General features: G+C 35.5%; 1 protein-coding gene across 6 annotated transcripts; it reads right to left on the bottom strand.

The window, feature by feature from the left end:
- Positions 1–4,879: 4,879 nt before the first annotated feature.
- Positions 4,880–53,849, bottom strand: LOC104084375 (sodium channel protein type 2 subunit alpha-like). Of its 6 annotated transcripts, none has more exons than XM_009588187.1 (26): positions 53,577–53,849; positions 51,329–51,447; positions 50,856–50,945; positions 49,827–49,955; positions 49,303–49,394; positions 47,978–48,214; positions 44,296–44,359; positions 42,833–42,974; positions 41,774–41,980; positions 40,638–40,928; positions 39,623–40,003; positions 37,883–38,015; positions 37,144–37,382; positions 35,133–35,306; positions 33,601–33,978; positions 31,191–31,643; positions 22,686–22,803; positions 20,609–20,763; positions 19,192–19,365; positions 13,933–14,055; positions 13,381–13,662; positions 10,913–10,970; positions 9,980–10,113; positions 6,866–6,970; positions 6,185–6,455; positions 4,880–6,063 (listed from the first exon to the last, which is right to left on the bottom strand). In XM_009588187.1, exons 1-26 carry the CDS (start codon positions 53,847–53,849, stop codon positions 4,880–4,882), a joined length of 6,006 nt encoding a protein of 2,001 aa, XP_009586482.1. The 6 variants fall into 6 exon arrangements, with proteins under 6 accessions (XP_009586482.1, XP_009586484.1, XP_009586487.1 ...); XM_009588189.1 differs by having other exon boundaries at positions 39,656–40,003; XM_009588192.1 differs by having other exon boundaries at positions 39,794–40,003.
- Between the last annotated feature and the right edge of the window lie 6,746 nt (positions 53,850–60,595).

Genomic DNA, 60,595 nt, shown 5'->3' with positions numbered 1-60,595 from the left:
GTCGTTAACTGCTTCCTCTTGGATTATGAATAATGCCTATTAATAAAAGTAAAGCTAAAGCTATCTGTCGACTTCCCCAGTGCATGAACACCCTTCAGCTGTATTTTAGTAAGCTCAGATAAGTGTGGCAGTTCTTAAGCAATGTGGTGTCAGCTCTGGATGTAGGGCTACATGCCCTACAGGGTACAGAACCTAAACCCCAAAACTGCTGGTCCAGTCACAAAAGTATTACCAACAAAGCTATCTTTACACAACTAGCCGAATTATCATGTTGTAGCTTCGTGAGTTCACTAGAACAAAGCAAGTATAAAATCTATAAATTCTGTAGAAAGCTATAAGCTCTCCCCTGTGCCTGTGATTGCAATTTGTGTTTCCTGATTCTTTCTGTGGCTGCAGACACCAGTCACAGCACCCGGATCATCTGGCAGGCGTTTGTGCCCTCTACTGGATGTAATCAGGCTTAACTATTTATTAGAAATCCTGTGCTGCTAACAGCTAGAGAAGAGATGCTCTTTTAACTGAATCTGATGTATTTATGTACTCAGCAACATACATTTCTGCTTCAAAATAATTCAAACAACTCCCAGAATATATTTCAGGCCTCTTTACAAAAAAAGCGAATGAGCAATATCCTATCTCTTCCCCCTGCCATCTTTCCCTTTTATATTTTAGCATACAAGTAATTTTGTATGCTGGGTGCAGGAGAAGTCTTGTCCTTAGAAGTGAAACAGAGTTTTGTTATGGAGTTGAGCAAGGCCAAAATTTTAAAAAACCAGAACTTTTCCCCTTTTATGTCCTAATATAGTTGGGTGGGGTTTTTTTGTTTGTTTTGGGTTTTTTTAGGGGGGGGAGGGGGGAGAAGGGGGCACAGGGAGGGTGTTGATGGCACCTTCATAAAATAAAATACACTTACATTCCTGGGTGGGTAAGAGAGAGTAAATAAGCTAATTTCTGAGAAAATTTTAGGGGTGCCTTTCTGATTAATTTTTCATTCTCTGTGAACTAGGACAGTAACAGAGTGCAGTGTCCTCCTGTTCTAGGAATTTTGCTTAATGCTTTGCATACTGATACAGGACTGACCCATTATGCTGAGACACCTGTCTCGTATCAACATTAAAACATGAATATATTTTACACCTTCAGGTTAAGGAAGAAGAATGCAAGTCATCCATGTGTCTTCCATAAAGGCAAAAAAATTTCCAGGTATACTGGAATAATTTCAAAGAAATATAAAAGGATACAAGTTTATTCAAATATATAAACTTGAAATCTGCAAATATATTACTCTTTTTGCAAAAGACCGAAAAGTTTAGAATTTGAATCAACAAAAATGGAGAGCGACTTCAGCTGGATTATGGTTTCAATAAACATAATTTAACAATGATAGAAATTTTATAGGGTAAAATGATTTTATAAATGACCTCATATACTTCTGCACACTACCAAATTTGTAGAAAAATTATTACATACACATTTCATGCTTATTCCACATAGAATTTTTAAGTTAACTACGTACCTATCCATCACTGAAGCAATTTTGTTCTTTAAACAGTAATTCAAGAGTATGACCAAGATTTTTTAAAGCATTTACATTATTGCTTTGTATAATTATTGTTAGCAACTAAGATATTAAAACAATAACTATTCTGGATTAAAAAAAAAATTATTAATTCAAATCAGATACAGTTACTAAAAACATACACATTGTCCTTCAAAGCACAGCATACTTGAGGTTTTTTTCCTGTTAGCTATATTGGCCCAAGTATACAGCAGCTACTCTTCACAACAGAAATGGGAATGGAAAAAAAATGCATTCATTATTCCATGCACAGGTCCACCTGCCCACACCCTGCCCCATATCCTGCCAGCTGTATGTAGTAACCTCTTGCTAGGGACCATGCCTGTTAGACTCTGTAAAGGCATCAGTTGCCTGAAGACAGCTGTGGGGTGGCCATTAACACCTCTAACAGGTGTTTTTCCCTTCTCTTGGCAGGCATGGGGGAATGGGATTAAAATGGCTCTGTTATCCCCCCGTGGGGCTCTTCGGGTGACAGGTCCCAGACCACCCACCCCAGGGTGAGCAGTGTCTGCTGGATCTGCTGCTCAGCAAGAACGTGGAAAGAGACTCCACTGGACCTGCCCACCAAAGGATACCACTGGAGCTCTTCCTGGGCATCTCGTAAAAATCTGACAGAAAACCACATAGTTGGAATGTGATTCTTTTCTGTATTCTAGAAAAACTTCTCTGGCCCAAGCAACATAAGCATTTCATGTCATCTAGATAGTGACAAGCTGATACTGACCTAAGTCATAAAGCAACATGTGATCTAGAGGTCTAGAACACATTGCCTCACTGCTGAAGTGGTTCCCCCTTAATTTTACCAATCATTACTTGTTAATCTGTATAAACTTCATACAATAAAAACACAAAGACTAAAACAAGTACATAAAAAGGTTATCTTTATTCTTTTGGGTTGTTAGCAATGTAGTTATTCTTGGTAAAACAACCTCCTGCATGCGGTTCATCAGTACACTACAAGCCAATAGTTTCTATAAAAGCAGGAGCCCATCTATATTCTAGTTCTTTTATAAGAAATGCAAGGTATTCCACTGCCCATTGCATAAGTTCACTATTCATTCTCATGACAAAAGATTTGGAATAACAAATTATACTTAAAGCGCTTCTACTGCAGTATGAGTCAACAAGAAAAGCAGGCAGTGTGAGACTAACACCAGGGAAAAGCAATGTTTCTATGACTAAGATTACCCTGAAAATTGACAGACAGGATTATAATTTCAAAAGAAACCCTTCTATCTTGTTTCACATACAAAGACCTACCTACTGATCAGAAATAGAACTGTACTGTCCATTTCTTTTAAAATTATTCCTTATTAAAATATGTTTAATATAATTAGCAGAAACTTGCAATTGCCAATTCACATTGTATCTTAGGTTTCCCAACAGTAAAGTGTCACAGATAGACAGCAATAAAAATTACTAACAACATGAAGATATGTGTAGTTTCTTATAACAAGTATAAAATGTTATAAAATAAAACTATTTTCAAAATAACAAGAATAGATCAATAGATATATACTATAAAAGTTTTTTTCTAGCCCCACATTTTAAGCAATGTATTTGTCCTGTGTAATCTGGTTATTTACTGCATATTTGCTGACTACAAAACTCAAACAAAATAAAATCTGTAATAGCAGCAAACTATTGCGTACTGGTATGAGGAAGGATGGTCTTGTTGAACAGTTTTTTTCTTTTTACCACTCACATGTCTTTCCATCTTAGACTTTAATAGCTGTAGGATAATAGCAGCAAGCATGCATCAGTTAAAGCTTCCCAATTATTTGGAGTATTACAGAATATATCATACTATGTATTGAAATGTTATAAGCTATACTTACTAGGGTACATATTTGACACAATAAATACTTAGGTCATTGTCTCTTTGTTCAAACAGGTACCACTGCGTAAAACAATTGATTAAATAACAGAGAATATTTTACCTACATATATAGTGTCAGCCCTGATGATAAAAAAAGTCATCTAAACCACAATGCAGGACAAAGCTGATTTAAGTACATCCTTTTGGTCATCTCAGCTTTCTATGGAAGATTGCACTACATACAGTGGAAACCTGACTAAAGTGCCACGGGGGGGTCAAAACCACCTCTGACATACATATTTTGTGTCTCTGGCATGACCCATCCTGCCAAAGTATGGAAATTGAAGCCTGAGGTATACATTAAGGTACTATTTGTCCCAAAAGGTACTTCGCTATCAATTTACACACATAGCTTTGATTATTGTCCTAAGTGGGATATATTCACGTGAAATAAGAAGTGTAGAAACAGACTTTGGAATGAAGTATGGAAGCTACTCATGAACTTACAGGGTCTACAGTTAAAAAAAAGCAAAAGACGACTAATACTTTTTAAATTTCAATAATTCCCTGTAGGCACAATTCGGCATTCGTAGCTTTTCTGTGAAAAGAACTGTTTAAATCTCTCAGGAATACAAGATATCTTGGACTCTGAAAGTAACTATGTTTTTTTTCATAGTTTTGCATTTTTCAAAACAGGAGTTGTGTGTGTAGCATCATTTATTTAAATCACTGTATCTGAAATGGACTGTACAATTTACTAAAAAGTATTAAACATAAGTATATTAAAACCAAGAAACTAAACTACAACCTCTTTTCTGTGAAAATTATTCCCTTGTTTGTTTTTTGATAAATTCTCTATCTATACTATGTTCTTTTCTACCATTTGCTGTTGATTTGATCCAGACTTTGAGGTTCAATAATCCGGAATCTTGTTTTTCTGTTTTTAGAAGTGGCTTGAAGAGAACTATGTTCACATTATGATGCCATAATTACGTATTCCTGACACTTCTGTTCCTCTGCAGGAGTATTTAGGTTTTTTTCTCAGCACAGCAGAAGTACAAATAGCAGTATGTGAATTAAAGCAAATGAGATCATGAAAAAAGTTGACACACATAGAACATACATAGGAGATGAAATGTACACAGTGGATACACTTATTCCACAAAAAACCAGACTTATTAGGACTGGTAATTTTGCACTCCATTAAGAGTTCCTACAGTCCAAGTAGAAATTTTGTGTCTCCTCTCCATTAGTGCCAGCTGATAATAAAAACTATTCTTCTGGCAAGGTTGTTTCCCTGTTACAGACTGAGAGTTTGCTAGTGAATGGTCATTGTCTTGGTACAGGCACTGACTGTAGCAGTGGGTAAATATGTAAAAACTTGTAATTTTGGCATAAGTCCTCCAATAAGAGTGCTGTTGATAAAAATGTCATCTTCTCAGACTTGTGAACATTCATCATGGACAACCTCTTTATGCCTTTTACTTTTTATTTCCTTTTCTGTCTTTCCCCTTGTCTTCTTTTTCTGATTTGTCATCTTCATATTTTTCTTTTTCTGGTTTTGTTACACTATCATAAGAAGGTGGAGATGTGGCGGGTGCAGACATACCCATTTTCTCTGGAGGTGAGTTTTCACTTAGCTTACCAATAATCATATCTTTTTTGATAAGCAGATCAACGCCATCTTTCCGATACATAAATGAAAGTTTCTTTACTGACTGTCTTAAAAGATAACGTCTATAAGCACGCTGAATGATAGTAGCAGACACTTCCTCCTGTTTTCGTTTTAAGGTGGTTGTAATTGGTTCATAGGAGACTTTAGAAGGATTGGCTGCCATAAACCGATCTTCCATCTGTATTCTGAGGGCGTCCATCTCATCACTTTCCCCCAAAACACGCTTTGTGAAAGCAAACAAGATGTCAAGGCAGTGAATTCTGTCACCATTTACCATGGGCAGATCCATTGCAATAAGCTGAATCGTGTTTGGTTTTGGTATATTAAGAGGAGGATCCAGAGAAGCTGCAAAATCAGACAATTTGCTATATTCTATGAATTGTGTTGCACCTGGATCATATTTTTCCCAAACCTCATAGAACATCTCAAAGTCATCCTCACTCAAGGGTTCAGCGCTTTCTTCAGTAGCAACACTGAAGTTCTCCAAAATCACAGCAATGTACATATTCACCACTACCAGAAATGATATGATAATGTAGCTGACAAAAAAGAAAATCCCAACAGAAGGGTTGCCGCAGTCACCTTTCACGGAGCTCCCCGGGTAAGCTTTGTTAGGGTCACAGTCTGGCTCCCCACTATTAAGAATTGGGGCTAGCAAACCATCCCAGCCAGCGGACGTGGTAATTTGAAACAGGCAGATCATGCTGTTGCCAAACGTTTCAAAGTTGAACATGTCATCTATACCAGCTTCCCTCTTAACATAGGCAAAGCTGGACATGCCAAATATCGCATAGATAAACATGACCAGGAACAGGAGCAGACCAATGTTGAACAAGGCAGGAAGAGACATCATCAAAGCAAAAAGCAGAGTGCGGATTCCCTTAGCGCCTTTAATGAGACGCAGGATTCGACCTATTCTGGCAAGTCGGATGACTCTGAATAGCATGGGGGACACAAAATACTTTTCAATCATCTCGGCTAAAAACATACCTAAAACAGAAAAAAATAAAACCAAGATACATTACCACTTAATCTCCGTATCATTGTAGAAATTTAGAAAAATATTTAATACGTCTTACTATATTTCATTTTGAATATAAGAATTTCTTACCTACGATTGAAAGAATAACAACCACAAAATCAAAAATATTCCAGCCAATGGTGAAGTAATAATAACGGAGTGAGAACAGTTTGAAGACACATTCTCCAGTGAAAAGGACAACAAAGACCAAGTTAATCCAGTATAAAATATTTTGCATCAGTTCACCCTGGTCATCTGTTTCTATCATCATGGTGACCATGTTAAGACATATGAGAACCATAATGGTGATGTCAAATGCTTGCTTTGTTACAATATCAAACACCAGACCTTGCAGTTTGTTCTGAGGGGAGAAAAAAGAAAAGGTGATAGTATCTTGTACGTAATGAACATCCTTTCCCTCTCCTACATTTCTTTCTTCCTCCTCCAAAATACAATCAAGGAAAATGCTGAAAAATCTAACAAAAGCACTGTCCAGTAACTTCTTTATTTGCCAGCTCTAAGTTTTCCCCTCAAAACCCAACAGGCTTCTATTTCTTCAGATTCTTTGATTCTCTACTTCCTCGGGCATAACAAATATGGCAGATTTTTCCTGCAGAACAGAAAAATGTACATGTTTCAATTCAGAATGAAGGACTAACTTGAATTAGGCCTAAACCATTTTAGCATTAAGGGAGAAATTTTTTGATAGTTAATGTACTGCTGCAATTTCTTCCCAAATGTAGATGATACAAGAATAGCACACATTCTTACCGCTGGTCTAGGTATAGGTTTTTGTGGTTTCTTGGATCCCAGCTTCTTCATTGCATTGTAGTATTTCTTTTGTTCTTCTGTCATGAAAATGTCTTGACCTCCAAGGTAAAATAATAAAAATAGAACTGATTACAGCCAAGCCTTTAAATCCATTAATTCACAGCATTGCAGAACATGGTTTTTATGAACGATACATTCATTCTTATACATTGTTACCAAAATACAGTAATTATATCAAAGCTTGTTAAAATATCTGACAAGTCTTGATGGAAAAATAAAACAAATTAAGGAACAGAGAAAAATCCCAGAACTTCTATCTATTTGTTATTTAAAAAAAAATACCTGATTAATTCAATTAAATACGTACAAAAAACCCTTGTAAAAATATACATTCCATAGATACTTATAAATCTAACATCATGAACTCCACACTGTAAATCAATCAATCAATCAGAAATAAAAAAGCTTCAAAGGTAGAAAGATTCACTGAGAGTCAATATGCCTTCAGGGAAACCATATGAGGAAAAAGAAATTACTGATGTTACTTTTCAGGACGCACATTTTATCATGTGAGTACAGGTATCTCAGTTCAGATGGTTTTGTGCCACGATAATACTTCCCCAGTGTATATGAGGCTTGATCATCCCTCTACATTGTACAGAGATCATCAGAAGCATGGGCTTACTCTGGGGTTTCTTGCCTGAATAAGAGGACAGCAGCCTGAGTAAAAGGGTATCTAGACTGGTATGTGTAATACACATATGGAAACACTTGTCAGAAATACAATTTACGTTGACAAGCAACTACTTTTTTTTCTTTCATGCATCTGTTTGTAAGTACATTCCAGGTATGGATGCTGCCAAAGCAGTGGCATTTGGAAATGAATTTCAGAGTCACAGGTGATTCTGTGACTCTGTCACACTGACTTTGTCAAATGCAGTGTCAATCTTATTGAGAAAGTAATGATGAATCTGGATGAAGATGTGTTTGAGTCTTTCAGCTGTGGCTACATATAGACATGAAAATTTAGAAGTCAAAAGAGATCTTTTTTAGCATGCTCTCCTAAAAAGCCAAATATTCAAGTAAAATTCAGTTCTTAGAGAGTAAGGGTCTTCGAAGAAAAACAAGAAATTAATTTGCTGATTATGGTGGAAATGTGATGTGACTCTGTCAGGAGATTTTACCCAGAGGGAAATAAAAAAAAAAAAGCTATAAGGGAACTAGCATTGAACTGGGGATTTCTTCTGCTGCCTTATTGATGTAACGGCTATCAAGAGTGAACAAGTCATCATTGTCTCAAGTGTGCTGTCCACAGGGAGAATAATGGTCTCAAGATGAGACACACTTTATATGCCTTTGAAGACCATAACGGTTAGGAATTTGACAGCTAGTGGAACATTTTTGTCCCCATGGGAACTAAGGTAATAAAAGTAGGATGCACACAGGGACCAAAGAAATGCACAAGTTTAACTACACAGGGACAGTACATTGCAACATGAGGTCTTTCCCATTCGTATCGCAACAACATTGCCCAAAATGGAGAGGTCTCAGTGATGTGAAGGCAGAACAAAGACAAATACCGCTTGGTAGCCACGCACTGCGTGATCTGCACATTTCTATGAGCAGGGGTGCATCTATAAATTCAAAACACAGGTGACTAATGTTTGCTAATTTGCTACATGAAACTGAAGAATAGCAGATAGCAGTAGATAGAATTCTCCCCAGCCTAATTGTTGTCCCTTGTGATACCTGCAGTATTTGACTTTCTTGGTGACAGTTACAACAGCTACAAATGTACAAGGGGTGTATAGCACACTGCCAGAAAAAGCACTTTTAACAGGAACCCTTCTCTGCCTTCTGAGTCATAATGACTACAGAATAGAATTTGTAATCACCTCATTACTGAGTAAGGTCACCTTGTTACATACGGACTGACAAAAATGCCAATAGCGTGTATATAAACTTAGTCTTCCTCTCCAAGGATAAGAAACTGAACCACCTTCCTCTTAAGTACTAGAAACCCCTGATGTTTATTCCAAGGGAGGTGCAAACATCTCGGAGGATGAACATGTCATCAGGTTTGGAACCACAAACACATTCTTTCTATTATGTGGGTCTGCAGATAAGAGACTCAAAGGATCTGAAGAAGCAACATATGAAGCTGCATACTCCAACCTCAAGTGGAAAGATTTACTGGAAGTTTCCACAGTAAGTCTAGCAATATCTTTTTTCAGTACAATGAACCAAACTTGACAAACCATCTAGAATCACAAATGAAGAAATTATGTACTGCCTTGCTATTACTTCACTCACTTTTTTTTTTTTAAATCAATATTCCAGTATGATTCTGCTCCAAACGTGTACAGAAAAATAAGACTACTGTAGACCTTAGACAGCATTTATAGTTTAAATAGCAAATAGAATTTAATTTGCTATCATAGCCTGCATTTTAATCTATTTAAATGCTCCTGGAGTTCTTGACACAATCCTGTGTTCATTTGAATAATAGAAACAACTTCAGTTGAAAAGAAAAACTACACATTTTCAAATGTCAACAATTTTCTTTCTCTTGTAAATTCACTACTAACTCATGTGACAGTTTCCTAACCCTCTCTAATCTTACAATACAGAGCAGTAATTCCAGCATTCAGCTTGTCTGTATTAGTCTCTTTGTAATTGAGGCGGCCTTCACAGTACTGCTATACATTATCTGTTTATCAATTTTGATATTTGTAGTTTTGCATATTCTCTTCTTCCCTGTCATCTATTTGCTTGAATTAAGTCATCTGCATTTTCACATAGCTTTGTCACAGCACTGTAAGGGTAAGAGAAAAACAATACATAACGTTCTGATGTACAACATATTATTGGGCTGTACAGGGATGTGGAGAACACTCAGACACTCAGTGTAAGTTTAAATTACTTCAAATGCCTTAAAAAGCAAAGACTATTATTTCATTATTTTGAATAGAATAAAAAGAAATCTTAATAGCTGATTTCTTCTTCTTCTTCCTATTACTATGACAAATTTCAGACACTCATATTTATCCTTGCATATTTGCTGAATGCTCAATAACAATGAAGTGGTGTGAAAATGAAACATGTGATACTTATCTTCTTTTTTTGTTGGTTGAAGTTATCTATGATGACACCAATGAATAAGTTTAGGGTGAAAAACGATCCAAAGATGATAAAGACAACAAAGTAGAGATACATGTACAGGTTGTACTCGTACTTGGGCTGTTTCCCTGTTTCCTGTAACACAGAAAAACAGCAATACATCACAAATAACAGTTAAGACAAATTACAGAATACTGAGCAGAAACAGAAGTTGCATCCAGCTGGATGCTAGGGGGAAAAACAGCTATTTTGGAGCATACCCTACACTTGCCTTATCTTTGAACTTGGAAATCTATTTAATATAGGTGTCTGTAATTGCACACACAGACCTGCCATTCCTCCCCTTTCTGTCTGCCAGTTCCTCTCTAATGACATTTGATGTTTCACGTAATTCCTACTAAATTTGACAGAAGTGTGCAAATCTCAAAAGCAATTCAGTTCCTATGGACTTTAAGCAAATCAGGAGCTGGATACAGGAGAGATGGAAACAAATACCACCATTAACAGAAATCCAGGCAAAATTCAGCCATTTTATTTTCTGAGATCGCCAGAGTCTGCAGCTCTGGATTAGCTATTGCAAGTGATGTCACTTGATTATTTGGGTTATTTTTGGAGACACATGAAAAACTTGTTTCCTAATCTGTACGATCTGAGTGACATAAATTAATAGGAAACCAGATTTTATTAGTTTTGTTATTTACAGATGACTTATTAAATTAGTAATACTTTATGTAGATCTACTGCTATAATTTTTTTTACCTATTAAAAGTATATGCACTTAACTACTTTATAGTGCATAGATTTACATAGAAAATTTATTAAGGTTTTACATTTTAATTCTTTATATTTTACTTTATTTCCACGGCCATTCAAGAAGCATTACATCAATCTTATATTTGTTTTCACTCAGTAAATTTTATATTGCACTCACTTCTCTAGAATCAACCGCAGCATACATGATGTCCATCCATCCTTTAAACGTTGCCTAAAAACAAAGTTTGTTAATATTTTCTATCAAAGCTCCAATTTTGTAAACATTCTAAATAAGACACTGTCTTCTGCAATGTATTTGCACCCGCAAAAATAAAGAGGAATATTAAAAGTCTGGTAAGACACGAGTGAAGTGTTCACAGGAAGTAATTTACTGTGGAATACTTCTCCCTAGTACTTACTTCTTATCTTCATGCAAATTCATATAAACTCTATGTGGGATGAGTTGCAATCAGTATCTGAGCATAACAGAAAGACTGCAATTTATAACAAGGCTCTCAGTTCTAACTTTCTGACTACCAAAAAACTGAAGGAAGACAACAAGAATCAGCCACCATGGGGTGGCATTTTTCAGACAGAATATGCAAATAGTCCTAGACGATATTCCAGAAGACAAGTAGTCCCAAGAAATCATAGAACGATTTGGCTTGGAAGGGATCTTTAGAGATTACCTAGTCCAACCCCTCTGTCATGGGCAGGGACATATTTCACTATATCACACATTTCCAATGATGGGGCATCCACAACTTCTCTGGGCAACCTGTTGCAGTGTCTCACCACTTTATCGTTTAAAAAAATTTCTACCTTATATCCAATCTAAATCTACCCTCTTCCAGTTTAAAACTGTTGCCCCTTGTTCTGTCACTACAGGTTTTAGGAAAAATTTTCTCTCTGTCTTTCTTATAAGCCCCCTTTATATATTGAAAAGCCACAATAAGCCCCCCTGGAGCCTTCTCTTCTCCAGGCTGAACAACCCCAACTCTCTCAGCCTTTCTTCATAGGAGAGGTGTTCCAGTCCTCTAATCTTTTTCTTGGCCCTCCTCTGGACCCACTCCAAGAGATCCACGTCTTTCCTGTACTGGTGGGGTCTCACGAGAGTGGAGTGGATGGGGAGAATCGCCTCCCTCGATCTGTTGGCCACACTTCTTGTTAGGCAGCCCAGGATATGATTGGCTTTCTGGGCTGCAAGCACACATTGCCGGCTCATGTCCAATTTTTTGTCCACCAGTATTCCCAAGTCCTTCTCCGCAGGGCTGCTCTCAATCCCCCTGGTGTGTACTGATACTGGGGATTACCCTGACCCAGGTGCAGGACTTCGCACGTGGCCTTGTTGAGGTTCGCATGGGCCCACTCCTCAAGCCTGCCAAGATCCCTCAGGATGGTATCCCATCCTTCTAAGCATATCAACTGCACTGCTCAGCTTGGTGTCATCTGCAAAGTGCTGAGGGTGCACTCAATCCCACTATCTATGTCATTGATGAAGCTATTGAATAGTATTGGTCCCAGTGCAGACCCTGGAGAGACACCACTTGTTACTGGTTTCCACTTGGACATTAAGCTGTTGACTGTAAACCTTTGGACACAGCCATCCAGCCAACTCCTTATCCATCTAGTGGGCCTTCCATCAAACCTACTCTGTGGGCTATGATATTAAGTAAAAACAAGGTATGAAATGTTTACTGGAAACATTACATAGCTGAACCATTCTATGCAAGATACGCTACAAAAGCTAAAAGCACTGCTGTCCTCTACACTAGTAATTTATGCAATTGCCTAGTGCTATTTAGCAATAGCTACTGTTACTCCTCGAAGCAATCAGATGGTAGCCTGCTCGCCCAATACTAACTACTAAATACTACCAGTTGGAGATTTTTAAAGACAGAATAATTACCAAGTGCCTACGAGCACAAATATTTTCCCAGAAGCAGTTTGTCACGTGAACCCAATTAGGAATATAACGTTTCTGTCCTATTGGCTCCAATTTACATATGCTGCCTCTAAAAAAGGCTTGTGCTTAGAAATCTAGCACTAGTAAATTCTGCAACTGCTCATCTAGAGTTTAAAAACAAGCTAAAAACTATCTCCAGAAAACCCACTTGACAATAATAGACAATGACTGGAATGAGACTAGTAGGAATAATAAAAAGGAAAAGAAGACAAAGGAAAAAGTGAATTTAAAAACTTTTTCTAAATCAATAGTTGTCTCTCTTCTTATTTGAAGATCCGATGAGCCCTAGAATGTATCTATTTGACTACCATGGTAAAAATCTAAGTCAACATGCATTAACAGACCAAGTAAATAAAAGAAAATTAATCCTAGCTGCATTTTTTTTTTACTAGATACTGTATTTCTGTAGAACTTGAAAAGGTACTAGCGGTTGGGTGCAAAGGAACTTTATATCCATCTGGTAGGTATTAGATATTCCTCATCTTCCAAAATGGCCATAGAATGTATCAGATTTTTACCATAAGCAATATTAATTAGCTTCATAGAACACAATTATAAAAATCAAATCCCATATCCATTCATATATTGTAAAAAAACACTGAAAATTATGGAACTAAATGTCACTGCTACAAAACTTAAAGCTGGAAAATTAATTTATCAAAATTTATACACTTACTACTTGAAGCAGAGAAAGATAACCAGCTGCAACATTATCAAAGTTTACTTTCACATTTTTCCACCGAACATCCTTAGCAGTGATGCTAAGATTTTCGCACACAGTTACATTACTGACTTCCTCTGGTGGGAACTGCTCACCAGTTGTGGTGTTAACACAGTGATAGAACTTGCCAGCAAACAAATTTACTCCCATGATGCTGAAAATTAGCCAGAATGTAAGACAAACCAGGAGTACATTCATAATGGATGGGATTGCTCCAGTAAGAGCATTCACAACCACCTAGTAAATAAACACAGGAAAAAAACTTTTTAAAAATCATATGTATAGCAGTAAAAAGATTACTTTTTTTTCAAATATAGCAAAAGATTTAATGTAAAACATTAAAATACATTGAAATAATGCCAACAGAAAAGGAATAACAAATGTATTAAAATCAAACATGCTACTGTTGGCCTTGAAAACAGACATGCAGTTCAGTGTTCCTCCATGATTTTATAATTAGGCATATTTTTACAGATTTGTTTTACAGACTATTTCTTTTTTTCTTACCCTCATGCCTTCAAAGCGTGACAAAGCTCTTAGAGGTCTCAAAGCTCTTAATGTTCGCAGGGATTTAATTGCATTGAGTTCTGAGAAACCAAGGGCGTAAGCTACTAAGCTAACCAAGGAGACCTAGAGGAAACAAAACAAAACAACTTTTTTTTTTTTTTAATTTTTTTAATAGCCTCACAATACAAATGTAATGCCTAGAGGAATAAAACTTTCATCTGAATATCAGAAAAAAGTTCATAAAGACCCTAAGCTTCTAGCAAGAACAAATAAAAAAGAACAAAAAATTTAAAAAATTAATAGAACATTGTGTGTAAATTTCAGAACAGTTTAAACAAAAAGAGACGTTAACCTCTGGAATTTTCATCACACACAGAGTGCTAGTTAGAAGAATGCACATCACATCTGTGCAAAATGAAGGGCAATTTGGATAAAAAGAATTTGAATAAAAGCTCATCTTCCCAATAAACTCAGCAAAAGCTTGAAATGTACTGAAAACCTAATCCCATTCTACATGACATGGTTACAATACCAAACAGTGCTCTACTACAGATGCATTATTATAGTCATGATAAAATGTGAGCCAGCAGCATTTGCTTCCGCTAATTTGCACTTAGAATAATTCACAAAATAGCAGATACATGAATAACTAGTAATTCATATTGCCTGCAGATGATGACAGACTCGGAAGTGGTATATACTCAGTCAGACAGGACTCTGACATGCATGACTCCTAACCGTACAACAGACACAAAGAAATACCAACGTCAATACAATTACCTAAAAGCAATGCACTCAAATGCATAGAACAGTAGACAGCACTTTCCTGGGAAGTGGAGTTATGACAGAGTTAATAATTTAATTCTGAGCTATGGCTTGTTGTCTCTTCAGACTACTGCAACCTGGGTATTTAAAAATATAGTATCAAGTACCAGAAGAAAATCTATGTTTACGTCCATTTGGCAAAGAGCACTGTTTCTCGTGTTTGAAGTTCAAAACCAAAGTTAAAAATTCTAAGTCCAAGAATGATCAAGAAGCTGGCAGATATATTTTAGAGTTATCTGCCTTGGAGTATCGAAATGGGTTAAACAATGGCACATTATAAAATACATAGACAGTGAGGAGAAACTGACTAATTTTTTTATGTCTTTTAAACATAGCATGCAATGTTTTAATAAAATCAGGGGTGATTTTAAAAAATCAAGATGCAATGTTTTTTGTAAATCACACAAACTGAATAAAATCAAATTAACTCAGGGAACTCAACATCTGTCCAATATATGAAATACAAGTCAGTAATCACTACAATGCCTTATCATGAATGACTATATACCTGTATTTATGAAATAACCCATCTAAAACTTTAGATAATTCAGCTGCTGAAGTAACTATAATTAGGCCATATAGTTCAAGTGAAGAAAATTCCATTAAAAAAAGGAAAAAAAGAAAACTAGGAGAAGAGCCAGAAAAAAACCATTCACTGAGTGGAATGACCTTCGTTTATGCCACCAATCTGATTTCCTATACAAACTCAACTATAATATTTAAGTTTCAGAAGACTGTTCCTTCTTTAAATTAAAATGTTAGGCAAACATTTAGGATAGAAAGCATTAATCCACATGAATCCATCAAGACCTTAAGATCATTACGCCTTACTTTTACAATTCTAGAGAAGATACAGAGAAAATCTGTTTCAAGTATTCCTGTCAGATAACCGTATTTTCTTAGATAATGCAGTTATTATATATGCATATTTGCATTGCAAGAAATCCTCTTCCTGCAAGATCAGCACATCTCTACTTAATGATGCCGTAATTTTATCTTTCTTTGGAAACTAAAATATAATTTAACATATTGCTTTATTCTGCTTTCTTTTTTGGAAGGGATAAAGGAGAGGGAGGATAGTTCATCTCACCACGTGGTGCTGATGGCAATTAAAGCTTAATTTTTTTGGTACCATTTGTGGATGTGTGTGCATGTAAGCACTTTTTTTTTTTTTTTAATAAATAATTTCCTTCTCTGCCTTATGTATGGTCATGGTTTGGACAACTCCTGATACCAGCTCTGAACTTTCTTCCACATACAAAAGAGCTAACTGTAACATTTCTGTGATGTAAAATTAGAAAATAATATTGTATTCTTTCACCAATACAGTAAATTCAAAAGGTGCATTGTAACAAAAAGAAGGGGAAATGTGAAAAACACACTGTAATGATAGATGTGAGACAGAATCCATGCTCAGCTTCATTTCAACTTTCTGTTCTTGTAACTACCAAATAGGGCATTTGCAGAAAAGCACATTGTTAACGTAAGGTGGAAACATCTTACTTTGGACCTGTTAAACTGCTTGTGTTTTGAACAATTAATATACCTTGAGATTTATTTCCTCTTTGAACTTTATTACTCTTGTGGAAGAGAGGGTCTAATCCGCAAGAATTTTTGAAACCTTCAGTAGAGCTGGATTAACAGCTCAAAAGCTGGTTGTCCTGCTGTTTTCTGGTGAGAGTCAATGACTTGTGTCCTCCCCGAGTCTTCCACTCCAGATGGCTGTCTCCCGTTGCATTTACACATGAGGAAGCCTTATGCTTCTTTCCTTCCTCTAAAGGCAGTTCAAGCAAGCTGTTAAACCCTACACAATCCCATGTTCGTTATGTTTCATTATACCCTTTGAACTTGCACATGGAAGACTGAGCAAAACCAGCATTTGTACTTGTTTTGGGGCTAATTATCCTTTTCTGGAAACACTGTGAACGTCACAATGGGTAAGAATTTCTGTTAGTATGCTGTAAGTTCTGTCCCCCAAACAGGGGACAGCTGGAGAGTTTAGACCAATAGGTATAGAACAGTTTGCCTAAAAAGGTCCTGTAAAATGTTGCCTCACTGTGAAACTGTACTGGTATGGCAAATTTGTTCAATGTTTAGCTGGATAAAGGCATAGGACAGGAAGATAAAGATAGATTCAAACGATCAGCAGCACACTGCCTGTTACCTAAACCAATGGTAAAATGCCAGCAATAAGAGAAAGAGTTAAAGTTGCTTGCTACTAGCTGAAAACAATAACAAGTAAATCTGGCAATGAAGTCAAAAAGCTAAGCAGACCACCAGTGACTTTTTCAGGGGGAAGGGCAGGTTTACAATATAGGGGATCAAACACTGGAAACAGATTGCCAAGTAAGGTGGCAGAATCTCCATTCAAAACCGGGTACTGGGTATCACTCTGAGCAACCTAATCTAACCTTGAGGTTAGAGCTAATTTCTAAGCTGGCCCTGCTTTCAGCTAGACCAGAAAACCTCCAAAAGTGCCTTCCAACCTAAATTATTCTATGATCTGCCACTATAGGGTCATAAGATGTAGGCATTCCAAGCAAGAGGTGAAGATGGCTACATGAAAGCACTGAAATCTCTGAAAAATGGAAGAGCCCATACCTATCCATACGGAGATACGGTATGCTTTACTAAGAAGAATTTATCTTAAACGCAATTCAAGATCAACCTTTCACAATACAGGCTTGTATAAAGATACTAATTCTGAATACTTCTTAAATAGTAATATATTTATTTATTTATAATTTTGTTTCATTTTCACAAATGACAACTCTAGTGGACAAATAGAAATGCAAATTTAAGTATCACAAGGTTCTGGAAACATACTGTCTTGGAATCCTAACAGGACATGAGACTAAAGCATGGCATCAACAATTATATGCAAAGACGACAAAATCCATCTGGATGACCGCTGCTGACTTCCCGCTAATTATAAAATTGTCATATTTTTTCATTTAACATTTGAGTTACAATTAAAAAAAAAAAAATCAGAAGTCTATGGCATCCATAAAGAAAGCTAATATAAAAAAAAAATATATATATATTCAGCCTCACTCAAAGACAGTCTTAACTTTTTTTCTTTTGCCTTGTTGAGGGTATCTTGTTTCGCAGAATTTAATCTTAAGGAAAGGGAAGAACTTCTTATACTCACTAAGTTTCTTAGAGATCAATACGTGTTGACTTTATACTTTGTATAAGTATATATTGGGTGTTCACAACAGAAGGAATGGAAAGGACGTGAAAGGAGAAAGCTAAAAATTGCATTTCCCAGAGAAAACATGTTATACCTCATTTCACTGAGTTAGCCCATTTGCTCAGAACGGGGATTCTGCGTCCCCGTCCCATAACTGATGCTAAAAAGAGAAGCACAGTTAAATGTGAAAGACAGATAACAAACACTACTTGTGCCTTTCCCTCCAAAAAAGTATTTAAAAAAGAGCATTAGGTAGGTTTCAATTCTATTGGGTAGGGGACAAAATTTCAGTCCTAGACTCCAGATTCCATCTGATTAATAGACCCCCGTCCATTTGTTGAATTTCCACTCAAATGTCTATGCAAAGAGTAAGAACTTCTTCATAAAACTTCAATGTCACTAATTTCATTAATTTCGTTGGAGTGCAATTTCAACGGTACTTGATATTGTATTTGTTGAAAAACATTAATTCTGTCACCTAAAACCTGGCTTTTTTTCTGTTATAAGAATTCAGAATTCAGAGAGGCAACAAGAGACATTCTCTATGATCAGAGACAGAGCCAAACAAAATCAAAATAATTTCAGCTTCCAAAAAACAATCTTTAGAAAGTCATGTGTCAATGAAAAGTGAAAGAGTTGCACTGAAATTAGCCTTACAGCCTAGTACACAGTGAGCGCCATAACAATCAAAATGAGGATTGCGAATGAATGATTCCCACCATTTTATATTGATCCATAGGCCATCACTTTTTGTTTTTCTCAATCCTTCTCTTTACTTCAATTGCTGGCTCCTTGCCCCCACCCCTCTTCTTTTGCTGTTGTCTTGACTTCCTGATACCATTCTCCCTTGCAGTTCTTTGCCAGTGACTCATTAAGCCCAGGATCAACTGTCCTACCCAAACCCCATGTGCTCACTTAAATTTCTCTTTCCTTTCTGTGTCTGCTTCCTCCTTGTCCTCTGTCACCAAATCCAGAAGACTGAAGCCCAATCAGCTGATAGTCCTCACTCACTGGTTGGGACCCAACACAGTGAAACACAGACAGAACGCATGGAGTCAATGATAGCATAAATATAAAGGCAGGTTTAGCTACTCACTGAATAATTACAACAGAATCTTACTCACCAGTATATTTAAACCCAATGTATATTCTTCACTGTATATATATGTATCAGATTGGAGTTACATAAAAGGACCTGTCTAAACAACAGAAATAGGCTACTTAGAAAGTATAGTACCTACATCAACAATCAGGAAGTCCAGCCAGCACCAAGCATTAGTGAAGTAAGTTCGAAAACCATAGGCCACCCATTTTAGCACCATTTCCAGAATAAAGACGTAAGTGAAGATTTTATCAGCATAATCCAGTATGGTTTTTATAGTCTTGCGTTGTTCAATATATATATCTTCAAAAGCCTGTGAAGAATGGGTCGTGTAAGTCAGACATTCATAGGTCTTCGCATACTACAAATTAAGCCAAGAGAACTAACTTAAAAATGCAAAGTAAAATCACTTTCAACTTTAGATGTTTTACCTTGAAAAGCCAGCATGAGCAGAGATTACAATTGCATTCTTTCTGAGTTTTAGATTTTATCATTGCCTGATAATGGAATTACAATTTAATGACTGAAGTTGCCAAAAAGGTTTTTAGAAATTTCAATAATAGTCAACACAGAATTACAATTTGTCACCCTGAAAAGCCCAGTCAGGCTCAGTCAGAAGGCAGTCTCCTAATTATAATAAATTCAACTAACAAAAGAGAATAATGAGCTACAGTGACCAAATATTGTGTTGCTGCTGATCTTTGCTGAATTCCAATATTGGGTGTTGGTGGCAAGGTTTTGGTAGCGGAAGGCTGCAGGGACAGCCACTGTAAGAAGAGGCCAAGGGCTGCCCTGTGCCGGCTCCACAATGGACCCACCACAGGAAGCAGCTCAGCCCATCAGTGAAGCTGGTGGTGCCTCTGGGAAAACATATTTAAGAAAGGGCAAAACACTGCATGGCAGTACGAGGACTGAAGAAAAAGTGAGAGAAACTACCCTGCAAACCCCAAGGTCAGAGAAGAAGGAAGAGACATGGTGCTTCAGGTGCTGGAGCAGAGATGATGACTGTATATATCAAATCCTATGTCACTCAAAAACCAAAAAGAACCCAATACTTAGTAGCTGTGTGAAGGACTAAATATCACTAAGAATCGTATAAAGGAATGCAAGGATTTCTATGTAACAGTCTAGAAATACTGAAACTAAAACTAAAGCAAAAAATTAACTGAGAACATGATTAATTCAGTATTTGTACCGCTTTTGGGGAAAATTTTAATTTAAAGTAGAATAACTGTTCCAGTTATTGCATACAATTAATTTTGTATGATTCTTATAATTTCTTAAACAAGATTTTTAGTGTAATCCTTTTCATAAGCACCCTCACACACGTATCACCTTGTATTCATCAAAAATTAATCTGCAGAATGTTATTTGACAGCAGAATTTTAATGACTTATTTTATATGCACTACCCAAAATATTCTGAGAATTTACTTCCAAGATCTTTTTCAAGCCAACTTTGTATTTTTTTCTTAATGAAGGCAGATGTGTTATGATACTATCTTTGATAAAACATTTTTTATAGGTATTGTTTCTATGGGTGCAAGCCTTACTTACCAGAGCACCACTGCTGAGAAGAATCATGAAGACAATGAATGTTTCAAACCAGTTGTGTTCTACTATCTTGTAGCAGGTTTTTCGAAGGTTCCACCAGATTCTTCCTTTTGTACTTTCCGTACTGCCTTTACAGCATTTAAACTTCCGTATACAGCCTAAGAATAGAAATAATGACAAATTGCTATACAGTAGAATTTTCATTATCCTGAAAAAGCTAAATCACTCTTAACTAGCTCCTATTTCATGAGGTAGTCAGTGCTTCAAATTATTGCATGTTACTTAAAGCATCCTTACCTTCTCAATTTGATACTTTGGATGTAGGAAAACTTGCATGTACACAATTTTTCTACTACCCTGATGCTACACCAAGCTTAGAATCAGAGAGAGTCATCTGACTGAGCTAGTTTTCATTTATAAACACATTTTTAAAAATTATTTTTCATTTATATACAGATAATCACAGAACATATGAGAATTGTCAGGGAGTAGAAACAAAGAGCATAAACACATAGCAACTTTCGCATGAACTAGTTCAAGAGTACAGCAGCTTCTTTTAGAAGTACTTTTGTCTCTCAGCTAAGGTTCAAATAAATCACACAGATGTAAACACCCTTTATTTTATTATACTGAGGAATAACCTCTGCTTCAAGGGCTGACTAAGGATACCTCTTTCATGACATAAACAACTGATAACTGGAGATTCTGAGAGCTTTTCCATGTGGTACAGATTTATGGCAACCATCCACAGAATTCTGCCTCACCTTGGAGAGCTCCCTACTTTATCATGGGGCCTCAAGGCACAGTTTTCAATGAACCTCAGTATCTGCCTGGCTAATAGTAGTCTTCTTATTTCTTTAAAAGTGATTAATCACATAGAAACATAACCAAGTTTAAATGATTTTAATGGATCCCAAAGGCAGTATTCTAGTTTTCCTGTGAGTGTCATTAAGTTAATATGTTACAAGTAAGTTATGCTATATTTCATCAGCTCAGATAAAACAGCTACCACTGTGAAGAGCATGATTTATCTTACCTTCAACTACTCAAAATGCCTACATTATGGAAAAATTAATCTTATGCCCAAGGATTGATAGACATCACATAATATAAGGATAAAGAAGAATTGTAATATAATGTGAAATTATTTGAAAAGTGTACTTTTTTCCCTTAATGAAGAGCTTAATATATTCAATATAGCCCCAAATTCCAAAACAATTTTGATTTTTTAAAGATGAGTGAAATAATATTTCAAAGGACAAGAGTCCTAGCCTAAGTCAAAGGTGTCTTCATAACAGTAAATCAAAAAAGCATGGATAGGATAGGAGAGTTAATCCTGGAACGTATTTTGTTTTCAATGATTTTAATCATGACTTAAAAGGAAAAAAAAATGGGAAATATATTCCTAAACAGTAAATTACAGTAGTCCCCTAAAGGACATAGCTATACAGAACTAAAATAAATGGAAACTTCTAAGGACATGCAAGTATGCTTGTCTCAAGTTAAGTCAAGTTAAGAGAAGACTCAAGTTAAGTCTTGAATAAAAACATAGGATCTCATTCACCTGTTGCATCCCACATTGTATTTATGCACCCCCTCCCCCAATTAATGGTGTAATGTCCAGATAACAACTCTATTGTTTGAGTCAAACTTTCCAAGATCTGAATCATCCAGTGGATGATTCAGCGCTATGAAGGGACTATGGGTAATCACATGATTCTGGTTTAAATTTCTCAGTGGAGTGAACCTGGTGTAGGGTTTGGTCTTGCAGATTTCACTACTGAGAATGTAATTTAAATCAACAGGATCTGAGAATCAGTTTATAGAATTGTGCCTAGTGTTTATTTTAAAATATTATAAATGATCACATACACACATATTTAACTTTGCATCACACAAGTGGCTCCATGGACTTCAGTACAACTATCTGCAACAGGCAAAATTAATCATAAGACTTGACAAACTAGGATCTGGGACTGCTGTAGCAAATAGCTTCCTTGAACTGCCAATGCTTGTTGCAAACAACCAAAATGTAATTGCTAGCCCCAGATTTTATTTCCACACCTTCTGTAGAACATACCTTCTGTAAAGCATGCTTGTAGCTCTGATGCTTTTTCTGGTTCAGTTTCAGCTTTTTCTTCTCCAAAGAGAGCTAAATTAACTGTACTTCCTTCAGATGAGCTGGAAAAATTTAGCTTCTGAAAATAAAATTTGATAACAGTTATACTTTATTAATATTTACATTTTTAGAACTGTAATTAACTTTAAGCATGCAACACTGTGTGCAAGTAATAATAAGAACAATATTTGTCACAAGAAACACACACAACCAACCACATATAGCAGTCAATGCTGTTGAAATGTGCATAAATCACTCACTTTCTACCTAGAGATTGCAAGGCGTATCATGTAATCTTTCATGGAATTTCAGAATTTCTGGTCTAAATAAAGTGTTATCATTCATCGAAGTTTACTACCAAGTGGATTTTCTGATACATATTCTATCTATTTTGTTTTCTACCACTATTTTCTTACTATAATTTCTGTTGCTACATTTTAAATCAATACCAGTTACACTGTATACGTTAAGACTACGTATGTTGGCAGCTACTTTCATTAGAGCAGTCTCCTCAACCTGAAGACAGTAAATCCTGACAGGAAAAAAATTCAAATTGTGAACTGTCAGGGTAAACTGTCCAAGGGACAAAATGTAGCAGGTTTTTAAGGACTGAATTTAATTCAGTGCCCATTATTCATAATATAAAAATAAAGGAAATGAATTATCAGTTATTTTTCACTGGCATTTTAAACATCAGTATGATGCAAACTAACCAGTTCTGGCATATATGACAATTTATAATAAAATTTGGTTACCTTTGACCACAGATAATTTAGTTATTTTTCATTTTAAGATCATTCTTGTGATCTAGATTGGAAAATGCTAAAGTAAAATCAGGATTAATATGAAACCTTGTTTCAGATGTAAATTTGAACATTACCCTCAACACATTCATAAAACAAATTAAGCCTGCCCTATCTTAACCCATAATTATCACTACCATATGAACACCTTTTATGTTTTTTCATATATACTGATAAGTTTCAAAAAGGAAAAAGTATGATAAATACATTTCAACTGGCATTAATTTGCATTCTTTTTTGCCAATGCAAATATGTATTACATTGTGCATTCTGAAACTACCCGTTACTCTGGTACACATACCTGTACAGTTAACACCCAGAAAGGATTTTTTTTGTTTTGTTTTAATAATTAAAATTACATAAGTCACATTAGTACAAAAAATAACTAATAAAAGAATAAGCCTTAATTTATTTTTTATTTTGTAATCTGCATGTGTATTGCAAAAATCCATAGTCTGGAGATTTTAAAGATACGGTGTCCTGTACACTTAATCTGAGTATGAGTACCAAACTAAGTCAAAGTAGTTTTGGTCACAGCATTCTCTGACGTTTTACAATGTTATTATCACGAAGTATGTAACATCAGTAATGAATTCACACAACTAAATGTCTGTAGGGAATGATGTAAGCACACTTTGTAAAACAGCCTCGGTTTTGTAGAATTAACACCATTTTCATTAATTGAGCTAGACTTGCATGATTAAGAGACATTTAAGATATAAAAGCAGACAAGTTACAGTCACCATCCAATCAAGCTATATTTACATCTCAATTGCGAAATGTGAAAGGACAAAATTATTTTAGGTATTAAACAATTTTTTAAAGATGTTTTTTAATGAAAGAAGACGGAGACAATTTAATAAGAAAAAGCAACCCAGTGTTCTGCATTAACTTTTATTAAAAATGATTCAGTAATATTGCCTACTTTGCTGCTACTTTAGAAACTACTTATCTGGAATAGAACCCCCAAATTACTCATATTTAATGTAAACACCTCTTTTCATTTTTAGTAGCATTTATTTTAAAATACAATATTCACAGCAAACATCTTTTCCTATCACTAATTCTACTGATCCTGAGGATAGCACTATATACCTCCATCATTTTATTAATATGCTGCTTTCATCATTCCATGACATAGCATATATATTGCAAAATGTTGCAGCAGTGGTGGGTAAACTGAAATAATGAATTGAATTATAAATCAAATTACTAATTTTAAAAATATGTATTTTTTAAGAGTAAGGAAGTTTTGTGTCATATTGCTACAACACGAAGTACCCTCGGTCATTTGACCTGTAAGCTACTTAGTACACCGTTTGAGCAGATGACATGAATTCAGCTGAAAGAACACAGATTTTTATGAATTAACAACATTAAAAGATGAACAACCATAAATAGAAAAGAAACTGAAAAGAATCAATGTGTTTAGAACATGAAGTTATATATCATTTAATACATGGTAGAAGAATCAGAGATTAAAGACTTTTTTTATTTTTAGTTAAGACAGACAATTTTCTTTACTCTAGAAATAAAATTAGAGGCTCAATGAACTATTTTGATACAAAGGACAGGTAGCCTGGTTCCCTCTTTCTTCTAAGGACAGTGTAGGAGATAATCCTGTGCTTGAAGAGTTACAGATTTAATTAAACATCGGTTCTCTTTTTCATGTGGGGTGCTCATATTTTTCACTAAGATGAAGGTATCAAACAACAAAAAAACCTAGACGGTAAAAAGCAATATGCATAGAAGAGTTTCCTCTTCTAATTAAAAACTGAGTTAGTTTCTTTGCTATGTACAAAGTTCATTGAGATCTAACTAATTTTGTGAATCACTCCAGGAACAGGACTTTTAGGAAAGAGAGAAATGTTCATCCTTCACCTTCCAGGGCACTTAGCTGCTGTTCAAAGTTTACCAAATAAGGTAAAAAGGCCTCATTGTATATACACTAAGCACTGGATTGAATGGGTCAACTCATGTACTCAAAAGTTGATTAGCTGCCTTGACATTTGCAAATCAGCAGCTAAAACATTTTTGTTAGAGAAAATTCCCTCAATATAATACTTTTTTCTTTTTCACTGTTGGCAGTGAAAAGCTATTCAGATTTTGAATACGTTACTTTTTTCAATACAGATATCTACTGTACTGTTATAAGGCCAAAATTTGGAGCTCACGATCTTTCTCTTTTCCTGAAGGAGTCAAGGTATGATGGCACAAATACTTGCAAGAATAACGTCGCTACTACAAATTGCCCCACTGAAGCCACTTAGAATTGCTTGAGGTAATTAGTAAAGAATCAATCTTTAGTGAGCATCATCTTAAAAATAATAAATGAAAAATGTACACAAAATTGCAGACAATGACTTTAAAGAAAATTCCGTAATAAGAGCTAATAATAAGTAGGCCAGTCCTTATTCACAAGCTACTGTGCATTCAACTTACAAGTCATTCACATTTTGATATTCAAATAGTAAAGGAAAATACTATATGTTTCCCAACCTCCAAAGCAAAGAACAAACATACCAGCAATACAGCTGTATACAGGATAAAAGGAAAACATTGTCTTGTGTAATTTAAAAAAACAAAAACAGAACAAACCCACAGGAAGACTATGCTGCATATTCTCATCTTCTCATTTACTAAGGATCTCTCTCTCTCTCTTTTTTTTCTTTTTAATTTAAGTAGACTGAGTCTCTTTGTGCTGGAGAAGGAGGTAAAGAACTGCAGTAAAAAGTGAAAGACGGTTGCTGATAACAGCGCTTTGGAGAGTATGTTCAGGAACCTCTTAGAAAAGAGAATCCAAAAATATTACCTTGTAGAAATGCAACAGAAAACCTTAGCACACCTGTGTCTTATGCTGCTTATATTCCATCAATTGAATATCTTCCTGCTTAATCAGATCTATTTTACGCAGGAAATTCTTCTTCAATAAAAACAATCTCATTTTTCCATTTAGTCTCAACTATTAACTAAACAACAAAAAGGACACAAAGCATATTTTTTGTAATCATCATCTTTACTACATCAGCTTGACTTATCACTGAGTATGGTACTCTTCAGCGTAAGCACAGTTGGTAAAGTCACTTTCATTGGGATCTTCTTATTTATCTTTTTTGGAAAGAATAAAAGTAAGTATGTCTATAAATAAGGCCTGCAAATTATTTACCTTTTAAAGAAACCAAAAGTATTGTCCATGGAAAATGGTCACCAAACTAAAACCAAAACCTACCTCTCCTATTCTATGTAACTTAGGAAAAAAATGGCATTTAAAATAAAAAAAAAGCATGACTTATTATGCAAGGAATGTTACAGTGAGACAATGTGACATCCAAATGAAAAAGATTCAAGTGTTTTTCAGTCAAATGATTACAAGCTCCTGGTTTACTGTTTTGCATGCTGTTCTACACCTGTCCAGATTCATGACAGCAGAAGCTTGAAGCAGGAGCAGTGTCACATAAATAATATCCATCAAATCAGAATCATCCCCCCATACTTAGCACCAGTAGGATGGGATACTATCACATTCTACTCTCCCCTACTTAAGTGCCTTTTCTAAAATGATTTGGAAAAATCCTTGGAAAGATATTTTTCCATTCCAGTTTTCTGAATAGCTTACAGGCCCCCTGGGCACAAAAGTAAGACCTGAAATATTTCCAATATGTAATACAGTGCAAAAAAACCCATGAAAGATAATGCAGGATTCCACAACAAAACCACGTGAACAAAATTCGTATTTGGAAAAGGAATACCTCAATGACCCCTAAATGGCAAGGAGCGGAACTGCCCAACTATTCAGATAAGATCATCAGGGATAAGAAACACATAGCTTGGTACAATTAAGGTTTGTTTCACAGTTCTGGAGTTCCTGAGTTTAGAGGTTTGGGAGGGTACTGGTTCCTATTTTGTCTTTTTAACAATTGTCTTAATTTAACCTTACCCTGGATTTTCCTAATTTTTGTATTTCTTTCAAGCTTGAACTTCCTTATTTATATTGTTTTAAAATACCCAGATTTATTTAGACACCTACATAGAATCCTACACAGAATTTTTGCCTGAAATTGTTTTATGTCTGTCTTTCTAAAAATTAAGTTAACAAAGAAACAATTATTAATGATAGTAAGAAAATTATGATAAGATGATAAGAGAAAAACTGATATAAATTATTCCCTAACTTCCAATCTTACAGACATACACGAATTTCATGAGTAGAATATAACTAAATTATTACATCCATATTCAAAAGGACTATGCATATGTATAAAAAAAGATATTGCTTGTTCCCAGGACCGTATCTTTCATCCTATATTTTAGCTTCTCGTATATGAGAAAACTGGAATGTAAATTATAAAAACATTGTGAACAAACATGAAACAATTTATATCAAAAGTTATAAACATTTTAGCATACAAGTAATTGTATATATGTAATATTACAAAGGCATTGGTCAAATGAACATGATCAGAAAATGTTCATAACCACATGACAGCTAAAAACATGGTTCAACAGATGAACAGAAAAAGTGAAGTGAAGATTACCTTTCCATTTTCATAAAATTATAGCCTGTTAACCTCTTTTAAACTTGAACATCTTGATGCTTAATAATTCAGTTAACAATAATAAAAACCTACAAAGCATGCAGGTTATGCCACGGAAGTAGTACAGAAAATACCAAAGATGTAACAAGGAGAGAGGAACATGTTGTGGTTGCCCTCAACCATGCTGTGACATGAGTCAAGGGACTCAGTTTACAGAGCAGCTGTGCATGTTTCCACTACATTGCAATGGATGGGGAAAAATATATCGTAGCTGAGTAGCATGCAGGCCAATCAATCTCCAAAGTGATCATATATGTATGATTTGTTTAGGTAACCTGTGTAAGTGTGCTGACACGTTGCTCTGCCTGGTTAAAAAGCACCAGATCTGCATTCTTGACTGATCCAGCTTGATTTTACTCCTGTGAGAAGTAAGAATGGTACGCAATGGAGTTAAAACATGGTACCCTTTAAGTTGTTTGAGTTCTGGAAACAGCAGAAGTATGGACTCCTACTTATTTAAAAATGTGTTTTCTAGATATGTCACACATTTGCAAAACATAGCATTTATAGCTGTTGATTAGAGCTTTAAGCACATCCAAAGACATGAAAGAGGTAAAATTAGCAGAATATCTGAAGCTCATAGATTTATATTGGACTTGGGCCTGAACTTAAAAAACAAAAGCCACAAACAAAAAAAAACCCCAAAACCCCCTTCACCCCCAAACCCCACCCCCCAAAAAAAAACCCAAACCAAAAAGACAGAGATACACTCACACTATGTATATTACAGCTTTAAGCATCCTCTAAATGGTAGTAATTAGACCTTTAAAATAACAGAAATACATTTTCCCTTGCATTTCATTTTCAAGGTTATTCCTGGTCTTCATTAGATGCTAAATATGTATCTAGGATATACTTTCAGACAGAAGCCGCAAGCAAAACAAAACAAAACAAATCAATCATACCAGGTCAAACACGAAAACTTCTGGGTAAGCAATTTTTCCCAGCATCATTAGCTTTTTCAACTGCATGACTTAAAAAAAAAAAAAAATGTTTCAAACAGTTTAAGGTGCTTTATAGACTGTACCAGATATATAGCAATGTAAAAAAGAAAACCCGTGCCTAGCAATAAACCTGTAATTTCTTCAAGTACCTCACATCTAGCTTTTACTAGTCTTCTAGTATAAATCTGATCTTACTTCTCACCAATGACTTCTCAAAGGCTCATCAAATAATGCAGCTATCTAACAACTCCAGCATAAACTGCTCCTGTTTCAAGGGAAAGTCTGAAAGAAAAGATCTGAAATAATCTACAAAATGAAAGACAATTTCCTTACTGACTATGAACTAGTGTACATGAAATGTTTTTTTGTTGTTAATTTACATATCTCCTATGGTTGTCCTTCAACTATGTCAATCCTTAGCCACTTTTCCCAATTTGAGTGGGTTAAAATTAATACTAGATAATAGTATTTTATAAACAGCTAATGCTGATGTTTAATCTTGAATATCAGAGGTGAGAAGTCATAGATTTTGTTACCCAATTCTTAAATATAAAATAGTGAAGAACCAGGTGTCTTCAATTGCTGGGTAATTTCCAGGTAAGGATTAGATTTAACACAGTTATCAGAGCAAGAGTAAATTACCTGGATTCATCAGATATTCCTTCCACAAAACCAAGTTTTAATAAAAGGCCAGTATCCTTTTTTATTAAAAGGCCAGTATCCTTTATTCAGATTAATAATACGTAAAAAATGTAGCAGCTGTTCAGCAGACATTATAGCTTCCTTACGAAGTGCAGTTAATACTTTAAAACAACTTATGAATATTGTTTGCTTTGCTTTTAAGAGGCTTCTGAGTAATCTAAGGTCTTCTCAGCTGAGACTTCAACATAATATATGGAGCAACAGAACCTCCAAAAAGCAGATGGAACAAATCAAGTGTCAGGAAACAAGCTGCTGAAATAACAAATGAGTGTAATATCATTGAACACTGCACTCTACAATAAAATAAAAACACCTACAGAGTTCCCGTATTACACCTTTCAAATTTAAGTTTAATTTAACTACACTTTGCTAGAACAAACTTATTTTCTAAAATTTGGAAAGCATATGGGCAAATTCATTGCTAGTTCAAAAGAAAACAAAGAAAAACCTAAAAAGCCCACAACAAATAAAACAAAACCCAAACTCCAAAAGAAAACAAAACAATCCAGACAAAGCAATCCAGGCTGGAGTATGGCTGTCTGCATAAGCAGTGACACTCCGTTAATGTCCTTGTGTCTTCAGGTGCCAGGGGAGTTGATACCAGACACAGTCTGCACTGGAGCCACAGCATAGCAATCTGAATTTTCAAAGTGTCTCAGGATTTTGAAATCCATGATTTTGCTTCCCCCGTCAGTCTGCAGCTGCTGACAAATTACTACCTTCCTAAAGCTGACCCAGTTTAAGGTCAGACAGTTGTCTTTGTGGTGACTGGTTCAAAACTCCCACAAACAAGCAAGAAATTAGTATTTTTTCATTCAGCAATTCTATTTCTCCTCATATTTTACTTGACATATTCATCTTATAATACTGACATTGTTCCCTTGGCTTTCCCCCATCATTTTAACTTCAGAACTTGAAAACTGTTGTTATTGCTCTCATTAGCCTGAGTTAGCACCTCTGTTAGATTATCCAGGGCAAATAATGCTGATTTCTGTAGAATTCAGTGAGCTTTAAAAATTAGATGCAAAAGGTATTAATATTCTTTATTAATATCTCCTCTAATCTTTTTAAATAGCAGTTTACTTTCCTCCTTACTTCATGGAAATATGATGATTATATACAAAAACCATGTCTTTTGTCTCTGTTTATTCTGCACATATATACTAGTTTGTCTATACAACCAAAAATTTGGAAAAGCTTGTTTTTCAAAACCCTTTTATAAATGGGTTCGTATATGTTTATACAGTTCTGCCTGGATTTCCTACTCTCTTTAGCTTTCCCGTTTCAGTTTATTCACTCTCAGTACAGTCCAACAATCTTAAATCACAATCGCTTCCTATTTCTAAGCAAGAAGAGCCATACTACGAAAAAATACAATTGGTATAATTAATTCATACAAAATATAAAATATTTAAATCTTACGTCTTTGCTTTCCTCCAAATCTGAGTCACTGCTAAACTCTTCTGTATTTAGATGTTCAAAATCAGATTCACCAACAGCTATTGGTACTGTAACAGTAAGGCTTGGGTTGTTTATGAATGATGTATAATCACTGCCACCTATAACAGTGGCCGTTCCATTCTCATTTTTGTGATAATTCGTATCTATCCTTATTTCAGCGATGGTACAGTTGGAAATGCAATGGTCTCTCTCATCATTCAACTGATCTGTTGCTGTTCTTTGATTTACAACAGCTTGTTTCTGCCAACAAGACTTTTGGACACATTCACCTGCTTTTTTCTTCACATAATCTATTCCCTTCTGAATTCTTGCAACAGCAATCTGTAAGTTGTTCATTTGATTATCATCCTCTGTAGGAGAAAGGCTGTCTGAACTAAATGAACTCAGCAGCAAGGCCAGAAAAAGGTTCAATACCTAAAAAAAAAAAAAAAAAAGACAATACAGCTGAATTTTCTCACTTAATTTTTCATTCACATGTTTCTTCTGTCACCCATTATGAACTTAGGTTTCATGTTTTCCTTTGCTGTACATGATTCTGGAAATTACACAGTAAATAAAACGTAAATGCAATTTAAGCACAACACCTGCCCTATACACCAATGCAGGTTTTTTTGTGGTTTTGCATTACTGTATGACTATGAAGACACTTGTAAATTCTTTTTCTGCTCGTGTTTGTAGAAGGTCTGAAATGAATGATTCTTTGGTACTGACTGAACAGATCCAAAATGTTTACTTCTCTGGCATAGGGAAGCACTCTTCAGCAATAAAAGACACAGCTGATCTGTGCAGAAAACAGCTTTCTTAAATGCTGGTCCAAACTCACACAAATACTTTGCTGTATGCGACTTAAAAAATGTGAAGCACACCCTGACTCCTAACCCTCAAGTCATCCTCTTCCCACGGCAAGACAAAACATAGAATAGACATCAGTTATACAAGCCCAGAGTTTACCAGGAGCTCAAATGGTACTAGGATAGCCAAAGAACCAGAGTACCAGCTCTTAAAGCCTTCAGATCAGCTCTTCTATGCAGCTTTGAAGACAACAGGGTAAAACTATGTGTTGGGAACACAGAAAGACAACTGGATAACAGATCCCTGAACAGCAGGGCTTGTCTACTCATGTAACAAATTCTACTAGAGCTATGGTATAAAATCAGAATACAGTAAATACTGTAGAAAAATTCACAGAGATGGATGCTTCATTCCACAAAGTTCTATCTTCTGGTTTAGAAAACTATTTAAGGAGGATGCTTTGTTTGGTCAACCAATTTCACAGTTCTCTTCATTATAAGACAATAGATTTGTAGAAAATCCTGGAGCAAGTGGCTGTGCTACTAGTAGTAATGCATGACTGGTTTAAAGATAATTAGTTTATTCCTCTTATTAGGTATTTCATTCCTAAAGGATGCCTCCAGGATGGCTAATTTAAAATCTCTTTTGCTACTGACAGTTGCCTAAAGAAAAGATGTAGAATAACAGAGGAAGACTCTAGGCAGTGAGAAATAGTAGGCAATGAGAAAAGCAGAGCAAAAGGCAGGGCAATGAAGGCCTCAAATACTGGTGAGTTAATAAATACAAAACATATTTAAAAAAGACAGATTTATACATGGTAATGTACAAACTGGTACAGATCTGATGCTTTCTTCTGAAAGAGAAAAAAAAGATATAATACAGACTGCTTTAAAAGTGTCTGTAAAAAGCATTTAAGAAATAGGAAGCAAAAAGGGGAAGAGGTGAAAGTAAGTGTGAAGTATTTGAATCTGTTTTTTTCTGCAGAACTGCTGACTTCCAATTCAATTTTCCTTACTCCATTTGTGTAAGAAGTTGGCTGTGCAGCAAGCAGGGCTCAAATTGGCTTAAATTTCAGAGTCTAAGAATGTTAATGCAGTCTTTTAGATAGGAGAGAGCAGAAAAAGTGAAAAAAAAAAAAAAAAACAACCTGGCTATGCACGATTGGAAGTGATGCCTCAATCAGCTAGGGAGAAAAGGCCCTGCTATGTCCTCTTCTGCAAACAGCAAACTCCCATCCTGAGAGCATAACACTTGGGGCGCCTTTGCTCTTCCCTCTCTCTCTAGGTAACCAGGAGTAGTCCACAAAAACCTGAACACACAATGCTTCTCTCTCTCTCACCCATATCCTCTGAATTGCACTCCAGACCCCTGAGGGGGCCCATCCTCCAAGCTGAGGATTCTATATAGGATCAGAAATCCAACAAACAGAAAACTCTGTTTCAGAACCCATACTTGTAACAAATTCAAAATCTTAAAAAACATATTTAAATAGCACATTTAATAATGTTTAAAAACGTCATTACTGGTTCTGTTACCATTCTTTCTCTAAATGAATTCTCAAATTATTTTGGCTACATACCACTAGGTTTCCAATCACCATGACCATCATGAAGACAGCAAGGCACATGGGTTGGCCTGCAACTTCCATGCAGTCCCACATCGTTTCTATCCATTCTCCACATAACACTCGAAATACAATCCGGAAAGAGAGGAAAAAGTACTGCATGTGGTGGAAAAAGTCATGCATGTGCCAGCGTGGAAGTTCACAGTTGTTAGAGATCTTGCAGACACATTCCTTGTAGCTTTTCCCAAACAGCTGCATCCCAACCACAGCAAAAATGAACACAATGATGGCCAGCACCAGGGTCAAATTCCCCAGAGCTCCCACTGAGTTGCCAATAATTTTTATCAGCATATTTAGAGTTGGCCAAGATTTTGCCAATTTTAAAACTCGCAACTGAAAAACAAAAATACAGAGACGTTATTTGCAGTAGTTACAAAAACGCTATAGAAATAAACAACAGATTATGAACTAGTGACTCTCAGCAATAACAAAACAAAGAAACTTCAACATGATTCCAACAACCATAACTTACACAGAAACAGGAGTTTCACAAAATCCACACTTTTCAAGCTTAATAAATTTTAGCCTTTGCTCTTTTTTTGTGTAGTATTCTTTTCTACATGAAAGAGACAACACACTGGTTGAATTTGTTCAGATAGTGAATTCTGAACATGGCATACATCTCAACCATTATGTGCAGAAACAAATTAAAAAAAACAGTAAAGCTCATCAGGATTCTACTGAAGGAAAATAAAGGATTCTGAAATCCTCAAAGAATGGGGTCTTCCAAAAGAATACTGCCTCCAACAAATTTAAAACGGATCAAACAGACACACAGTCTGGAAAAAAAAGCCAAACACAAGCCCTAAGTCAAACATTTCAACTTACTAAGGGGAAAAAAGTATAATTCATACTCTTTCCTACTCATAACCCACCCAAAATAAAAAAGGCATTAAATATTTTTTGTTTTCAGATAAAAGCAAAATGGAAATGCAAAATGGAAAGAGATCACAGGGAAAGAATGTCTCATAGTTCATTTCTCATTTTTAAAACAAAAATATTTTTCTAATAAAAGAAAGCATTCCTTTTTTGCCAAGGGGGAAAGAAAAATCAACCTTTTTTAAATTGAAAAAAAAAAAAAAAGAAATTTTATAATTCCTATATTTTAAAAGAACACTTCTATTCTTTTTGTAATTTCCAGATATGGAAAGTAGACAGAAACTAAAAATGTTTTATTTATTTATATCTCTCAATATCCACTAAATAAATAGTACACTTCACTGTGCTTTACCCATCCGTGTTAAAACAATTACAATAGAATTATAGCTCTTTCCTTTTTAATACTTAGTTGCTTCTGAAGCATAAAACAGCACAAACTATTCAGTGATAACAAATAATTTTGTAAAACATGCTTGCAGAGATATCCTGTGACACTTAGTAAAAAATATACATATTACTAAAAAGTGTCTTATTTACATGAGTACAGTTAAAATACAAATATAATGCATTAATTAATGCAGATATATTATTATCACTAATTTATTTACCAATCTGAATGATCGGAGAACAGATAATCCATCCACATTTGACAGAAAAAGCTCCACCAAACTAAGGGTGACTATAAAACTATCGAAAATATTCCAGCCAACTTGGAAATAATAAAAAGGATGCATGGCAATTATCTTCAGAACCATTTCTGCTGCAAAGATTCCAGTAAAAACCTGAAGGAATAATGTTTATTGTTACTTTATAGGTGAGTATGAATAAGTTGGACCAGCAGATAACGAACAACTTAAGTAAGAATTAACAACCCTCTTACAGCAGGATGTCAGTAAGGAAAATTATCACAAGCTGAACCTCACAGAGAAGATAAGTGGCAATATCAAAAGCTGTAGCATAATTCTGTTAACTTCAGTTACAGATACATTAGTGAATAGTGAAGAATAAACTATTCCTAACAGACCTCCTGTTTGCTCCTCATATCTGCCATCTATATAATTAAAGGAACTTTCCTCAGCAAGATAATAACAGTTGCACTTGCCACAATCGAAGCTGCTTTAACAAAAGGTGCGTGGAAAAATATAAATTGGTCATAAATTGGAGAGTGACGTGCTATTAAATGAAGTATTCATGAGAACTCACAGATACAGTAAGCATATCTTCTCTTTCTTAGGTGCCAAAAAAAAAGGCCAATTATGCCGAGGCTCATGTTTGAAGTAAAACTCCTTTCTGCCTCTGAATGCCTCTGATGCCTTATGAAGCAAAGAGCAAACAAGGCCTCTGAAAAGGGAGTAAATTCATTGTATTTACTGTAGATGTATGACCACCAGTATCTATAGAACTGCATAAATCACTATCTTTTACTAGAAAGATGAAAAAACTTTAAAAACAATCAGGAGCATTTGACAGTCTTTAAAAGACAGTGCTACACAATTCAAAAAGCAAGAAAACAACTGCTGAAACTACACCTGTATTATAATGGCATTTTAGCTGACTGGAAGTAAACAAATTCTTATCAGCACGGAGCTCACACTTCTACTCACACAGCTCAAAATTAGATTAATATTAAGCTACTGCATTACATATGAAAGGAAAAAATGGTTGTGTTTCCGGGGTAAAACACGCGGGCATGATCACAAGACAACCCTCTGCAACATCTATTGAACCTCCCTTATTCGTCTTCCCTGTCTTTCTCCTCAAATACATCCTGAATCTATTTTAAACAGCAACATGACATGATTGTTTTCCACAGACTTTGATCTCTGACTCCAGGTTAAGGTGAAAACATTGAACTATGTCTGTATTGGCCAAAAATATCAGCATACAATTTAAATGTTGACACATTAACAACTCTGGACTTAAACCTGAATACATTCCCAACATGTACTAGAATTTAATATATTCTAATAACCTAACTGTTTTATTATTTGGCTACATTATAATGACCAGAATTACCACTTACAATAAGCATAGGTTAAGAAGTATACCAGATAACATTATCTGTCTTATTGCCATTATAAAACAAACAAACAAACCACCCCAAACCTGACCTACAGACTGTGTCCACTAGGGAACAAAACCCAACTGTATCAACAGACACTCCTGGAATAAGTCACACGTTCTTCGCTATGGACCAAATTGTTATGGACCAATCAAAGCAACATTCTTCATGGAAATAAAAAAATAACACAAAAAATAACAGTGCAAAATAATAATCCAAAATAACATCCAACTCTTCTTCTGTTATGAATGATATTTACAGTAGAAAGGATCTAATTTGGCTCCTACTTTTTTTGTAATACTAAACATAAGTCAGATTTCTTTTGGTTTCGTGTCATTGAAACTCTGGTTGTTGAAAGCTCTACTTGCAGAAATTTTAATGTAGAAATCAAACTCTTAAATACAACATATCTCAAAGGGTATTTTTAGACTATTTTTAGTACAATTAAACCTTTAACATTTATTTTATGGGATGATAATAAAAATAATAAAAGTAATTCTATTTCAAAGAGAAACCAGGTTCCAACTGTATCAAATTATATAGTTTGATGGACTTACCTGATTACCTATTTTAAGTACGTTACTGAAATTGCTACTCATTGGATAACATTCCATGGCCATAAATGCTGTGTTTAAAAGTATGCAAACAGTGATAGCCAGATCAACAAATGGATCCATTACAATAAATTCAACTACATTCTTTACTTTTAACCAGGGCTCCCAACAGTTCCAAATTAAGAAAGTGTGGGCAAACTTATACCAGCAAGGTGGACATTTTTGCCTGGATTCTTCAAGTTCTGGGAAAAAAAGAAATGTATAGTGAACAAGTTTTGGAAAAAGTGAAGACAAATTTTTGTTTATCTGCTTTTCCAGGTTTTAATCTTTGTCCCTGGAACCACTGAGGATGTTTGGAGGAACCTCCTCAGATTTCCAGGAACTTAACTTATTTTTGCTGACTGAAAAGGTTTAATTTTCTGTAACATTTTTACAGTATAGTTAGTGGAAAATTTATCACAAGGCATTTCTTCCAATAACTGTATTGCTAAACATGAATAACTAGTATAAAACACATACATGTTATCTATTTTAATTAAAAAGTGTTTCTTAGTTTAGCCTGCTTATCAGATTCCTTCATTGCTTTTTTCAGTACGTACATGCAATTTTATTCTATTATTCAGTTTATGTATTTGCAATCGCTACATATTTTTTGTCTTCTGTATTTGCACTGTGATATAATACCTTCAAGCAAGTCTAAGACTATGTCAAGAAAGTTCACGCATCTCCAGTTATAACACACCTTCCATTGTATTTGTGATAATGCCAGCTATACTCATGGCTCTTTGCCTTAAACTGGGATCCTCCAGCAACTCCATTGGTATTTGATATGAACTTGTACGCCTCTTTTTTATTTCTATTTCTGTAGTAGTGCTCTATTAAAAAAAAAAAAGGCGGGGGGGCATAAATTACATTCAACTTTAGAAATACAGCAAAGCAGGTATCAGACAAACTCTTCAGTTTCAATGAATTCGTAATAGATAAAGCTTTGTATTTCAGTGCTGTTACATCAGATTTTTTTTCCATTACACATATAACATAAGCCTAGAGTTTTTTTTAAATGGCCATTTTCATGTTATACTTCTGAATACTGTTAATACTTACACTAAAACAAGATTTTGATATTTAGTTCCCAGATTACCATTGCAGTATAGTTAATTGCTATTAACGCCACACAAAGAAATTCTGGAGAAGGCCATAACCAGGGAAACCAACAAAGACTGTTGCAGCACTGGCATCGGAAAAATTCCCAGTTCCTAGTTCCATGCTTTTTCTACCAATATTTCACTTCTAAACTAGTTCAATCACAAGATACTTACAAGAAGTGATTTATGCTAGGAAGTTTTCTGCAATAACGATTATTCTCCAAAAGTAATTTTTATAGATCAGTCTTGATTTCTATACCCATTCAAAACTGATTTAAAGGATATATTTTAGAGTGAATAGCTATCATCTTTATTTTATGAATTTCAATTGAAGAAACAAAGGAAGTCCGACTTAATTGACCCAAAAAATGAATACGTTTTTTTTAAGAAGTATTTTATTAAAAAAAATGAAAGCTGTGTTATAGTTATATCATTGAACACACCTCAATTATAAAAAAGTTTTGAATGTATGAGCATGGCTAGATTTTTTTTTTCAGTAAATTAAATAAATGCATGAAAATGAAAGTATAAAAAACTGCAAGAAGATTATAACTGTACGGAATCTGGCTGATAACTATAAGGAATCTGGCTGACATACTTTCAGATGCTGTGACCTGTGTAAAAATTTTTGTTTCAATAAAAGAAGGTTTCTAGGAAAAAACATGCAACAGATCCCTTTGCTCCATTCCCAAAGCAGGCTAAGGGAAAAGGGAAAACTGACCAGAAGGACAAATGGATGAGTTTGCATGTACTTTTTTTTTTTTTTTAATTATACCCTGATCCTACACAGTGAGAAACTCAGATCATCTCTGAGACCCAGGAGAAAAAAAAGCTTCCAGAGTTTCTAAAATATTAACATAATCTTAAAGGCTATGCTACATTCGCACAATACCAAATATATGGACGGGGGAAAAAAGTAGAACCAGCAGATTACTGATAAAGAATTAGGAAACACATTTAAAGGGAGGCTAAAACCATGAAGAAAGAAAAATATCAAAACAACGTAATAATATGCAGAATGTTTAGAAAGCTGAGCACCCTATTTTGGGTTCTAAAACAGATTTAGCAATGGAACATTACTAATTTGATTCACTATGCAGATGCATTCATACCCTTGCTCTGCAGGTATATAAAAATGTGCTACTTTGTTCTCTTTCATTTTCAACCTTCAGCCTCTCACTTTTGAGTGAATCACCGTAAACCGATTTCATTACAGTAAGATATGCAAAAGCATTCACAACTTCTCAACCATTTTCAAAGCATTTCACTCCATTAAAACATTATCTGGTGCAATAAAGAAAGGTTATGAAACCCGGAGTAATTTAAAACTTTCTTACATTGTCATCAGTTGTCGGTTTATCTATTATCACCTCTGGCAGAAGCTGTCCAGTAGGCGACAATAGACCTGGTGGTCCATCCACTAAGGAAACCACCCCATTGCAATCCACAGTGCTGTGCATCTTCCCATTCACTGGAAACAGTGTCAGCCTTCTTGATGATCTACTAGCCTGACTAATGTTACTACTGCGCCGTTCACCGTGTCTGCGTGGCAAAAAGAGAGAACCTCTTCTGCTCCCATTATCCTCAAATGTGCTGTGCTCATCATCAGCAAAGTCATTTTCAGATCCTATCTCTCTTCCATATTCTCTAAAACTGAAAAGACTTGTTCTGCTACTACGTCTGGGAGAAAAAAGGGAGCCACGAACACTCAGTAAAGACTGCAAAGGAAACATAAACAAAATGACTGGCTGAAGATTTTAAATATACAAAATGCATGTCTATGTATTAAAAAAATGATGATTTATATTCCCCAGGCATCTATCAGTGTTATTTTTAATACAGTGCCTTAGGGAGATTTCAGACACATGCACTAGAGATGAGAGTCATGTGAATGGGTAAATTTACAGTATACCTAAAACAATTATTGTAGAGAAAAAAATGAACATGCTAAGGCCATAGTAGTTTCCAAATAGAAAAATCAAGGCTTCTAGAAATTCTAATGATCTACATGGATCATGCATTTTGTTAAAAGATATCAATACCCTTAGTCTTCTGCATTGATACATTATACTTAAATTTTCCTTCTATGAATTAAAAAGGGATTTCTATTTCAAATTAACTGGGAAAATGCAATGCTGCTATGCATGTTAAGACCCACCAGATCGTAAACAATAAAATGAGAGAGATCAAAACACTTGTTTAGGTACACTCTAGAAAATAATACCAACAGTAAATTGGTATTTAAAATAATGCAACATTATTTTTCCTTGGTTGTATCACTTTGCAAAGTTGCAGTGAAGTTTGTTGAATATTACAGTTATCTCACAAACCCCCCTGCACCGTTCACAGTACCTGGTGGGGTGATGTGAATGGCTTCCCATAAGCAAGTCTGTTCCCATCGAAAGAAAAACGGAAACCTTTCCTTCTGATACTGCCATCTGATTCAGATTTTGGAAGCTTTTCATCCTTCGTGTCATCCTCTTCTCCAGAGAGCTCCCTCTGCCTTCTTTTCTTCCTTCTATTTCTCCTTTCTTTGGCACTTTTTGAGCTAAGCTTGGATGCTTCTGAAGAACTATCTGAGGGTCCACCAATCCCACTTTCTCCGCTGTACTCAGTCATCTCTGCTGCAGCTGCTGCTATTGCCTGCCACAGGAATTATTTAATGTGATGCTTTACAAGTCACACCATTTTTTAAAGAAAGCTATAGTCCTTGTTCCTAAGATTTATATCGAATTACTTCTAGATGTGTGACAAAAGCCTAGATGGTTTTGCGCAAAACTTCAAATGGAATTCTGTAATATGAGTTAAAATAAAAGGGCAGTTATGAAAGTTGCCGTTCAGAGTTCTACTTTGCATCTATATCATGGAGTCAGCCCGCATTGTGTACAGCATTGTGCCACAAAGTTCATTAGAAAATACTTGAAAATTAGTAAGTTTATTAATTAGAGTGAATGCAATTGCAAACAAAAGAGCTAAACAGAGTCATACTTCAGTTTGTATTCATTTAGTAAACTAATTATAACTGATATTGTAAGTAACAGCTTCCTTAAGCTGCTCTTAGGAAAAAACTTTGGGGTACTACTTCCAGTCTTTGATTCACTGGTGATAACACAAGTAGCAAAAATTAGTCAGAAATTTATGGATAAATATATTTTAAACTCCAATCAAGGCTTGACAAATATTTCACAAGTATTGCAATTATTTCTAAGCTGAGAATTTGGAAAACCATCATCATAGGTTACTAGATACTACCCCTAGACAAGAAATATTTTTTTAAAAACTATTGTTCTGATTTGGGGAATACTTTTTGTTCTCAGTTCAGAACATTTAAAAAGCAATAAAAAGCCATAGAGAAAGCAGTCTAAAGTACTTGTGAGGTATGCAAAAGAATGGCTTTTTAAAAATATGTTAATTTAATTATTGGTTTTGTTTTGAACGAATAGCATGCAAAGGAATATACTAAAGCTCAAACTCTTGTTAGAAAATACCTGAGCTGCTTCTTGCTGCTTCCTCAGCTGTTCAAGCATCTGCTGCAAGTCTGCCTCCCTCTGTTCAGCTTCAACCATAGTTGCTTGATTTTGTTCTTCATAGGCCATGGCAACCACAGCCAAAATCAAGTTAATCAAATAGAAGGAACCCAGAAAAATGACCAGAACAAAAAATATCATGTATGTTTTGCCAACAGCTCGTAGTGTCTATAGGAGAAGAAGAGAAATGATCCATTTGGTGAAGACATGCATCAGTTCTGCAGTTCATAAGCAATTACTGAATTTGAAAAGTGCAAAACTATTATTGAGTTGTTCTTCCTTCTGTAATAAGATCATACAAGCTTTCTGAATTACAAAGTAATCAAAACAAAGGGAGCATTCATGTATGTGAAAAACATGTTTAAAGATCATGCTGCTTTGAGACAATCCTCTTTTAATGCCTAATAACCTTGAAAATGATGTGGGATCAGGGTAATTAATGTAAATCACACATCACAGGTTGGATGCTTAGTATGCTTACCATGTATTAGCATGCTTTCCCCTTCAAATAACCAAAAGAATTAAAGATGGCACAATTGATTAAATAATTAAAAGATAATATTTATTATAATTAACAGATTTTCACACACCATATAATGAAAAGCTATGGTAAGAAAAGTAATTTATATCAAGACATGCATCCTTAGTTATCAAAAATAGGATTCAAAGTACAAAAATTAAGATTCAGATTTTGCAGTCACAGAGTATTTTTACAATTTAAACTCAATATTGAAGTTTTTGAAAATAAGATCTTATCATGAGGCACAAAATGAAACATACACTATAAAAATTAAATAAAGGATCAAAAATACCTCATGTGCCTCTTCAGAAATCATGTGAGATTCTGTAGCAAGTGCCCATGTCTGTTTCACTCTGCAACTGAATTTGCTTCCTTTCATAAATATAGTTCATTTTCAATTGCTAACAATAGCAATGGTATGTAATATAAATATGAATGGCCTTTCCATGTTTCATTTAGGGCCAGTAAGACACCAACCACAATTTTTACTATACACTCACCAGCTGATAAAGATTTTCCCAGTAGTCCTGTGTCATCAGTCGAAACAGTGACAAGAAAGCCCAACTGAATGTGTCAAAGCTAGTATATCCATAGTTGGGGTTTCTACCAGCTTTCACACAGATAAACTCTTCTGGACATTTACTAGGAGGAAAAAAAAAAGAAAAAGAAAAAAAAGTAAAGCATATGCATATGAAAAATCATATAACACTAAAATTGTTTTTAAATTATTGTACCTTGAGCTTCTAATGAAGGTTCATTAGATCTAATCTGTGAAGGGGGTTGCTGTTTGTGGCTTTTTAAAAATTAGTGAGGAAATGAAGAGTGTTCTTTAAAAAAAGCCAGAAAAGAGCAAACAAATAAATGAAAACCTTTCTTCCTACCTTCTTTCACCATTATACACAAAACACACCTTATTCCCAACAGTTTGGTATTATCTCTGCAGATACCTCTTCAATGGAAACAATATATTTACTTAACACAGAGATTCCATAAGGTGAATACTTCCATGCAAAAAAAAGAAAGTCAGTATACATATTTTATGCTGAATTTTGTCTGTCAGCAGGGTTGGCATACCAGATTTCTCGGTTTCTTCAAGTTCTTGAATTAGTCAAGTCAAATTAACAAATTCTACTAATTCCTCTACAGCAAATAACCCGTATAGTGACACTTTTATCTCCTGAAACTGTACATATCAGTTTTGATAGAAGGTGGTCCAATCTTGATATCAATTGTAGGCACATTGTTTCAGTTATGATTCCATTCTTGAAGGGTAGAAGAGGTTCTTGCCTCCAAAACCTCCATAGAAAGACAGTATAAAGATTTCTTTTCATGTATGCGCATGTATATTAGATGTGTATTTACACACACACACACATCAAATTATCTGATAGTTACATATATACACGAAATATTTACAAAAAAGAGATTTAAGTATATATAGTATATATATACTTAAGGAAGTATATATAGTTTCAAAGACATAACCAACCAAAACCAAGGAATGGACTGATATATCATTAGAATAAAGAATTATGTGATTTTGTTACAAAGAATTGTCACAAAGAGAGAGCAAGACGGTGCCATGCATGCAGTCCACAGACAGAAGAATCCTGAAGATGTCTTCGCAAAAGTTGGTCATAAGTCAAAGTGCCCCATGCCTATTTTAGAGATGAGAAATGGCATGAACCCATGATAAAGAAGTATGTTCTTATTAAGTCATTGATAATGCAATATCTACCTGCTGAAATGGAATTTTCTAGTTACATAAGAGTTTTTAAAAGAAATTTACAGCCAAGTATTTTCTCACTTAACATTTTTATTCATTCAAGTGTTTACTTATTATAAACCATGACCACATAGTATTGACTGTGAAGTTAGGTAGCTAAATTAGCTTTTTAAGTTTAGAGTGATATTTTTTACATTTTGTTTAGACAGCTAGTATGTAGTTCTCAGTGTACCTTACCCTGCATCTGAGCTATTGCCACAAAGCAGAAAATCCTTTTGTCCTTCTATGCGATAGAAATGACCTAAAGAAAAAATAGGAAGCGACATGATTATAAACAGAAGGAGGTGGGTTGTTTTTTTTTTTGTGACAATGAACCTACGTGCAAGTTATTATGGCTTGAATGTTCATAGTCTCCCATTCATGTTTTCCCAATAATGGGTTCAAATACTGGCACATCCATACTGGTAAGTAAAGTTGCAAAATTAAAGAATAAAATAAAAACACAATGTAAAACTAAAATCCTAGAACACTGATTAGAACAACATAAATTGCATATTCTCTTCTTGAGTCATAACAAACACTGAATATCCTTCCAAAATCTGATGTTCAATTAATGACAGAAAGAAAGCACAAAGCTTAAAACTCCTCCTCTTATTCAGTAGGTAGATTGTAATCCGAAATTAAAGCCCATCTTATTTAAAATGGAACTATTTACAATGACCGGCTAACAGTTTTGAAGTCAGAGCAACATTAACTAGCACATCCTGTGACTGAAAATATGGAGGTAGCATTTAAAAGGAAGATGGATGTTCCAATGACAATGTTACAACAGATGCTGTATTATAAACAACTTTACAGAATTTTTCTTTTAATTATAACGTGGTAGCCTTCAGAAATAAATGAATATATTTTGTTATTAATGATTAACAAGTGTGCTGTCCTTAAAAAAAAAAGAAACAAGAAAAAAGAACATAGATAGGAAGATGATAAAAATTGGGAAAGAAGTTGATATGAGTGACGGCAGACCCCATTCAGAGGGACCTAGGCAGGCTGGAGGAATGGGCTAACAGGAGACACAGAAAATGCAGCAAAGACAAGCGCAGAGTTGTGTACCTGGGAAGGAAGAGTCCCTTGCAATGATACAGGCTGGGAGCTGACCGGCTGGGGAGCAGCTCTGCAGAAAAGGCGCTGGGGGTCTTGGCGGACAGGCAGCAAGGTGAAGGTGAGCCAGAGTGTGCCCTGGCAGCCAAGAAGGGCAACAGCCTCCTGGGCTGCATGAACAGAAGCACAGCTAGCAGAGCAAGGGAAGTGACTATCCCCCTCAGCTCAGCACTCACTGGACTGTGAACATTGTGTCCAGGTTTGGCTCCCCCAGTGCAAGAAAGACATTGATAAAGAGGAGCAAGTTCAGCAGAGAGTCACCAAGGTCATGAGGGGGCTGGAGCATTCGCCCTGTGAGGAGAGGCGGAGGGGCCTGATATTGTTCAGCCTCAAGAAGGGAAGGCTGTGGGGGCAGTTGGTAGAAAGCATCCAGCAACTGCAAGGAGGTTATCAAGGGGACAGAGTCAGGTTTTTCTCACTGGTGGGTGGCAGGAGAACGACAGACAATGGGCATAATTTGAAACAAGAGAGGTTCCGACTGGTTATAAGGAAAAACTTTTCACCATGAGGACAGCCAGGCACTAAGATCTGGAAAAGAGATAAAGATATGGAAAAAACCTCTTTTCCTAACTGAACTAATCTTCTGCCATCCTCAATCAATATTTTCAATGTACCTTTCAAGCTGAAAAAAGGCTTTGGTTTTCACAAGGTAAAACATTATTGCAGTATTTAAATATTCAGAAACAGCCCATGGGATGAAGAATATTTGAAGATAGGAGGGTTTAAACCGAACACTTAAATCAAATCTAGCGATGCCAAAATCCTACCATTCAAGAACAGTACTTACGCAATGTTAGAAAAATTATAATCCTATTACTTCCATAATATCTTTAGAGCTGGCCAAAACTCTAAATGTTCAGATACCGATCTAAATGCCAGGTGCCAATACTTTGACATGTCGATCCAAGATCTGTGCGTATCTTTTCAAGAAGTGAATCTGGCCTTATTCCTCAATAAATGAAAACGCACAGATGTTAAGAAAAGCCACTAGAGGGTATTACTCTCAGCCACAGTTGACTGGCATATGATGTGCTGAAAGAAATATTAGGAGGACCCACAACTGAGCCCAGTGAAATTATAATGCAACTGACATACAAATGATTAAGAACAGGTTATATGAGAAAGGAGGAATACAAACACAACTAGATGGAACTGCCTTGCCTGCATCAGCACTCTGTAGAGACTCCCAGCAAAGTCAACAGTTATAGCATAGGAAGCAACTGACATTCTGGAATATTTTAATTCTGTCTTTTAGTTTTAGATTGCTACTTAGTGGGAAATGGAAAGAGAGAAACTATATACTGTATTTGAAGAGAGAATTCACAAGTGTTTTACAGCACGTAAGCTATCAGCCAAAATTGCCCACAAAGCTCATAAATAGCACTATCACCACTTCATTTTCACGTCCCCTCTTAGGCAAATAAACTAGCTAAAATGGTAGATTGCACAGAAAATGTAAATACAGTCACAGAATTTCCAGAACTTTAACAATTCAGAAGTATAGAAAGAAAATCTGAAAATACACAAAACAGCAGAGAACTTTAATGTCCATTTTTAAGTAAGGAAGGAAATATGATTCATCAGAACTCAGCCTGTAACAACTGTATTTTCTTTTACTTTTGGGTCAATGAGGAGGAAAGCTAGCATCCGTTACTCTACCAATTTCTGTTTACTTAAATACTCTACTTTTACAATTAATTACTGAGCAATACCCTGTAAATCCACTTCCAGCACAAACACAAATGTAAAAATGAATCAAATTTTTGGCAATTAAAAGTTGTTATACATTTCATGGTTCATTGTGTATTACAACTTTACTGGTGCTATCACTTAAAATGACACAAGTAAAAAAAATAAGTATCTGTGTTTCTGACCCAGCCTGAATGTTATCACCTCAGTCTACAGAGATTAAGATTGTTGAAAAATATCTGGATAAAGATGCCTTTGTCAGCTCCCTTAGTAGCAACAAGAGGTCCTACAGACAAATACCATCTTCTTCCCCACCAGAATCTCTACTTGCCTAGTGAGTTCTTTATTTCACAGAGAGCAATTGGTTTTTTACCTCTACCAATAATAAAAGTACATCTTAACTAGGAAATCTGTGATATTTATTTAGGGCTTCTCTGTCTTATTTATAACCTAAAGATACAAGGAGAGGCTAAGAGAATTGGTTTTGTTCAGCCTTGAGAAGGCTAAGGTGTGCATGGGGGGGATCTTCATGCTACCTACAAGTATCACATGAAAGACTGTAATGAAGATGGAGCCTGACTCTTCTCAGAGGCGAACACTGAAAGGATAAGAGGCGACTAGTAAAAGTTTGAGCATGGGAAATTCCGAACTGATATTAAAAAAAGTTAATGTGAGACTGGTCAAACACTGGAACAGGCTGCCCAGAGAGGCTGTGGTATCTCAATCCTTGGAGATATTAAAAACATGACTGGACATGGTGCTGCGCAATCTGCTCTAACTGGACCTGCAGCTGAGCAGCAGTTGGTCTGGACGACTGTTGAGATTCTGTCCAACCCGCATGATTCTATGATTCTAAAACCAACCTAACCCTATAAATACGTTTCTAAGTGCAGTTAACAGAAAGAACAATCATGTCAGCATGAGTGTGGGATGCAACACGTAATAATCCCTACTCTTTGTCATCCTATTTAATTGATTTTTATCTTTAGCCTATAATATGAAACAGTAATCTTGCATGTGTATGTGTTTATACATGAAAATTTTAGCAAGTTACAACAGTATTTCTTACTTTCATTCTCAATGTATGCCGTCCAATCAAACACTGTACCATTAAAGTATGGAGCTAGGTATTTTTCAAAAGATGTTGAATTTTCTGATGGCCATAGCAAGCATTTATTCTTCAAATTGCCCATGAACAGCTGCAGTCCTATTAGTGCAAATACACTCAGGCAAAACACAGTCAAGATCATTACATCTGAGAGCTTCTTCACAGACTGAATTAAGGCTCCAACAATAGTCTTCAAGCCTGCAAACAGAGGCAGATTTTTATTATGTTACTAAATATTTACCTAAGCTAAAATGCAATGTGAATTACTCCAACAGACTATGAAATACCATGCACAGCTTCACAAAAATAGTCTTAAAATATTTTCCAAAGGAAAGAGGTACCAATAAGTCTCATTGTTCCCGACAAATTAATTTGAAAATATGAATGGGAATGAATGGTACACATTCCAAAGCACCTGCTCTTCAAATGAAGGAGTAACTTTTTATTCATGCTCTCTACGCATGTAAACTACATGTAAAGAAAATTGGTCATTTTATTTTCTTCTTGATGCCTCTTGCGCCAAACCTTTGTCCATGTTCTATTCCAATACACAATATATTGGTTCTATAAAAGCAAACAAAACCAGAACACAATTGCATTGTAGTAGAAATTTTAATATTGCACTCTATTGCATCCTATCCAACTGGAGGTGGGGTTTGGTGAAGATAGGCATCTTAAGGTAATAAATACATCATGCAATTCCCATGCTAGTCTCTATTATCTTATTCCTTTGTCTTTGTCAGGGATTCAACTTTTACAACAGACTGAAATTTTCAATCCCAAATATCTTTGATAAATAGTAACATTCACATGTTCTCATATTTCACATGTTTCTCACAAGAGAAAAATGAAAAGAATTCATTTTGATCCTTAATGTGGGAGAGAAAATTTGACATCATGAAATGGAAACACACACAGGCTATGTAATTCAATTTCTCATGCAAGAATGTATTAAACTCTGAGGCTGAGTGTTTTTGAGAATTAGAAAAGGGAATCAAATTGAAATTAAGACTAAAACCTGGATGCTTCTGTTAAAAATATGAGTTCAGCTTCTGTGGAATTTCAGTCAGCCTCAGCGTTTAACCTCTCTCTCACCTGGAATGACTGATATTGTTTTCAAAGCTCGGAGAACTCTGAATGTTCTCAACGCTGAGACATTGCCCAGGTCCACAAACTCTGTCACATATCTGTAGTGAGGGATTCCACACACAAACACAATAACAGCACACACAAAATTAAACAGAGGTCATGTAGAGAGCCTACCATTTTACACAGTTACTTCTTACCTGGGATTACAGAAATAGTTTTCAAAGCTCTCAATACTCTGAAAGTTCGAAGAGCTGAAACATTGCCTAGGTTTACAAATTCTGTTATATACCTGTAGGATTAAATCACAGTTATTCAGAATTAAGATAGAGTGTATACTACTTACCTGGACCTGTAATCCAGACTATTTTTTTTGAAGGGGCAACTTTAAATGAAAGATTTGCATTCATGTTTTCCTTTTTCAATCAAGTTTTCCCTAAGAAACACATCCTTAAGTATTTCCATTGAATGCAAATTAAAAATGAAATGGATTTCCCTGATTTTATTGTTTAAATACTATTTAAAATTTATTGTTCCGTGGTAACTTCTCTTTTGTACTGTAGGATAGTCCACTAATTCTGCTGTGTGCTACATTAGTGTAAAATATTAAAATGGAAAAAGTTGAAACACAATTCAACTACAATTCATTTTAAATTATTTAAATTATTACAGGTTCAAAAAAAGTTCTAACTAATATTGTATTTTTAAAAAATTATACACTTACGCAAAGGAAATGACAACAAAATCAAGCCAGTTCCAGGGGTCACGAAGGCAAGTAAAATCATTTATACAGAAGCCTCTTGCAAGGACTTTTACCAGAAATTCAAAAGTATAAATTCCAGTGAAAGTGTACCTGTGAGAAGACATCCAAGCAAAAGTTAAAAAATTGTCATTCAGTGATGCAACATCACAGGCATAAAGGAAAATTACACAAAAACATAAAGGAAAATTACATTAGCACATGCACTGTAATAGCAGTTACAAACTCACATAAACTATGACTGTTTTCCCACCATTCTTCTGCAAGATAATTGGATTTATTTATTTTACCTGAAACACATTTTTGCAGTTTCTGGCATATAAGATTTTTAAATTTCAGCACAAATAATAATAATCATGACTAACATGAAGAAAATACTTTTGCTCAAACAAAAATTTCAGTACAGTTGCCATATCAGAAATAAAATTCATAGATAAGTGAAACCTAGTGTTTACTGAAGTTACTTGATGGCTGACCAGGTAGACTTGAGAATGTCAAACAATAATCCTCAGTAGAGGTATTTTCTTTAAAGAGGGTGTGTGTCCCATTTTTAGATTTTGTTACACAAAATGAAGGTGCTTCATAGGGGCTACAGAAAGCATCTTCCACACTGAAAAGCAGTAGTTTCAGGTTGAATGGCTATTTTTTTTCTTTTTTCTTTTTCTTTTTTTTTTTTCTTTTTTTTTAATAAAAATGCTAAAGGAACAGCTCAAGAGGCAGAATGCATAAAAATTACTTGTACAAACTTTCTGAACAAGAGTATTAATCAGAGTTTTGTTCAGAGAAAAGGGTTAACAATATCACAGCTTCTTTTCTTCCTAGAGCTTGCAGGCCTATGCTGCTTTGAGTTGCAGCTAGGATCAAACTCCAGGCAGAAAAAGGAGAATACTGGTATTACACACAAGGGTAAGTAAAACTACATGGTCTAGCTCTTAATTTAGCTTTTCATTTTTAAACCACTTAAAAATTATTAGCTAATTTAAGTATACTTACTCTACATTCTTTGTCCAGTCTGGAAGGTTACTCCATGTCATAAATACACAGTTTGTCAAAATAGTGAGCATAATGAGGATGCTGAACAATGTTGACTGTAGTTAAGGAACATACTCTTTTTTAATGCTGAATTTGCATCACACAAAACATGAGGAATTGACCAGGCTATAGAATTCTGACAACATATATGATACAAATCAGTTTACTATCACTAGCAGTGTTATAAATAATGCAAAGATGTTTCACAATAATGACAGCTATACCACTAACTCTGTAATCTAGGTATACATGCTGTGCATCTCTTCCTCTGAATCTTATCAGAGGGTTAAAGTGACAAATTTTAGCTTTGATTCATTTTGAGAGAAAGAATTAAGGGCAGGAACACATTTAAACACTAAACCAAAAAAACCAGTGTTATTAAATATTAAAAAATACCAGGAATAATTTTTAACAAACCACTTGGAAAAGGATATGAATGAACCAAAATCTTAATAGCTATTCTTCTAATAATATTGAAAGGAGATAAAAGGTACAAGGCAGGTGTGGCACTGAACCTGAAGATTGTCTTCCCTTTATTCAATACTATAAATGTCTTTAAAAAAAACAAAGTGGGGGGGGGAATAGGAAATAGGAAATTAGGGATATATGTTAGCAACCTTGCCATAAATAGAGGCTCCACTTACAAAATGTAAGTAGCCAAATTTATTTTCAGTAGAATTATACAAGCAAATATCAGGTTCTAAGTTTTCACAAGCAATTAAAACTGAACACCATACATTCTTTGCCTCTGTGCTCTTAAACAAAATCTGCATTTCAGTATTTCCCAGGATTATGTAATTACATTAAAAACATAATTTAAAAAATTGTCATTTTTCTTTAACATTAAAAATTAATCCAGCTATATTACTTGCACTTCAGATCAAAGCTGGCAAGGCAAAACAAAGCACCTAATTAACCATTTTGGACACTTACGAGCAACTATTTAACCATTTCAGCACTTGAAAACTGCTTCTGAGGTGAGACATCCTTGGCTTTTAAAGGCTTTACTGCCTTTATTGCCTATGCAATCATCACTAGTACCATTTATACAACCATTTTTTATTTTTACTAGGAGACAATAAAATGTCATCTAATAAAATCTTAATTCAATCTACATCTTATGATTATTCTCCCAAATGGCTAATATCCAGAAATAAGCAGGTTTTAACATTGAATATTTCTGTTTTCTAATGATATGCTAATGTAAAAGAAATAGATCATTTGACAGTAGTGTTCATGAAGTTGAAAAAACAAAAACTAAAATAACTAAAAAAACCTACATCTGATTAGTAGTCTTCAACATTCTGTACCAGAAAAAACACTTCTTTAACTTAGTTGCTTCTTACAGAGGTAATATAGCTCTTTGGTCACTTACATGCAAGATACTAATCTGATTATCCATACTTCATTTCAAAAAGCTGTTCTATGTTTTTAATTCAACAAGCATTTTATTGATTTACACAATAAAATAACCGCTTATTTTGTACTGCATTTTTAATGTAAACTCAATTTTGCTTTCATTCTGAACATCATTCCACTTCTCACGCCTACATAAAACCATCTTTTCTTCATCTGTACTTGCGAAAGTCATCACCCTTGCTCTTTTCTCCTTTTGTTATCATTACATATATAAAAGAAACTGAGTCGCATTACAGTACATATATATAAACTTAGATTTTGTCTTCAGGTCTATATTGGGCCTATTACACAGACCCAATATTGAAACACAAAGTACACAGTTTTAGTCTTTACACTCAGTCCCATGTAAGAAGTGAATGTGAGGGTTCCTCACATGAATGTTATTTTTATACTGTTTTGCTGAACTGGCCACAAATCCTCTTTTATATTAAACAAAAACACAGCATTTATATAAAATTTCTGAGCAAACTTTGCATCCATGCAGATGTAAAGTGATTCTAAGAGAAATGATGGAGAGACTTTCAAGAACTTCCTTGCCCTGTAACATACTATTATTGAGGGCATATGACCTCAAATTGTCCTACCAGTGTACTGTCCTCATGTTCCTCATGGGGCAGTGCGGGGAGAGATTACTTGTTGGGGAATTGGTATTAAAATCATCCTGATGATTAAAATCCTGACTAAAATCATCAGGAAAAATGTAACTGGCCAGAAAAATCAAATCGTCCCCGTGAGACTCAGAACAATTGCAGTGGTCCTGAAGCAAACTAGCATAACAAACTCACATCTGTAAGTGACACAAGCTGTTACCAATCCACAGAAAACACATCACATGAAGCTGGCAATATGTGATGATAATAATTTTTTTTTTTTTTACTTGTGTCTCTCCCTAGTCAAATAGAGTTTAACATTTAACCTTTTGTAAAACAAACAACGATCATTTTGACAGATGACTGAATGAGCACTTTGTCCAAAGACTACCCTACTGAACTAGATCCCAGGTATTGTCTTTGTTTCCTAGAAACCCCAGGAACAGAGTAGGAAGGAAACCTTAGACATTAGAAGAAAAGCTCTTTTAAAAAAAAGGCAACTTAAGCAGAAGAGTTACAGTCATATTTAGAGTGTATTCAAAAAAATTAACATGATATCACATACTGCATAATACTTTCAACAAGGGCTTCTGACTACCTCCACACCGGAGCACTTACCACTTTACAGTTCAACAGGAGTGTTCTAATTACACTCTTAATATAAAACACTTACTTTTTTATTGACATAATATGGATCCAGGTCCTCCAGGGGCTCAGACACCATTCCTGGAGGAATATCACCATAAATAAATGGCAGTGTCTTTCCTGCCTCCAAGTCATTACTTGGCTTTGGATGATTTTCTTCATGACCACCATCATCTTTATGCTCGTCTTTGTCACAATGAGACGTTTCATCAGCAATGCGTTTTTCAATAGCTGCAAGAGATTCTTTGGTGAAATAGAAGAAGCTGTCAGATCCTGGCGGTACCAGCATTGCATGTGCCATCTTTTCATTCTGCAAACTTTAAATGCTTTTAGGCTCTTGTGCAAGAAGATCCTAGGAGAACATGACAAAAAAAGAAACAGAAAATAGAGGGCAACAGCAACAAAAATCCCGAAATAAAAGCTTTTGGCATAGTCATCATCCACCTCTTTTCTAATTCTAAAGCACTGTAGCAATAAGTATTTTAATTAATTGTCAGATACTTGATAGAAAATTAGCTACCTTAGCTTTCCTAAAGTAACGACATGGCAAACAGATAAGAGTTATGAGGTAAAGAAAAAAATGACAGGGGAAAAAAAAAAAAGATCAAATTTGTATAGTTTGTCAACTCACATTAATACAAACCTCACAACAAGAAAAAAGGAAAAATATTCTCGCTTTCCCTAGCCTAAACATTAAGTTAGAACACATCTTCTTGTGGAAAAAGTCAGAAATGTGTTAACACAGCTATGTACTGCAGTCAATGGTTACAAGTTCTAACATATGGATTTATACATCAAGTTGGCACAGTACCTCAAAAAAAACTTGCAACTTATATTACAAAAACAGAAAGAAAAAATATGCCCTTCCTATTACTCTTTTCATTTCTAATGGCAACACTACTCCATCTGGTGGCTTATACTATGCTTGCTAAACTCATGTTTATATTACACTATTAGACAGGTACTACACAAACGCGTTCTGTATTTAAACCCATATGCACAACCAGAAAGCAACTGGGCTGAAGTTTAGTCTTTCCCTTTTTGGGTTTCCTGACTCGCAGGAAATCTTCCTGATTTTTAATTGTAACTTGGTGCTATGCTCCATAATTAAGGAAGTTATAATGGATGAAGGGTTTTAGATTTATACAAAAAACACAGCATACTCTCCCCAAAGTTACAGTAGCCTCTCTGAGGCCAGATATATTTTCAAAAGACCTAAAAATAATAAATTCATTAAATTACAAGCAGTAAGTTTTCAATAGATCACTTCTTCCTAGGTTTCTATTTTCTACAGTTAACAGCGCAGTTAACATCCGTAAGTGCGGTATCTTCAGAATAAACCAATTTTATGAACAGAGACAAAATGGAATCCAGTTCTGCTTGCTGACATTGGTAAGTGTTGTAGCCTTTGTCAACACAACATTGTGGTGGGTTGACCTTGGCTGGCTGCCAGACTCCCAGACAGCTGCTCTCTCACTCCCACTCCTCAGAAGGAAGTGGAGTGGGGGAGAATGAAGTGAAAAAGCACATGCATCGAGATAAAGACAGGGAGGTCACTTACCAATTACTGTCATGGAAAAACAGACTCGACTTGGGGAAAAATAATTTTTTGCCAATTGAAATAGATTTGGATGGTGAGAAACAAAGACAAAACCTAAAAGAACTTCCCCCTCCTTGCCCCTTTTTTCCAGGCTCAACTTCACTCCTTCATTCTCAACTTCTATACCTCCTCCCTCTCCGAGTAGCACGGGGAGGATGGGGAATGGGGCGCTGGGGTCAGACCACTGCAGTTCCTCTCTGCTGCTCCTTCCTCTTCACATTTTTCTCCTGCTCCAGCATGTGTCCCTCCCACAGGCTTCAGGATAAGACTGCTCCAATGTGGGCTCTCCACGTGCCACAATTCCTTCAAGGAATATCCACCTGCTCCAGCGCAGGCTGCAGTGTGGGTATCTGCTCCAGCATGCTCCTCCATGGGCTGCAGGGAAATACCTGCTTCACCATGGCCTGTCCCACAGGCTTCAGGGGAATCTCTGCTCCAGTGCCTGGAGCCCCTCTTCCCCTCCTTCTTCACCAGCCCCGGTGTTCGCAGGGCTGTTTCTCACACTTTTTTCCTCACATTGACATGTGGCATTTTGCCCTTTTTTGGATGTGTTCTCCCACAGGCGCCACCATCTTGGCTGAGGGGCTCAGCTGTGCCCTGCAGTGGGTCTGCTGGAGCCAGCTTGAACCGGCTGTGTCCGGCACAGGGCAACCCCGGCCTCTCCGCACAGAGGCTGCCCCTGCAGCCCCCCCACCAAAACGGGTGGTGCCACAGACACCCAGTACAGAAATATTGTGAATACTAGTCAGGGTGCTGTGAGGCCTAACTTCCAAGAGGAATAAACCTGAAGCAGATTTAGACGAGTTGCTCCATTTGCTATAGGCTTCTGTCACCAAAAACATCACAGACTGAGCCTGTTCTACCCAGGAGGTGAGAGCTGGCTAAAAACATAACTTTTTTTCTGATCACAGTGTGAGCTCAATAGTAGGGGTGTGCTGGGAAGGAGAAAAATTGACATGCTTTTTCATGAAGCGTAACAGCTCCAAATTCAATTAACACATGAAAACATGAATCCCGGAAATCTGCCTCTTCTATGTCAACTTCTAGGTAACTTTTAGGTCAACTTAATGTTAGTTGAAGAAATTTTCTATTTTTTAACAATTTTCCAGCCGAAACTGAATTCTCATGGACACGCAACGTAACGTTACACAAGCCATCTCTTCCTCAAAATTAGCCACTTAAGGGTATGCACAGACTTCAAATCCCTGCTCTTTCAGCTGAGCTACAACAGCTTCCGAGACCTTAGCAAATACTCTTTACCACAATAAAAGACACAAAAAAGGGGTCTTTGCACAGGCTAGTGAAGAGATGAGAAATTTCCTGATAAATAGCTATAGAAATCAGACATTTTTCATGTCAGCCACAAAGTACTTTAGGAAAACATAGAAATGTTTTTTCTCTGCAACAGAAAGCCCAAGAGTGCCAAGTCTTCCTTTACTTATTAAAAAATGAATAATTTAATCCATGCCATCTTAAAGTGATTCACCATTCTCAGATGAAAGGTTTGATTGTTGTTTAGCCTTCTCTGGCAAACCCTTCTCAAATCCATAGCACCAGTGACCCTGAAGACCTGCCCAGCCATGCTCGGACTGAGAACCAGCTGTGTCTCAAAAGGTACTTTTCCTTCAGAAGCTGTGGCTCTAAATACCCAGGGAACCAGCAAAAAGGGAGAGAGAGCTGTGTTACAAGGAAGGACACCAGGATCCTTTTCCATAAGCTTCATTTTTACCTAAGAGCTCAAGTAAGTAATGCAAGTATTATTTGGTGCCCTTACGTCATTTATTTAGCTTACAAAGGTAATTTATTTAGCTTACAACTCTGTTTTTCAGAAATAAAAGGCAGGGGGGGTATTATCTCCTTCTTTATTTGTAAGCTGAAAATTCACAAGGATTTCCTTAGTGCGAGCAGCCATGTCTACTTAATTTTTTTTTAAGTCAAGGAAAGTTCTTACTAGCTGGGGCTTTTTCCTACAACCAAGGTGGTAGCAGTATTAAGTTAAATAGCAAGTTTTCCCAAAAAAACCCATTCCTATATGGTACATTAACCAATACTGTATGTGTTGTAACAGATTCTGAGGACTGCACTTATATAAAATTTGCTTTTTCTGTATTGAGTGATGCAAACTACAGTTAACATATATGCAGCTATATGTAATCAATCTACACACACTGAGTTATTATCTAAAATGGTTAGATGGTTGCACAAACTCTTTTAGAGTCTGAAGAGACAAGAGAGCAAGATCTACAGCCATTAGAACAGCTTCTGTCTTAAAACTAAGTAAAACAGGAGCTGTACACACGGTGCTGCCCTCTTACAGTCATGCTGCCCTTTATGGGCTAAATACAATAGAGGTTTTTCAGCGCATCTACACACCACTGACCAGACCACCATGCCTACAAAGAAGTAGGGGCATACTTGTCAGTCTAAGAAATACTTATGCAACTTCGTGTTTTGATGACTATCTTCAGAAACAAAACAGCCAGAAACAAACATGTCAACAAAAAGAAAGGGGAGACACTCTCAGAGAATACAATAAATGTATACCATAACGTTCAGCTAGTCTTTCGGACGATGTTCCCATTACTTGGAGAAAGATTTTACAAAACTTTAAAAACAGTTTTCTAGTCAGCTTTATGAATGTAGACTCAGAAGGTGATGAATACAATGCCTGCAGAAACTACTTGTTACCAAACATGTACTTGAAAAATGTCACTATTATGTCTGTCTATGCATTTAGGCTAAATTTACTCTTTAGAAGCCTATAACGCGTAAAACTAAAAGTTCATGACTGTTCATTTTACCAAATACCACTACGACCTTATGGCAGTTTTTCTGAGTTGTTACAGATGTTATCAGAATGAAAACCAATCTTTCCGCTTGCATGTTCACATTCCACTGGTTTATGTAGCAAGGCTTAAGTGGTATCCTTAAGGCTGAGATGAACTCCAGTATTTCTCTCTAGAGACACCATAGCCAACGACTGCAGCACATCTCTATTGTTAACATAATACAGAAAAAGGTTCTTTTCCAATACATAACAGGAATCTCTTCTATTAATGATTTACCCCAGCAGCCTAATCACAACGCACGCTCAGAAAAAAACCCACACCTATTAAACACATCTTGAGTTACAGTTCAGTGACCGTATTTTCTTGTCATTACTTTTTTAAAGTGCTGCAAATATATAAACTCTGTAGCATTGTGGAGCAAACTGATGCCACTTACATCGTTACCTCATGGAAATCAGTTTATCCAAGAAAGAAGTGGCATGAAAAAAAATTATGAAGATGGATGGATTGGTTTAATGACTTAAATGTTCTCCCTCTCTTTTCTGCAATCTACTAAGAGGTAATAACAAATCAAATCAGAAAACAAGAAAGAATGTGAATCCTGAAGAAACTAAAACTGACACCCCTCCCCCTCAAAAACCCCACAAAGGTCCTTCTGAAAGCTTACACACACACCCCCACTCAAAAAATACAACATTAAAAAATCCACCAACAGTAAAAACCAAAAACTAACACATAAAACCCCCCTGTTTTCTCAGCTTACTATTAAGAAACAGATTTCTAATCCAATGGCTATGTTGTGCATGTAAGCCTGAATGGAGATTCTCTCCATCAAGCAGGATAGACAAAGTACGTTACAAATGAAAGATTACAGACAACTGCTGCATACCACTGACTATCTAGTAGCACAGCACTAGAAGGAAATTTCTGGGTCCAGGAACCGGCCAATAACAACATGATACTAATGTAAGTATTAATATATTCCTATGGAATACGGTTGAACAGGCAAGAAAAAATTTTAAATGATCTTTTAAAATATATTTTTAATATGAATACAAAGAAAAGCATCAGGGTCATATTTATGTCGTTTTAGAAACAGTACATCTCTTTTATTATTCCATTTTCTATATTTGACATGTAAACAGATTGCTGCTCCAATACATTCTCCACCAAGTTATATTAAATCTAGTCCTATATTATTTTACAGGTAGAAGTTTGAGGTTTTGAGCTTGAGTCCACTGGGCTAAAAAAGAAAAGCATGAACACATTGTTTATATTTTCTATAGGAATCTACAAAATGTTTATTTTAACATTTACAAAAATAATGGTCAAGCTTATACCCAAACCATACAGCAACAAACCTTCAGTACTGAGGAAATATGTTTCCCATACAGACATAGTATATTTATCTTCATATTTTTCAGAGTTAGAAACAACACATCTGCTCTTACTACTCTATATTCCATTAACATAACAATGAATTTTTACAATATTATTTTCAATGTTCTCTGTACTATAGTACATGTCATAGTGCTATTTGAAAAACTTTATTCAAGTTTTCGGCTACTGAAGAAGCCAGGTGAAGTTATTAAGTCTCAATAACCATGTAAGTCTCACATGTATGAAAATTACTTAAAAATAAGAAGCTACTACCATGACAGTCAGGTGAAGATGTACAATGAAATTCAATTAGGCAAATTTGATGAGCCATAAGCAAATCTACATCTAGTTTCTTTACTATGCTCTTTTTTGTGCACATGTGTATATAAAAGAATATGGCTTTTTTTCAGGGATATTGAATTTTACTATATAAATAAAGACTTACATTATTAACTACCATATTGTCATTATTCAATGATGCAGCCTTCAGACTGTTACAGTTTCTACAGAAAATTAGCTGGGTTTATCCCTGCTACTTCAACATTACTATTCTGTGATTGTATGCAAAACAAGAAGCAGGCTATAACACAAATCCAGAAAGTTCTTAGGAAAATGGGTTAATCTAGAAAGCATCTGCTCTAATCAACAATTAAAAATCTAGTATTCTTCCTTCTCCTCTCAAATAATTTCCTGTGTAGATGCTAACAGTACGTACACTATTTCTCCACATATAATGCTAAACATCAATAAGAACTAAAACATTTCTGAATTATTAATTGCTCTGAGACTGAATAAATTAGACCTGTGGTACATTTCACTCCTGATACTTCTCGGCAGGAGGCTGTGGCAACACAATAGGACTAAGTGGGACACCTCATTTTAAACAAAAGATTTTGCCATGTCCTTCATTTTTAAGCTGTTTCTTTCTCTACGGCTTGTTCATGAAAATAATTTTAAAGACTAAAACAAAGGCCTATGGAAAACAGACTGAATTCCTGTTTGGTTCTAGGGATTCAACTTTTTATATGCAACTCACCTTACCTGACCTGTATCTTTTCCAAAGTTATTCCAAACCAGCTATTTTCCATTCAATAACCTCTGATTTCAGTGTATGAATTTACAGTAATACTCAGAAGATATCTGAAAAATATTAATATTGCAGGAAAGAAAAATGTTTAAAAGGTAGAGGATGCTACAGCTGATCTTAAAAAAGAAAACTTTTCTAATATAATTTCTCCATTTTTAGAATCTGCAACCACTTCAGCAAACTGATTTGCC

Source organism: Fulmarus glacialis, unplaced genomic scaffold, assembly GCF_000690835.1.
Source record: "Fulmarus glacialis isolate BGI_N327 unplaced genomic scaffold, ASM69083v1 scaffold4132, whole genome shotgun sequence".
In the NCBI taxonomy this organism is placed as follows: domain Eukaryota; kingdom Metazoa; phylum Chordata; class Aves; order Procellariiformes; family Procellariidae; genus Fulmarus; species Fulmarus glacialis.
Note: the sequence above shows the minus strand (reverse complement) of the source record. Positions and strands in the feature narration are given on the sequence as shown.

Coding starts and splice junctions, on each gene's coding strand:
- LOC104084375 (XM_009588187.1), bottom strand. CDS start 53,849: ATGGCACATGCAATGCTGGTACCGCCAGGATCTGACAGCTTCTTCTAT. Junction 38,016..39,622: donor AACCGACAACTGATGACAAT/GTAAGAAAGTTT, acceptor TTTTTTTAATAG/AGCACTACTACAGAAATAGA. Junction 6,456..6,865: donor AACCTATACCTAGACCAGCG/GTAAGAATGTGT, acceptor TTCTCCCCTCAG/AACAAACTGCAAGGTCTGGT.